Consider the following 62,579-nt stretch of genomic DNA (forward strand, 5'->3'; position numbering starts at 1 on the left):
AATTGCTCTTTGTGTTTCAAAAGACTGCAAACATAGAACAGCGTATCACACTTAGAGCAATCGAAAGATCAGAAAGGCTGAAGAACCAGTTAAGGAAATTGCTTGCACGGACAAGTACACACGCAACGAGGGAAAATTTGATTTTTCATGCGTCCATTATTAGTTTGTCGATGTTGAGGATACAAGTGATTACTGACATTTGACTGCCTGACTCAATATTTTTAATATAATTTCTTTGTCAATCAGATGAAAATACAAACAGGTGGTCATATCTTTAGATTTAAAAAACTTATAGATAAAGTTATCTTGTGTGTAAGTATATGATGCAACACTATCCACGTGTCACGAGCATCATTTATAAGATATAAGCCAAGAGTTTTTTTGGACGATTGTGGCGTTGAGCTGAAACACGTGAACACTGATTATGATGCTCTCAGCACCAAATGTTATAGACTCTTTACTCTATGATACGGACCCGTGAAGGTCGAGGTTAGAATATTGATCTTCAGTAACCCATGCTAGTCGTAAGAGGCGACTAACGGGATCGGGTGGTCAGTTTCGCTGACTTGGTCGACACATGTCATCGGTTCCCAATTGCGCAGATCGATGCTCATGCTGTTGATCACTGGATTGTCTGATCCAGACTCGATTATTTACAGACCGCCGCCATATAGCTGGGATATTGCGGAGTGCGGTGTAAAACTAAACTCACTCACTCACGTTACCACCATCACTTGCTTGATAACGGTGTTAGTAGCAACGCCGAAACGTCGTCCATATTAATATTACAGAAGTTTTATATCCATAGAACTCTCTTCGTTGTTATTCTGAATGTTGATTTTGTTAAAAGTTTAATCTTTCCAAAACAATATATTTTTTGCATCTACTATGTGTGTTTTTTTAAATTGGAATGATACAGAAATGATGGTAAAGTATATGACAATATAATAATGCGAGATTTATTAATGCGCTTCAGATATAGTCGCATTTTTCGCATTAATCAGTAGCTCGCATTATTTTATTGATTTACAGTACATGTGCCGTTAATATCGCAACGTTGCAATGTATGCACTGGTTTAAGTTGTGTTTATGTATCAGACATATGTAAACAACAAAAAATATATAGGTTCTTATAGAAAACATGTCTATATCCAGCACAAATGTTCTCTTTTGTCATCCTGATCCTTGTTAGAATTGTTCTTCAGTAATAACCCATGCTTGTCGTAAGAGGCGACTAACGGCATCGGGTGGTCAGGCTCACTGACTTAGCTGACACATGAAATCGTATCCCAGTTGCGTAGATCGATTGTCTGGTCCAGAGTCGATTGTTTACAGACCGCGGCAATATAGATGGAATATTGCTGAGTGCGGCGTTCAGCAACAAACTAACCAACCAATCTGGAACAAAACTTTCAAATACAAAGCTGTGCATTGTATTGGCAATATTCAGCGTCACACCATGGGACGTACAGGGGCACATATCACTCTTAATCCAAGACGAATGACTTTGATACAGTAATTCCACTGACACTGATTATTAGGAATTGGTCCTGGTCATACTTATAAGAAAATGCTCCAAGTCATTTCACGTTTTGATGGAACATTGACAACTGAATAACCATACGTCACACGTGTACACTTCGGTCCATTGTCTATAAAATAATTACACTTTTCCCTTTCAAAATGACGTGTCACCTACATGGTGATCTTCTTGAGACGTTGGTGAAAAGGTCATGACGACATCAGATGGTTACAGTGACCAAGATGGTTGATGTCAAGACGTTCTCACGGTCTGATCACAATGTCTTAAAAATATTTTACACGTCTTGCTTTCAATATGACGTATCGCCAAATGGATAGAGCTGATGATCTTCTTGAGACGTTGGTGAAGACGTCACGACAACATCAGATGGTTACAGTGACCAAGATGGTTGATGTCAAGACGTTCTCACGGTCTGGTCACATTGTCTGTAAAATATTTTACACTTCTTGCTTTCAATATGACGTATCACCAAATGGATAGAGCTGATGATCTTCTTGAGACGTTGGTGAAGACGCCACGACAACATCAGATGGTTACAGTGACCAAGATGGTTGATGTCAAGATGTTCTAGCGATCTAGTCACACTGTCTTCAATAATTTACACTTCTTTCTTTCAATATGACTTATCACATAGGATATACATGGTGATCTTCTTGCGACGTTGATGAAGAGGTCATGACGACATCAGATGGTTACAGTGATCAAGCTGGTTGATGTCAAGACCTTCTCACGGTATGTTCATTGCTCCTCCGAGGTTGAACATTGGCACAATTTTACTGATCCTCATTGCATATTTCCACAGAGACTTGTCTAGATCTCACTCATTACAAAAACTAGCATCTGTTTCACACGACGTCAGACGGTCTGGTAGCAGCGACGTGATGAATCTATCGCTACTCTGGAAATTGAAACAACAAAACTTTAAATGAGATAAAGGAAATCCTGAGGGATACATGTAGACTATTACCTTTTTCTGTGACGGACATTTTATTCCCTTCAGTTAAACCCTTCTTATTGAATGAGATCATGGATAACGATGATGAGGCGTGTTATCTGCATGAAAATGTGAAATTAAAAAAGCTCAACTTGTCAGGGTTTTTTTTTAAAAAAAATGTCACTTTGTCATTCTGGCGTGCATACATAAAATATAGTAATGTTGATAATCAGTTTTGCACATACAGATCATCATAGTTATAATATTTTCTTGAACTATCAATCTGATTTGGTGAAAACATGGAAAGTCGAACAAACAATCCCTTATTATCCGCAACAGATTTTAATATATTTGAAAAGAAAAATATCAGAAATATTTACTATGAATAAACTTAATATCAATGTTATTTGTACACATTTATCTTAACTTCGCCATATGCATGAACGGAATGACTATCTGCCTACCTGCTACTTTCATCTTGTACACATTTTGCTGGAGTTATCTCCCCATGTATTTCAACATAGATGTCTGTGCATGTCAGCTTCCGGTAAGACTGAAATCGACGTTGTTGTACAATTGTTACCATGCCGTGACATTATACAAGCATTGTCCTCATTCAACAGGAACCTGACTGGTTGGGAGTAGGGGGTGAGGTGGAGTGTGGTGGGTGTGTGGTTAAGGGAGGTGGTAATGCATCATTTGGAATCAGACAGGATTCGATCTCGTAGGCTTCTTGTGTGTTTGAGACTGCTCAATTTCTCGGGTGGTCAAGCTCGGTGGCTCGGACGAAGCATCTCATCGTGTCTCACTTGGGGCGGTGAGGTAGCCTAATGGTTAAAGCGTTCGCTCGTCACGCCAAAGACCGGGGTTCGATTGCCGGGTTCCCAGTGAGCGAAACCCATTTCTGGTGTCCCCCGCCGTGATATTGCTGAGATAAAACCATACTCTCTCACTCACTCGTATCTCACTTATTATCTCAATTATTTGGACAATCCGACAGGATTATTTACAGACGGCCATCATGTAGCTGGAATATTGCTGGATGCGGCGTAAAATTAAACTCACTTAAACCTAACATAGGGCTGACATATACATAAATGTTTCCTTAACACACATTCATCGAAATTATATGTACTACAGAATTAGAAGAATTACAGAATTATAGAATTGTCTAAATTGTTATACCGGATGTCGGATATCGGATATCGGATGTCGGAATGATGTATGTTTGTCGACCAGCATACGCGGTCATATGATATATACATGTAATAGCAAACACATTCAGATTGTGTTTAAACATCCCATGCCAATAGTCATGTTTCACGGTTAGTGTTACGTAACAGGCATCAGTTTCCATAATCACAGAACATGCTGGAAACGTTACTCCAGGAACTTAATATCTGTACAACAGCCTACACTTTATGAAAGATACTCTATGTTTATATTACATGGCCACCGTGACATGTATACCTTTCAAATAGCATTAAGTACAGTTGAGAAACAGCTTTGGCTTCTCGACCGCCTCCGTGGTGTAGTGGTTAGAGCGTCCGCCCGGAGAGCGGAAGGTCGCGGGTTCGATCCCCCACCGCGTGATACCAAAAGACGTTAAAATCTGGTACTTATTGGTCCCTGCCTGGCGCTCGGCATTAATGGGTACAACAAGTACTGGTCGGCTCGGAGTCAGTATAGTGTGTCTGAGTGGGGTATTTATGCTTCACTGCGGCGTGGTATCTCAGTGGGCTAGCACTATAAAACCAGCTTCAGTCTGGGCTAGTACAAGCAGCCGCACATACCCATACACACGCATGCACGTCGTCATATGAGCGAAATATTCTCAAGCATGACGTTAAACCCAATTTCACCTCACCTCACCTTTGGCTTGTCGTGAAAATATATTGATATGAATTGTTAGTGTGGTGAATTGTTACCATATAACATCAACAAGTTCTCATTGGGTCCTCGTACTGCTGTCTATCGCTCTTCTTCGCCGCCCGGGTGGCCCTCAAGGACTAAAATCTCTGTACTCAAGCTTATCCATTTCTACCATTTCAATAGGGGTACACGTGATTAGATGTCACGTGACCGGAAATTAGGGACACATGCATGTCAGTATTACGTTTATGTGAATGATATAACTATTCTTCAATATCATACAGTTATTTTTATCGTGCACATATATTGATAGCCCCTCGTATAATATCGATTGGTTCTGATTGGTTAATAGTGGTACCCTATAACATCTGATTGGTTAGAAGCGGTACGATATGATATCGTCTAGTTCTGATTGGTGAGAAGGGGTACCATTTAACACCAACTACTTCTGATTGGTTAATAACTTTATAGTATTATCATATAACACCAACTAGTTCTGATTGGATAGAAGTGGTACGGTACAATATCTGTTAGTTCTGATTTGTTAATAGTGATAAGATGTAACATCATCTAGTTTTGACTAGTGAGAAGCGTTACCATATAATATCTACTAGATCTGAGAGATGTGGTTAGATGTGAAACAAGACACCATCCACATATTCAAGTTCCAGATCATAATACGGATCTGACAAGGCCCGGACAATGTCGACTGGTAATGAATTAATTCATAACGGAAAACAGTAATTTAATATGTATAATTCAATGTAGAAATTCCCTGATCCCAGCTGAATGATGTGAGGGACATTTACCATGTAGCAGGGCGCCGAGAGCAGCCAGCAGAAACACAGACACAACCACCAGTGGGGTTTGCAGTCGAAACAGTGGCTGTAGATGGTGTGATTGGTCACGTAGAGTCTCGCGCGCCTCACTTTCATCTGGTGGATGTCGTCACAGCTCGTGATGGCTTCCTTGTGCTCAGCGTACCAGTCGTGTAGGGATGTGGACATGTCCAGCTAGTGAACGGACAGAGAGAAAATTGACCAAAACGAGTAGATACGCAAACGTTCAGAATGGACATAACGGTAACATTGTCAAGGGTACTCATGACTTACCCAAGCATCTACATTACCCTTGTCAACAATTACTTCACATTTAATCTGAACGTTGGTTTGTTTGTCGATTAACACTGCACTCAGCAATAGTCCAGCTATATGGCGGCGGTCTGTAAATAATCGAGTCTGGACCAAACAGACTTGTAATCAACAGCATGAACATCGATTTACGCAATTGAGGTACGGTGACATGTGTCAACCAAGCCAGCGAGTCATTTCTTACGACAAGCATGTTTTACCTGAAGGTGTTTTCGCATATATAACACAGTATATATTTTGGAATACAATTATCAGGGTCTATCCAGTGCAAACTGCACGTTTTCGTTCTTTAATATATGGCATTTTCTATAGGAATGAAATCAGCGTTTGTTTAACACGAGAGTCACCGCAGCTATCCAGATCCTAGGTATTCCCTTAATGACCAATATTGCTTTCTGGCGATGCTGTTCTAACCCGGAATTTCAAGTCATCAGAGTAGATGGTTGTGTCGAGCCACTACTAATAAAGCCGATTTTATTTTACGCTGTAAGCGGTTAACAAAAGGTTTTCCAAAGACTTGTGAAGCAAGTCACGATATCGTGTGTCTACTCCCAATACACATACTTACCCACCTCAAGGCAGAATTTCCTGCATCTTGACATGCGCAGTGCCGCGCACTTGAGTCCATCACCAAGCCTCGTTATGATGGACGGGTGGCTGGTATTGATCAGAACTGCGAACTCGTCTGGAATCAGAAACATTTCTTTGTACATTTCTACACTACATTAACAAATTGAAACCTTGAAATGTTTCCATAGTAAACCATTAGCCGTGTATTAATTTATAGCAGTTCAACTTCAATATTTATGGAATGCCTGACAAAAAATTCTCTGAACACCTAAGAGGCAAGCTCGAAATGGATTTGTCGATTTATTCATAAATAACCGTGCTTCATTTTGCTATACAGCGGCCAAACATGGGAAGATTAATCCAGTTTGTTGCTGTAATTCAAAGGATAAATCATCGATTTTTTCCTTGGCTACTAAATGGAAGTTCTCCGATTTCTCTGGTTTGTTTTGACATGTTCACATATTATTTATTACTATTTGCTTCTTACATTACGAGTCAGTGAGCTCTTGGTTGTGTAAAACACTCCTGGTATCACCAAGTAAGGAAACTTTGTACAGGTGCATTAATCACACTAGGGTTGTCATATAACCTGTACTGTCTGATTCTGTGTGTGGGGTACTGAGGTGATTGTAAATGCTGAGTAGCTATATCATTTTGATGAGTAACCACATCTGATTCCAGAGAGATGAACTCTGTATTTTATCTATTGCCATTGAGACGATCTCTACGCTAGATTTTACCTTTTAGCGTTGGGGAAATCTCTATGCTATTTTTGACCTTCTAGTGTTGAGATGATCTCTACCTAGTATTTTACTTTCTCCTTTGAGATGATCTCTATGATATATTTTATGTTCCAGCATCTGGTATTGAGATGACCTCCGAGCTGTTATTTACCATTTGGTATTGAGATGACCTCCGAGCTGTTGTTTACCTCCTGGTATTGAGATGACCACCGAGCTCTTATTTACCTTCTGGTATTGAGATGACCACCGAGCTGTTATTTACCATTTGGTATTGAGAAGACCTCCGAGCTGTTATTTACCTTCCGGTATTGAGATGACCACCGAGCTGTTATTTACGTTCTGGTATTGAGATGACCACCGAGCTGTTATTTACCTTCTGGTATTGAGATGACCTCCGAGCTGTTATTTACCTTCTGGTGTTGAGATGACCACCGAGCTGTTATTTACCTTCTGGTATTGAGATGACGTCAGAGCTGTTATTTACCTTCTGGTATTGAGATGACCTCCGAGCTGTTGTTTACCTACTGGTATTGAAATCACTACCGAGCTGTCATTTACCTTCTGGTATTGAGATGACCTCAGAGCTGTTATTTACCTTCTGGTATTGAGATGACCTCTGAGCTGTTGTTTACCTACTGGTATTGAAATCACTACCGAGCTGTCATTTACCTTCTGGTATTGAGATGACCACCGAGCTGTTATTTACCATTTGGTATTGAGATGACCACCGAGCTGTTATTTACCTTCTGGTATTGAGATGACCTCCGAGCTTTTATTTACGATTTGGTATTGAGAAGACCTCCGAGCTGTTATTTACCTTCTGGTACTGAGATGACCTCCGAGCTGTTATTTACCTTCTGGTATTGAGATGACCTCCGAGCTGTTATTTACCTTCCGGTATTGAGATGACCACCGAGCTGTTATTTACGTTCTGGTATTGAGATGACCACCGAGCTGTTAGTTACCTTCTGGTATTGAGAAGACTTCCAAGCTGTTGTTTACCTTCTGGTATCGAGATGACCACCAAATTGTTATTTACCTTCTGGTATTGAGATGACCTCTGAGCTGTTATTATCCTTCTGGTATTGAGATGACCACCGAGTTGTTATTTACCTTCTGGTATTGAGATGACCTCCGAGCTGTTATTTACCTTCTGGTATTCTTCGCTCTATTTTACTTCCTGCTTTGAGATAATCTCTATGTCTTAAATTCTAGTATGGGGATGATCAACAGTTTTTTTTATCAAAGGTAATGATCAAAGATGTTTATTTTAAGTTCCAGCATTAAGGTTATCTCCTCTGTATACGTTACCTTCAGTCCAGACATTGCACCTACACTGTGTGTAACCATTAGATTACATCCACGTTATATGCTGGCGTCGACCATATTAAGTATTAAGATAATATGCAGTCTACATGTACATTCAAGTATTGAGATTTATATAGCCTATATGTACCTTCTAGTATTGAGATCATGTCCAGCCTATATGTACCTTCCAGTATTGAGATCACGTCCAGGTTATTTGTACCTTCTAGTATTGAGACCACATCAAGCCTATATGTACCGTCTAGCATTGAGATCATGTCCAGCTTATGTGCACCTTCTAGTATTGAGACCACGCCCAGCTCATATGTACCTGCTAGTAATGAGATCACGTCCAGCCTATATGTACCTTCCAGTATTGAGATCACGTCCAGGTTATTTGTACCTTCTAGTATTGAGACCATGTCACGCCTCTATGTACATTCATGTATTGCTATCACGTCCAGCCTATATGTACCTTCTAGTATTGAAATCACATCCAGCCTATATGTACCTTCTAGTATTGAGACCATGTCACGCCTATATGTACCTTCTAGTATTGAAACCACGTCCAGCTAATATGTACCTTCTAGTATTGAAATCACATCCAGCTTATATGTACCTTCTACTATTGAGACTATGTCCAGCATATATGTACCCTCTAGCATTGAGATCATATCCAGCCTATATCTACCTTCCAGTATTGAGACCATGTCCAGCCTATATGTACCTTCTAGTATTGAGATGGTCTCCACACTGTATTTACTGGAGATCTCCGTGTGGAGGACTGTGATGCGCATGAGCAGAAGCTTCCTTAGTAGGTCTCCAACAAGTGACGTCATCTCAGCCTCGTTGTGGATGATCAAAATTATTTCGTTCCTGGAAAGGAATGCACATCATATGTTATCTACATCATTAAAGAACTGTTCATGTGTTTATATCACCTCATATATACGTTCGAATACAACCGAAACTGCAAGTAAGTTAATACTTACAACTATACTCACAAACATACACACACACACACACACACACACACACATGCAATCACACATTAACACATATGCATACACAAACTCACTCACTCACACTGACAGAGAGACAATTATATACACTTAATGTTTTCCTTGTGATGATAATGGACAAGGGGTATTTAAATAGTTAAAAGGAGAAGAAGAAGAAGAAGAAGAAGAAGAAAAAAAGAAGAAGAAGAAAAGAAGAAGAAGAAGAAGACCCTTATCATATTTTAGTCCTCCGGCCCACATACATAGTTCACAATATACAGAGTAGCTAACACAGTCGGATGATAAAGGAAAACTAAGTTCTATGGATAGTCAACTTCTTTATTGCAATGAGTGCGACGTTTTGGTGTAGGTACTAACACCGTTATCAAAAAAAAATTGCGTGATAACGGTGTTAGTACCTACACCGAAACGTCGCACTCATTACAATAAAGACGTTGACTATCCATAGAACTTAGTTTTCCTTCATCTTCACAACTTCTAAAATGCCTCTCGAAGAACTCAATCGGATGTTACATGCAATTTGGATACACAATATTTATCAATACGTTATTTCTTAAGATTGTTGCATGCATGCAGGTTTAAAATATTGGTATCATATTTAGAGATCATAGAAGAGGAGAATGCATTTTCTGGTGATTTACTTAAGTCCTTTGTTAGTATCTACATAATTCCCATGTTATCAAGAGTAGGGCATGTAAAGACTAAGTGGATTTCATTCTCTATGCCTGCTTTACATAACATACGAATATGTTCATTTTAATCATTCCTGATTTTCCAACTTCATTGATCATTAATGTGCATTAGGTGTCCAGGTGGTTATGTAAGAGGTTGTACTATCAATATGTTCGTGGCTGAGATTGTGCCTTCTTCAATGTGCGTGCTTCTTATGGTGCAGACCATCCATTTCCTGTGGTGATGGTGTGCTGATGTGACAAGCACTGTTCATTTGTGTTGTGGTGATATGACAAGCACTGTTTAGTTGTGTTGTGGTGATGTGACAAGCACTGTTTAGTTGTGTTGTGGCGATGTGACAAGCACTGTTCATTTGTGTTGTGTTGATGTGACAAGCACTGTTTAGTTGTGTTGTGGTGATGTGACAAGCACTGTTTAGTTGTGTTGTGGTGATATGACAAGCACTGTTTAGTTGTGTTGTGGTGATGTGACAAGCACTGTTTAGTTGTGTTGTGGTGATGTGACAAGACCTGTTCATTTGTGTTGTGGTGATATGACAAGCACTGTTCATTTGTGTTGTGGTGATGTGACAAGCACTATTAATTTGTGTTGTGGTGATATGACAAGCACTGTTCATTTGTGTTGGGGTGATATGACAAGCACTGTTCATTTGTGTTGTGGTGATATGACAAGCCCTGTTTAGTTGTGCTGTGCAGTCGATGTTCCAAACCTGTTTAATTTTGCCGTTCTGATAAAAAACAAACCAAAAGACATCGTTTGCAAACATTATTAATTGACAAAACAATTGAATCACAAAAGAGCGAACCTTTTGTTCTCAAGGAAACAGTGCGTGAATCACATTAATCATTCATCATACAAACGCCACAGCGAACAACCATTCATCCTGTTATGAGACCAATCAATAGCAATCACGAAGGAAAACATATTCACAAATATTAATATCAGGCTTGACACAATCTTCCTCAGCTTTACCACAATAGACGGACTTACTATTATCCCGCAAGTTTGTATTGATACATTACATGCATATTGCTACAGACGGAGGGGACACTCGACGGTTGATGCCAATCAACATCATCAACACTCGCTGTAAGCTTGTGTACTCTTAGGCTCATTCCCAAGGCATGGTCTCCAGATTAAATCAACGCAATGACAGGAAACCACCGTTGTAAAGTTTGCGGCAAACACTGCTTTTCATTTGATGAAAATCAATACTGATCAAATTCATCATTCAATAAATAGATTTGGACATGGTGGTAAGCAGGCCATCTTGATCGTCCTGTGTCTTCAAGTAATGTCGTACATCATTAATTGGTGTAGTGTGAAGAGATAGATCTACTGGCTGCTATATCAAATGTTCTGCTCGGTTGATTAATCTCGGAATTACTAAACAGTTCTCACATTAATTATTTTTACATAACAACATAGAATTCAGTAACAGGGGTTGACACTTCGGAAAGTCTGAGTGATTACAGAAGATACAATATTTATAGTGTAAACCATTAAATGGGAATGCTTAAAAGACCATCAGTTAAATTGGATGTTTATACAGATGGAAGATAGAAGCATTTGGTTGGGATGGTTAGAGAACATAGAATATTTCACTTTATTACTCGCCCGTGGACGATACTGTAGTGTAATATTTAACGACAAGATCACATTAGTGTAATACAGCTAGACGTATGACGTCATAATGGCTTACAGTTATGACGTCACAATTCTGAAAACTCTGTAGGCAGTTTCTATCAAATTTATATAGGAGAGTAATAAATAGAATACTAAACTCGCAATAAACAGTACTAAACTAGCTCCTTTGATACCAAATCATTAACTCGATTAATAAAAAATAGACATGGTATTGTCCACTATTGAATGTATATAAATAACAGGGAGAAGATAGAAGCACTTAGTTGGGATGGTTATGCAATATAGAACATTTGAATTGGATGTTGATAACAAAGAGACGATAGAAACAGTAGGTTGGGATGGTTATACAATATTTGAATTGGACGTTTATTATAGAGAGAACATAGAAGCATATAGCTGGGGTAGTTATAGAAGATATACTACCCATCAAAAGTTTAGATTCACTAGTGTAAATGTAGCCACTTACTTCAGTCAACTGTTCTAATCTAGATTTTGCAAAATATTCCATACTGTCTTAAAGGTACTGTTTACACAGGAACTGATGTATTGTAAAACCAATTCGTAACGTTGAAAAGAGTATTGTCATGAGTTCAATATATGATGAAACTCAGTGAAAATTGGTGAATTCATAACAAAACTTTACACCAAAACGCAGCTGTTCACGTGCACAATATTTGCACATGCTTTTCAGCAATGTGTTGCACGATCTTCGTGCAATTTATCTGCTTAAAGGTTTGCAGTTGGTTTCCCCCTAGTTAGTGGAGACATTTATCTTCGATGTGACCATACGTATATACATAACATAAAGTGGGTGCTTTAAGTGAGTCTAAACTTTTGATGGGTAGTACAGATTATTTAAATTGGATGTTTACTATAGAGAGAAGATAGAACTGTTTACTGGGGATAGCTGTAGAAGCAAGAGGGCATGTATAGGAGCAAAAAACATTCAGTTGGGTTAGGAGATGTAAGTAGGTATGGTGGGAAGATAGGATTTCATTTGAGGATATTTACAAAAGACGATAGAAGCAATTCGTTGGGCTAGTTGTGGACAATCGAAGCTTTAAGTTGAGATGTTTGTAGAAGATAGAAGCTTAATGTGTGGAAGGTTATAGACGATAAAAGGCTGAAATGGAGAGCGTGTCTAAGTAAGGGCGAGGGTTTCTTCGAGCTTTCCGTGAATCCAACAACTATTTCAGCTGGGTAGACGAGGAAGAGGGCCGACTCCTTCAATAAGTCAGATCGCATTGCCAATTGTCCGGGATGAATCTGGGGCTTAATCGCCTAGCAGACACCATGCCCTGTAATTAGATATATCTAAAGGCGACTGAGTGAGATATATTGTAACTGTCAATCAGGAGGTGAAGGCAATTAGCCATCCCTTCAATGCGTCCTCAGTACAATCTATACAAGGGAATCAAGACCATAGAGTATTAACACCCATCGCCTAATGCCGGACACGGTTTACATTTCCACAGAACGCTAGTATCTCAGAACGTGGCGAAACTGCAGCTAGGAGAACACGGATCATGTAAAACAATCCGAAATATAAGCAAACAAATGAAAACACTGAGTTATCGAAAGCTGTTCTGTCTTTTTCTGAAAGTTTTGAAATTGGACATATTGATTGAGGCGATTTACGTCCTTTTCACCAAATATATTATGGTTAGCAAACTGCTGTGATTGAGCATAATCAAAATGTGCTTAAATCGCAGTCCATTCCAGGATTTCACTATAACGTGAACGAATGTAAATGAATCACTATCAGATTGTGATGATACCAGGTGTTCGCGACAACCTGACCGTATTCAGGCCCACCGGTCATAAACACACGCAAAGCCAAACACGGCATAGATAAAAAATTGGAATTATTAAAATATACTGATCAAAACAAACATTTAAAAGCTCATACTGAGGCCATGTAATTTGAATGTTGAGCTACGCTACGTAAATGTAAGAAACATTACTGAGGGATGGATAGCAAGAGATGATCACCCAGTCCTGGTTTAATGACATCCAGTCAGATTACAAGTAGGTACCAGCCAGCGCCTGGTTAATATCAACACTTGTGTTGTGTCTATATATTCCCCGTCTTCAAAACAATACACCGTCTTTCTGACATCAGAAAAGTCAATCCTATTTCCGAAAGGTCGAACCCTGCTTGAGGTATGCTAAGGCTAACATTGCTGTATATAGGAGGGAGTGTGTCCGGGCAATTTGCGGGTTATAGCAAGTTTTATTTATGTCTGTCCAACGCAACCTTATTTGTTCGACGCATATTCACATGCGAAAGTATCACATCGCACTGGGCCACGCCACGCCACGCCACGCCACGCCACGCCACGCCACGCCAGACAAGACCGCAAAGGAACACACTGAATCGCAACGCACCGCAACGAAACGCAACGCATCAGAACACAGTGTAACCCAACTCAACGCAATGCAACGCAACGCAACCATATTGAGCACTACGAAACCTCAACCGCAACCACAGCAACCGCAACCCCGAAAGCTATCAAGTTAAGGAACGTCCCCACATATCAGAGGATGACGACATTTTCAACACACCTGCTCACACAAACGCAATTATCCTCACTTACTTCTGGAGATGGTATCCTACTCCAACCTGTTCCGCCGCCAGTGGCGTAGTGAGGTCAAACACGAACTGGCAATCATAGGTCAACTGACCATTCTCCTTCGTGAAGGCTTGGTGAAGCTGGCCCGGGCAAGCCAGGAACTCCGGCCACGCCAACACTCTCACAGCCTCTAAATCCATGGTGCCCCTTTGGACGTGTACCCACAAAACAGGTTGCTCAACGCTCTCGGCCTACTACACAGACATCGTGGACATGAAACTGTTCTGCTTCTTATAACCGGTTGTTTTGCCTCTTCCTCGTTTGTCGTGTCCAGGAGCAAATACACAGCAACGTTACAACAGTCCCATTGAACAGTTGAAGGGACTCTTGTGTCGGGGATCTTCACGATGATCGTAATCCGTGCTGCTCAGTTATCTGAAAAATAAAAGAATAATATTATAACTATATGGCACGCCTGTATTTCATGTAATATATTCCATCTATGTTTTTTTTTTGTTTAACGCCACACTCAGCAATATTCCAGCTATATCGCGCCTTGCGTTACATAATTACATGTGTCAAATCGTATCCCGTATTCTTCACACATTAGGGGCGGTGGGGTAGCCTAGTGGTTAAAGCGTTGGCTCGTCACGCAGAAGACCTGGGCTCGATTCCCCACATGGGCACAATGTGTGAAGCCCATTTCTAGTGTACCCCGCCGTGATATTGCTGGAATATTGCTAACAGCGGCGTAAAACCATACTCACTCACTCACTCTTCACACATTAATCAACACCCAGTAAACACTAATAAATATACTGAGGGAAACAAATAAGCGAACACAACTGCATCGCAGTGTTCCTTTATTCACTCTCAGATTTTCATCCACAGTGCCATACAAAGCTTGTGAAGAAAAGAATAAAGGAACGGGTTATACTTTCAACAGAGGTTTACTATAGATGCATATACTACATATTACGTAAAATATAGGGAACACAATTATGATTTGATTGTATTAAATATGCCTCCATCGAACAACCATTTCTTATTTCCTTCAACTTACCGACCATCAAACATGGTTGAAAGTCTAGGCTACCATCATACATAGGTGAGATTCCTGGCTACCATCAAACATGGTTAAAAATCTAGGCTACCATCAAACATGGTTGAAAATCTAGGCTACCATCAAACATGGTTGAAATTTCTAGGCTATCATCAAACAGGGTTGAAATTCTAGGCTGTCATCAAACAGGGTTGAAATTCTAGGCTGCCATCAAACATGGTTGAAATTCTAGGCTACCAGCAAACATGGTTGAAATTCTAGACTACCATCAAACATGGTTGTGTACACTCTTTTGTATCTATATTTGTATTGCGAGGAGTCCTACAATGAGTTGACGAGACCCTTTGAGCAGTGCCTTTGGTGCGTGTACTTATGACATTTGTCAATCAGTCATGGCACTCAGGAAGATAAGATAGCTTTGTTCTGTGGTTCTCCTACTGGTAAAGGGACGAGGTTACCATGTCGTTTAGGACCACCACGCACCCGACACATGATCCAAAGCTCCGTTTTAACCAGTATCCAAAGAACATTACGGTCAGGTACGGATATAAAAAGATTGCCGTGTTTAGCTCTAGCCTTATACGCTGAGGACATCAGAGAAAGAATCGTGACAGTCCAGAGCTAGGGTGTTCCAAGACAAGGATAGACACGGTGAAGATGACCGTGGACTACCAAGGATGTGGGTAGCCAGGTCAAGGATAACCCAAGGATAACCCAAGTTGAGGATCACCGTGGATGAGGATAACGTCATTTGCCAATGACAGGGATAACCCATTACAACCACAGAAAACAATGAACATTGACAAGGAGCCAGTTGTTACCTCGTGAAGATATACCCATACAAGCAGTCACTAGTAGCCCAGCCTGCATATGCCCTACCGACAGTCAGTCATAGTCGCCAATGCATATCTTGTTACACGTACTTACTAGTAGCCCCTGCTAAATATCTCTCTCTACAAGTGCTCATAAGTAGCCCCAGCTAAATATCTCTCTAAAAGTAGTCATCAGTAGCTCTAGCTAAAAATCTCTCTACAAATACTCATTAGTAGCCCCTTCTAAATATCTCTCTAAAGTAGTCATCAGTAGCCCCAGCTAAAAATCTCTCTACAAGTACCCATTTGTAGCCCCTTCTAAATATCTCTCTCTAAAGTAGTCATCAGTAGCCCCTGCTAAAACTCTCTACAAGTGCTCATAAGTAGCCCCGTCTACATATCTCTCTAAAAGTAGTCATCAGTAGCCCAGGCTAAAACTCTCTCCAAGTGCTCATAAGTAGCCCCTGCTAAATATCTCTGGTAAAGTGGTAGCCTCTGTTGCAGATACCCCTTCAAGCAGTCAGTAGAAGCCGCCTCTGCTACACATAACCAGTCGTCTAACGCTCTAACGCTGTGATAGAGTAGCTCCTGGTGCATTGATTACTTCTGTAATGGTTGTCAGACAGCACATCAGCGGGACATTGTCATCTGAAATGACTGAACTCATTAACAGCAGATTTAATGATTCTGTCTGATCGCGAATGATATATTGATTGCAGGACATTCAGTGTCCGATACATACTATCTGTAAGCGTCTAGTTGCAGCTATTAACCGTCTCAGTGCCCCATAAAGCCCATCCACGACCGACAGTATAACAGTTGTAGGAGCACAGCGTCAACATCCCGTCGTACAGCACCATGGCAGACTGGTGCATGTCTCAGCTTTAATCGGCTGGACTCCCTCACATTTCTAGGGCTTTGACCATCCCACACAGAAAAACATTCCAAATATTTTTAGTGTAATTCTAGCCTTCTGCAAGTCATTTCGTTTAAAATGCCACACATTAACCACCCCAGCCCTGCGAATGAATACATACATGCATACATACATACATACATACATACATACATACATACATACATACATACATACATACATACATACATACATACATACATACATACATACATACATACATACATACATACATAACCTAAAACAACTAATACAAGCAAAATTAGCAACACAAAAAACCTGAACTAAAACAAACCAAAAAAATAAAACAAACAACCAAAAGACGATAAGAAACCACAAAATGAAGGCAATGATTTAAAAACGCACACACACAAAAAAGGGCAAACGAAGAGCCAAAAAATCAAACCCCACAAAAACAACGTAAAAAACCCAACAAATTAAGAAAAGATTAAAAAAATTCACTGGCAACGTGTTTTGCAAACTTCCCAGGAAGTGGAGGAAGAAACTGAGTGTACGCTGTTCCATCGTCCGATGTAACATATCGCTTCAAGCTTTGGATTTAATGCAATGTAAATATGTATGTTTTATGTCGGCCATTTCACAAAACACGAATATTATCAAGAAAACCAGACACATTTCTTGATACTTAGTGTGTCAGTTGACTTCTGAAATGGACCATTGCGCCAGTCTACGAAACATTTGATGTTTATTCAAGAAACAAAAATTAGTTTTTGCCTAAAGTTCCTTTAAACTATAGAAGCAGTATTTAAACAGTAAAGTTCTTTCATGATTTCATATTTCATTCTTTTCAAACATATGAACTTCAAATGATACATCTTGTAAAAAAACCCATATTCGTTGATTTCATATACTGTATAAATGTTTGTGACGATCAAATAGATATACTAGTAGTATGGTAACCTTTTCTGTGGACAAGAGTCGCTAACAGTGCCTGTTGACACATATGTTTTGTTGTCGTTTGTGCAGTGTTTGATTAATACACATGTACAAATACGGCAAAACATGGAAACATGTCTGTGTCAAAACTTTTAGGAGTCTTGGAACTTGGATGCTTCTTATGTATGAGTCTACCAACCTCCGGTGACCCACAGGGCCGAGTTCGATTGGTTATAACGTTCGCTGTGTAAACATATCGGAGATATCAACAACGTACATCAGTACAAACAGTACCTTTAAATATTATGGAATATTTTGCAAAATCTAGTTTAGAACAGTTGACTGAAGTAAGTGGCTACATTTACACTAGTGAGTCTAAACCTTTGAGGGTAGTATAGATAAGTCATGTCAGGAGAATCTTGATTCAGGTCGAAGAATTTATTTACACCCACGAGCAGTGGTATGGATCGGACATACAGGTTTGGCTTTATTCACATACATGCACATTGAACCCATGTGGGAAATTCAATTCTAACAGCCTTCGCCATGAACGGACCTTGTAACCAAGGTTGTATAATCGACCCGTTTCCACGAGAAAAATAAGTAACCTTTGATTTTTATCTTCGCACGTGTGCGCTGTCTGGTTTCTCTTCTGATTATCTGCATCAAAACCAAAGAGTGAGTGAGTGAGTTTATTTTGTCGCCGCACACAGCAATTTTCCAGCTGTATGGCAGCGGTCTGTGAATAATCGAATCTGGACCAGACAATCCAGTGATCAACAGCATGAGCATCGAACTGCGCAATTGGGAACCGATGGCATGTGTCAACCATGTCAGTTAGCCTGACCACCCGATCCCGTTAGTCGTCTCTTACGACAAGCATGGGTTACTGAAGATCAATTCTAACCCGGGTCTTCACGGGTCCAAAACCAAAGAACTGTCCATGTAGTTTGTCAGTCACTTCATGAGGACACCTCTGGTAGGACTATCAACTGTGTCGTTTACATACACTTACAAGCGTCAGCTTCAATGTCATGTAATCAGTATCTCGTCCTTTGGAAAAGTCGTCATTCATATTTATATCCAGATATATGTGAAAAACGAAAACACATCCAAAGTATCAAAACGTCTACAGAAAGTTGCCAAATCTGTTTCTTTGCAACTATTCCATGGAAAATAATATGGGGAATATTTCAGTTGAAAATATAGCTGTATTTAGACAAAATATTTATAAAGTTAATTACCTCATACAAATCAGGTGACATGCGCTGCTTTGTCCAGATGTGTTATACAGATTTAACGCGAATCACTGCATCGTCCGAGGAATTTTACCAATTCCTTTAGGTTATTTAAACATTGTTAACATACCGAAACTAATACCATGTAGTTTCGCAGCATATTCTTTATATGCCCCCAAACATCCAGCAGTATGTTCTGGTGTCCCTAGCCGTGATATTGCTGGAATATTGATAAAAGTGGAGTAAAACTAAACTTACTCACTTACTCACTCCAGCAATCGGAGTATTCAAATGATTACCTCAAGTTGTTCTCAAACAGTCTGTAAAAACATCGCAATAAACCAGATACAGAAAGAACTACTGAAGTATGGAAATGGCAACAGTAATATGATGATGGTAAACATGGCTTTACATGAATACATCCAGCCCCTACCTTCAACGAGACAATCCGGTCCTACCGCACCGTGAGGCTCTGAATCCAATAACGCGCTCTCAACATGAACCTACAGCGTTTAAATCCTCATCATTTGCAGTGTCTCGAAGGCTTTCCAATATCTCCAGCTACCTTAAGTACGACGTCCGTCAGTAATCACAGCCTGGAGTGTCAGGGCACAGAGCTGTAGAGGAGACCGTCCGTGCTGGCTGTCGACGTCTTCAGCCACTGCACAGATAGCCCGGAGCGTTGTTATCTGACTCACTGCAACGACTCCCTCTCCGGTCCAACATGAGAGCAGCTTCTACTGATATTACTGTTTAGCAATAAAGGGACCCGGGGGATTTCATCAGCCTTGTTATTGGGCTCAGCTGATCACGAGGTATGTGATAACGCTTTGGGCGAACACATTATAACTAGCTCACGCAACGCCGATCAGGAACACGGTGCCCCTGAACCGTCCAGGAGGGTTTGTACAGGCCGTGCTGGCTACAGATGTGTGGCGTAATTGATGGATGGATGGATGGATAAATAGACTGGGATGTGGATAGATGGATGGAAGGATGGATGGGTGGATAAATAGACTGGGATGTGGATAGATGGATGGATGAATAGACTGGGATGTGGATAGATGGATGGATGGAAGGATGGATGGATAAATAGACTGGGATGTGGATAGATAGATGGATGGAAGGAAGGATGGATGGATGGATAAATAGACTGGGATGTGGATAGATGGATGGAAGGATGGATGGATGGATGAGTGGATAAATAGAATGGGATGTGGAAAGATGGATGGATGGATGGATGGATGAATAGACTGGGATGTGGATAGATGGATGGAAGGATGGATGGATGGGTGGATAAATAGACTGGGATGTGGATAGATGGATGGGAGGATGGAAGGATGGATGATAAATAAACTGGGATGTGGATAGATGGATGGGAGGATGGACCGGCCAGTTGATAAATACGCGGCTATACACTAGTAGATGGATGGGTGAATAGACGGGGCTACAGACAAATGGAAGGATAGATGGATCAATTAATGGATGGGTATATACTATTAGATGGATGATAGGGACGATGAATGAAGGATGAATGGACGGGGAAATAGACACAAGAAGATGGAATGAAGGATGCATAGACGGGAATAAAGACGGAAGGATGTATGGATGATGAATGGGCGGTGTACTCTAGAAGATGGAATGATGGATGTACAGACGGGGATATAGACAGATGGAAGGATAGATGGGTGAGTGAGTGAGTGAGTTTAGTTTTACGCCACACTCAGCAATATTCTAGCTATATGGCGGCGGTCTGTAAATAATCGAGTCTGGATCAGACAATCCAGTGATCAACGACATGAGCATCGATCTGCGCATATTGGGAACCGATGACATGTGTCAACCAAGTCAGCGAGTCTGACAACCCGATCCCGATAGTCGCCTCTTACGACAAGCATGGATGGATGGGTGAGCTGGCCGATGAAATGACGTGTATACACTAGGAGATGGAGATTGGGAGGATGGATTTCAGCATGGTTTACTGAACACGGACATGTGAAGCGACAGATACAATCAATGACATTCTACCATAAATACACTCAAACACAAGACCGACATTTATCAAGAACTTTGTTGTGATAATGATGACAGAAGCCTGATGATATTGTCTATATGTCAGAAATAGGGATAGAATACCTGTTTAGCCCTGTACCCAGAACACATTCATAGATTCACACGATCTAGGAAAAAGTCACACCTCACAAACTGTCATCAATATCAAATGGATAATCGAGAAACGAAACATTTTTAGTAACTTGTAAAGTGCACGATATAGCCGGGTAGAATTTCAGGATGAAATCTGATTTTGAAAACTGTGACGCATTAATGACAGCAATCGCGTTTGATGCACTTCCCTGTTTTGACTGTGGACAATTGATTTGTATTTTTGGGTGTGTTTGTAACGGGTTCAAACGGTTGGGTATGAAACGCTTAAGTTCTAACACCTGACCTCATCATCATCATCATCATCATCATCTTCATCATCATCATCAGGTGTCCCCTGCCGTGATGTTGCTGGAATATTGCTAAAAGCGGCGTAAAACCAAACTCAGTCAGTCATCATCATCATCATCATCATCATCGTCATCAACATCATCATCATCATCATCAACATCATCACTGAAAAGTACGTTTATGGTACGGTCAGATGTGGAACCTTGTGCTTTGAAATATTCCAACAGTTGTCAATAAGGACGATATTTTTGCAGATATGAGTGCAGATAAGTGATTTTTCTCCGACAGAGTAAAGGTACTAAAATTAACAGATATATAAGCGAGCCGGGGTTAATCCTGTCTGTAACGCTCTTAATAAAATCTGGAGTCACGTTTACGAAGTAATCCCCTTTTAAATTATGCAGACAGTAATCCTAGGAATTGATTTCCGACACAACGTGATCCACTCTAACGACATGGCAATGTATACGCTTGTTAATTACTCTCACCGGTAGCCAGACAACGCGACAGGCTGAGCCTTGTGTACTAAAATATTTAGATGCCTGCACACTCAGGTAAGTACTTCATGAAAATCAATCCACATTCACCGAAAGCTGTCATTACACACGCACCGGTAACTGTAATCATTAAGTAATTACCGCGCGCTTGGTCACACAATATACCTGATATCTGTGACTAAGTCACGATGGTAATATCTGCGCCAGATGTTGGTCGTAATAGTTTAAGACATTAGGTGTCCGACTGAGTCTGTGGTGTACGTAATCAACTACTTATATCAGGACACGCTGCATTATGTAATCTGAGATAGTGAATGAGTGAGTTTATTTTTACGCCACTTTAGCAATATTCCAGCAATATCACAGCGAAATGGGCTTCACACATTGTACCCATGTAGGGGATTGAACCCTGGCTACCCCACCGCCCCGATATGCTTAAGAATAGTCTCACTGCCCCCATGGTGGAAGATGGGACGTATTCTGTTACATCAGACACATCTGTCAGATATAACAAAAGTGACGTACTCTATCCAGGACACACCTAGGATGTTACAATACCAAAGTATTCTACTCAAGCAGACACACCTGGGTAGATACAACAATAGTGACGTAATCCTTACAAGCAGACACTTCTCTTATACTACCCGAGAATATTGATCTTCAGTAACCCATGCTTGTCGTAAGAGGCGACTAACGGGATCGGGTGGTCAGGCTCGCTGACTTGGTTGACACATGTCATCGGTTCCCAGTTGCGCAGATCGATGGTCAAGCTGTTGATCACTGGTCTGTCTGGTCCAGATTCGATTATTTACAGACCGCCGCCATATAGCTGGAATATTGCTGACTGCGGCGTACAACCGAACTCACTCACTACAATACCAAAGTATTCTACCCAAGCAGACACACCAGGGTAGATACAGCAATAGTGACATAACCCTCACAAGCAGACACACCTGGGTAGATACAGCAATAGTGACATAACTCTCACAAGCAGACTCACCTGGGTAGGTACAGCAATGGTGGCGTAATCCTCACAAGCAGACACACCTGGGTAGATACAGCAATAGTGACATAACCCTCACAAGCAGACTCATCTGGGTAGATACAGCAATAGAGACATAACCCTCACAAGCAGACACACCTGGGTAGATACAGCAATAGTGACATAACCCTCACAAGCAGACACGCCGGGGTAGATATAGAAATAGTGACATAACCCTCACAAGCAGACACACCTGGGTAGATACAGCAATAGTGACATAACCCCCACAAGCAGACACACCATGGTAGATACAGCAATAGTGACATAACCCTCACAAGCAGACACGCCTGGGTAGATACAGCAATAGTGACATAACCCTCACAAGCAGACTCACCGGGGTAGATACAGCAATAGTGACATAACCCTCACAAGCAGACTCACCATGGTAGATACAGCAATAGTGACATAACCCTCACAAGCAGACACACCTGGGTAGATACTGCAATAGTGACATAACCCTCACAAGCAGACACATCTCTTATGCATCAATAGTTACGTACGTTATCCAATCCAGAAATGGGTTTCACACATTGTACCCATGTAACCATAGAGAATAGAACCCGGAGCTTCGGCGTGACGAACGAACACGTTAGCCATTAAGCCGCCCCATCGCCCCGAGTCTTGTTGTTAGAGGAACGATCGCATCGGACATTTACCTAGCAGAACCATTACCAGTCTGTTTCCAGCACTGTCTTGTTTCAGGAATATTGGCAGCGTCTGTCGACTTCATGGGAGGATGTCAGTAATCACGTGTACCGCATCACTATAATCGTGGATACAGCAGTTGCATCAATCATATGGTTTACATCTTTCCAGAAAAGTGGGAGTGAGGCGTTAAGAGTTTTAACCTTGCTAACTTTATGTACAGTTATGGTGGCATCCTCGGCCATCTAGGGTAATATATCCTCAACAAATATGAAGGTGCCCGTGAAGTACAATAAACACAACAATGCGTACCGGTGAAGATCCGGGTTAGAATTGGTCTTCAGCAGCCGTCTTAAGAGTCGACTAACGGGATCGGGTTGGCAGGCTCGGTGATTTGGTTTACACATGTCATCGTATCCCAATTGCGTAGATCGATTGCTGTTGATCACTAGATTTTCGGGTCCAGATTCGATTATTTACTGGCCGTGCTATATAGCTGGAATATTGTTGTGTGTAGCTTTAAACAACAAACATACAAACTCCGACAATAAGTCTTCACGTCGATGTGTAACCAAACATCTGTTAGGATCACCCCGCAAGTATTTCGGGGGCTCGGGATTCAGGTTCTGTATCTCGCGGTGCAGATCTTCGTCTCTTCTGTGTGTCAAAAACAAAAGATGGTTCGTGTTGCCTGTGTTTCCAGTTTCACCAGCACCTAACCCGTACACGTGGGTAGCACCAAAATGGTACGTAAATATCTAAAACTTACGGGCTTTACTCTTTCTCCGTTTGTTTGCTCTTTAACGAAGCACTCATCAATATTCCAGCTATATGACGGTAGTCTGTAAATCATCGAGCATGGACCAGACAATCCAGTGACCAACATCATGAGCATCGTATTAATTGGGATACGATGACATGTGTCAACCAAGTCGGCGAGTTTGACCACCCGATCCCTTCATTTACCTTTTACGACAGGCATGGGTTGCTGAAGACCGATTCCAACCCGGATCTTCACGGGTACCTCCCACATCTAGAAGACACGCGTGAGGCAACAGGAATAAAGCTGCTTTAACTCAGACTCATTCACCCATTCATTAAAGAGTGTTTAATTATATGTAATAAGTGTAATATTTGACAACTATAGCCCCCAGTCATGTGATAAAGTAGAATTAGTTAATAGATATGTAATGACCTATATCGTATAGGGTACTAATAGGAACTCTGGTATTATAAGACAGCCTCCGTGGTCTAGTGGTTAGAGCGTCCGCCCGGAGAGCAGAAGATCGCGGGTTCAATCCCCGACCGCGTCATACCAAAAGACGTTAAAATATGGTTCTTGTTGGTCCCTGCCTGGCGCTCGGCATTCATGGGTACAACAAGGACTGGTCGGCTCGGAGTCAGTATAATGTGTCTGAGTGGGGTATTCATGCTTCACTGCGGCATGATATCTCAGTGGGCTAGCACTATAAAACCAGCTTCAGTCTGGGCTAGTACAAGCAGCCGCACATACACATACACACGCATGCACGTCGTCATATGAGCGAAATATTCTCAAGCACGACGTAAAACCCAATTTCACCTCACCTCATATAAATTTTCTCTCAGCCTCGTTACGAAAATAGATGACATTATAAATGATGTCACTACTGAGGTCACTGTTAAAAGTTCCGTTAAATGTCAAAAATCGTTTCCTCATGTCCTCCATCTTTGTCAGCGAATTGCAATCAGGGCTGACGAATTTCTCAAAAACTGACAGCATTGAATCAAAGGCTGCGGCTGGCAGATGCATTTTTTCCAAAAGTGAGAATCAGCTCTTTTGGATGTCTTCTACAATGTCTCTAAAAGCATGCCCACAATTCGAATTAACTGTGGCCAAGGGACAGTTGCCAAACACATTTACAAGTTAAAGAAACAGCCGTGAGCATATTGACGGATATGAAACGACACGGAGAACAGATAGTACCTCTAACTCGTCCTATCAATCTGTAGGTTACCTCTTTAATGTAGCAAGGATGGCGAGAGGGTTGCATTCACGGCTGCTGTCAATTATAATTCCTGTTACATCTCAGCCTGTCAGCTTAAATGAGTGAGGGTCCCCCAAAAAGATGCATGTTTTAGATTCTAAATAATTTCAAACCAGGATGAGTGAGTAAGTTTTACGCCTGTTTTAGCAATGTCAAGACGGGGGACGCCAGAAATGGGCTTCACACATTGTACTCGCGTGGGGCATCGAACCAGGATCTTCAACCTGACGAGCGAACGCTTTAACCACTAGGCTACCGCACCGCACCGCCCCTCAAACCCCTCCTGTGGTTAGTATCAAGGATCAAACTCAGGGCTAAGAAAGGATTCCAACATGTAGTATCAGAGGGTTGCAAATATGCAGAGACTATATTTTACTTTTTTCAAATCATCAATGGTTTTACTTTTACGCTTTAGTTGGGGGAGGTAGGGTAGCCTAGAGGTTAAGGCGTTCGCTCGTCACGCCGAAGTCCGGGTTCGATTCCCCAAATGGGTACAATTGTGAAGCCTATTTCTGGTGTCCCCCGCCGTGATATTGCTGGAATATTGCTAACAGTGACGTAAAGCCATACTCACTCACTCACTCACTTTAGTTGATACACCAATTTTTGTGACGTCATTGCCTCTGGGAAAACCATGTCTCGTTATAAAAGGAAATTTCTGGATCTAACAATTCTAATTGCAATTCTTCTTCTGAGAGACATATACAACCAGCGACTGTACCATCTAAACTGTACCATTTCTTGAACGTATGAGGTGAGGTGAGGTGAGGTGAGGTGAAATTGGGTTTAACGTCGTGCTTGAAAATATTTCGCTTATATGACGACGTGCATGCGTGTGTATGTGTATGTGCGGCTGCTTGTACTAGCCCAGACTGAAGCTGGTTTTCTAGTGCTAGCCCACTGAGATACCATGCCGCAGTGAAGCATGAATACCCCACTCAGACACATTATACTGACTCCGAGCCGACCAGTCCTTGTTGTACCCATTAATGCCGAGCGCCAGGCAGGGACCAACAAGTACCATATTTTAAAATCTTTTGGTATGACGCGGTCGGGGATTGAACCCGCGACCTACCGCTCTCCGGGCGGACGCTTTAACCACTACACCACGGAGGCGGTCCTTGAACGTATGATAAGGTGTATGCATAATATAGCTAAAAACATAAATTCAATTTAAGGGTAGTAAAATAGTGTCTGAATACAGCTCAGAATTACAATTAGGTTGATATATTGCTTCCAGTCTTCAACGCAAGCCTTTAAACAGACAGCAGACTGAATTAGGCTCCTTTCATTAATTGCCTTGCTGAGTGGACAGCGGGCGCGTTATTGACAACCCTTGTCCAAAACCAATGGGCTGAAAAGGGACTGCGTTTTTTATAAAGAGGCATCGTTAGAATAAACCATCATGGGACTTTTAATGTGGGGAATATGGTTGAACTCTCGATTTCTCCAATGTGCCAGTGATTGATTGCTCTCTGGTGACCTCTCGAGTTCAGTGTGGTGTCGTCATTGGTATGCTGTTATGCACAGCTCATTTTCAATTTGTCATTGGTATATCAATATACTGAAGGTTCTTGAGAGGCATATAGAAGTTGGTATTCAAGTATAAGACAAAACAGTATGGATGTCCACCTCTTCTTTGTTGTATACACAAGGTTTCTGGGCTCTTTTGTTGCCTCTTCTTCAGCTGAATGACGAAGGGGCAAGGAAAAACCCAGAAACGCGGTGTTCAAGCTTGGGAAGCGTTGAACATCTGGATGTGCAGATTCTGGGTTGAGTGAGTGAGTGAGTATGGTTTTACGCTGGTTTTAGAAATATTCCAGCAATATAACGGCAAGGGACACCAGAAACGGGCTTCACACATTGTGCCCATGTGGGGAATCGAACCTGGGTCTTCGGCGTGACGAACGAACACTTTAACCACTCGGCAACCCCACCGCCCCTGGGCAGTAGGGAGAATGTTCAAAGCTACAGTCATGCATTGTTGGAATGACAACAGGCAAGTTCTGCATCCATATTATTGTCACATATTTGCCTGAACAGAATTGCGTGATTGCCATTTGATGGGCTACCCATTTCAGAGGAGTTCCTTGGAATCCCGGAACGCATCCTCCTCAGCTGATGAAGTAGACATGGCTTCTACGGATGTTTGATATTTACTCTGATTTCACTGTTGTGTAGTCTCTAGTTGATAGCTGTGAACCCAAGGTGCATCAGCGGGTACAAATCTTTCAATAAACTCATCTGATTCAATCGAATGGACGTATATTCATTGGGTGGGTGAATCAGTGATTGTCGAATAGGTCAATGGTTGAGTGGTTACAAATCGTTCAATAAAATCACTGATGTGTATACAAGATTAAGATCTGGTTTACTAAGGTTGAACTAAATGAAGGCAGATGGTCGAATGTTGATTATTGTCTACGAATATGTCTACTTTGTGTGATTTAGACATGAAAAATGAATGGTGAACATTATAATGACTTAGGAAAATTATATTTTCCATTATATTTTTGTAATAATCCGAATATCTTCACGTTTAAGTGACTCATGATAACCGACAATGATACACTAATGCTCAAAGTATGTAAATATATGTTTCATAGCCTCAAAGGAAGGCAAACACCATTGACTGTGTAACTATTCTAAATATTATGTAAGAATTATGTATTGCAATGTACATGTATATGGGCCAACGGCCTAAAGACGTGAATAAACAAAGTTGAACTTGCCTTGAATTTGCCTCAAAATGACGTGTATTATACTGCAAGCTGGAAAACCTGGAATGTTTCCATTGAACCTGTGTTGAGTCATCCTTATCACGCCATGTACACTGACACACTTTGACAAACGGAGTATAACTAAGTACTTGTAATATTGGCCAAACACCTAAAGAAAATCAAATTATGCTGTTCTGTGTATCAAGGATTCCAATATCATTGATATGTTTCATGATGGACTTGACAACAAAGGCACTTCTTTTCGGACGTATAAATTCGTAGTATTGTGTGTTACTATTTTATGGTCACTTTCCTTAGTGCTTGCAGTTGAAGGTCTTCCTCATGTTTGGTGCTCTCCCCTCTCTTTTTGAAGGCCGCAACCGGTTCGGAGCAATAGCAAAGCGTGATGGTTCTTTACGTCAACACCACGTCGACATGGATTGCTTTTAGAATAGCATGTAGCTCTGTGTGAGTCTGAGAATGAGTGTGAGTGTGAGTTTGAGTGAGTACAATATTTTGACATATGACCTCACTGCCGAGACCGACTTTCACATACACATTATTGCAAAGATATATTATTCGTATGTATAACCTACAGTAGAAACACGATGTTGTAAGCACTTTGGTGTCCATTGTCACAAACGAGGAGGGGCGGTGGGGTAGCCTAGTGGTTAAGGCGTTCGCTCGTCACGCCGAAGACCCGGGTTCGATTCCCCACATGGGTACAATGTGTGAAGCCCATTTCTGGTGTCCCCCGCCGTGATGTTGCTGGAATATTGCTAAAAGCGGCGTAAAACCAAACTCACTCACTCACTCACAAACGAGGAACAACCAGGCCATGAGGCCTACAGAAGCTGCCTGGTATGGTATTGCGGAAATTAAAAACAAACACTGATTCAGCAAAATTCAGCAGGATCTAATTACATTCTGAAAGATGTGATCTTACCAACCCTCCAGGGAAACCATTTGTACATTACTTCAATCCCCATTAAGGGCACAGACGCAAACAATCTAAGTTCATAAATGTATGCTACCAATATCTAAAAGAAGACACTTTCATTGAAATTCCTGAAAATATTATATTGTACAGAGTATTTCTTTGATGCCTCCATGTATATAGGTGTAGGTAGAAAGAGTGCCAACACACAAAAGACAAAATGGAAAAAAACAACAAAGCAAAAACACCCCCAAATAAACAACAAATAAACAAAAAAAACCACTGTTGTTCATCAGAGCAGGTGAGAAATGAAATAAAAACACAGCAATACAAACAACAAAAATAAACAACAAATAAACAAAAAAAAACACTGTTGTTTAATCAAAATGCAAAATGCAAAAAAACAACCCCAAAGCAGACCTTAAGCAAAATACAAAAAACAACAAAGACAAAACAAAACAAACCCCTTCCCACCAAAAATAAAATAAATAAAATAGAAAAATAAATAAATAAAACAAAAATAACCAACAACCTCAAAATAAACAACAAATAAACAAATCAATAGACTGTCATCAGAGCAGGAGAGACCTATTTTGCTTACACGCCTAACAGTCCACCTGTAATCTTCTAACAACACTGACATTACCAACTGGCGTGTTACATGAGATTGTTTGAACAGATAGTACCTTTACTGTCCTATCTACAGGCAATATTACCCAGCATGGACTGTTTATAGTAAAAGACAGTAATCCTACCACAATCTGACAGGAACCTCATCACTTGTTCCCTGTACAGGAAACCCAAGCCGTCGCTTATTGGTCACGTCTCGCAGAATCTCACGAGATCTTCATCACGTCATTCTGGGATTAACCGACGGCAGAGGATATTGCGTGACACTAGATTAATAAACGATGGAATAATCTGGAAGCTGAAATCCACGTGGGATGTGTCATATGACAAATCGACACATTATCTTTGTCTGATTGGTGTGATAGATCGCCGTGGGACAATTGCATCATTAATTCTGGTAATGGATGTATTTGACGTTTTTAGTCGCTCTGATGGGATGGGGGTTGATATCGTTTACACACTCCACTACTAACTACAACAAAAATTACCATGACAAACGTGTCACGCACCATCAGTGGGTTTTGTTTCACTCATGGGATATTCGCAGGGTTTGGTTGAGTGTTTGGAAGGCAGAGTAAACCGCTGATTCTATCATTGGATGAGTGCCTTAAATTTCCGCCTTAAAGCTCTTGTATAAGTACCTTGAAAATTATATAACACTGTATATGGACTGGTATATCATCCATGCCATGATGTACTTGTATAAGTACCTTTTAAAATCACCCTATATGGACTGTTATATTTTCCATGCCTCAAACCTCCAATTTAAAGCTCTTGTATAAGTGGCTTTTAAATTAATGTGTTACCGTATATGGACTGTTATATCTTCCATGCCTTGATGTACTTGTATAAGTACCCTGTAAAATCACTGTATATGGACTGTTATATGTTCCATGCCTCAAACCTCCAATTTAAAGCTCTTGTATAAGTACCTTGTAAATGTATGTATTACTGTATATGGACTGTAATATCTTCCATGCCCTGATGTACTTGTGTAAGTACCTTGCAAAACTATGTATCACTGGATCTGGACTGTTATGTGCTCGGTTCCCAATTGCGTAGATCGATGCCCATGCTGTTGATCACTGGGTTGTCTGGTCCAGACTCGATTATTTACAGACTGCCACCATATAGCTGGAATATTGCTGAATGCGGCGTAAAACTAAACTCACTCACTCACCCGCCTTGCTGTACCTGTATAAGTACTTGGTAATGTATCACTCTATATGGACCATGTAGTACAAACCACTGTACCGAAATAAAGAAGTAAAAAAAAAAGAATGGGTGATTGTGTGGAAGGGTGGTGAATCAGTGATCGTATGGATGGGTGGGTGAATCAGTGATTGTATGGATGTGTGGGTGAATCAGTGATTGTATGGATGGGTGGGTGAATCAGTGATTGTATGGATGGGTGGGTGAATCAGTGATTGTATGGACGGGTGAGTGAATCAGTGATCGTATAGATGGGTGGGTGAATCAGTGATTGTATGGATGGGTGGGTGAATCAGTGATTGTGTGGATGGGTGAGTGAATCAGTGATTGTATGGATGTGTGAGTGAATCAGTGATTGTATGGATGTGTGAGTGATTCAGTTATTGTGTGGATTGGTGGGTGAATCAGTGATTGTATGGATGGGTGGGTGAATCAGTGATTGTATGGACAGGTGAGTGAATCAGTGATTGTGTGGATGGGTGGGTGAATCAGTGATCGTATGGATGGGTGGGTGAATCAGTGATTGTATGGATGGGTGGGTGAATCAGTGATTGTATAGATGGGTGGGTGAATCAGTGATTGTATGGACAGGTGAGTGAATCAGTGATTGTATAGATGGGTGGGTGAATCAGTGATCGTATGGATGTGTGGGTGAGTCAGTGATCGTATAGATGGGTGGGTGAATCAGTGATTGTATGGATGGGTGAGTGAGTCAGTGATTGTGTGGATGGGTGGGTGAATCAGTGATCGTATGGATGGGTGAGTGAGTCAGTGATTGTGTGGATGGGTGAGTGAATCAGTGATTGTATGGATGGGTGGGTGAATCAGTGATTGTGTGGATGAGTGAGTGAATCAGTGATTGTATGGATGGGTGAGTGAATCAGTGATTGTATGGATGGGTGAGTGAATCAGTGATTGTATGGATGTGTGAGTGAATCAGTGATTGTATGGATGGGTGGGTGAATCAGTGATTGTATGGATGGGTGAGTGAATCAGTGATTGTGTGGAAGGGTGGGTGAATCAGTGATTGTGTGGATGGGTGAGTGAATCAGTGGTTGTATAGATGGGTGGGTGAATCAGTGATTGTGTGGATGGGTGAGTGAATCAGTGATTGTATGGATGGGTGAGTGAATCAGTGATTGTATGGATGGGTGAGTGAATCAGTGATTGTGTGGATGGGTGAGTGAATCAGTGATTGTATGGATGGTAGAGTGAATCAGTGATTGTGTGGATGGGTGGGTGAATCAGTGATTGTATGGATGGGTGAGTGAATCAGTGATTGTATAGATGGGTGGGTGAATCAGTGATTGTGTGGATGGGTGAGTGAATCAGTGATTGTATGGATGGGTGAGTGAATCAGTGATTGTATGGATGGGTGGGTGAATCAGTGATTGTATGGATGGGTGGGTGAATCAGTGATTGTGTGGATGTGTGAGTGAATCAGTGGTTGTATAGATGGGTGGGTGAATCAGTGATTGTATGGATGGGTGGGTGAATCAGTGATTGTGTGGATGGGTGAGTGAATCAGTGATTGTATGGACGGTGAGTGAATCAGTGATTGTATGGATGTGTGAGTGAATCAGTGGTTGTATAGATGGGTGGGTGAATCAGTGATTGTGTGGATGGGTGAGTGAATCAGTGGTTGTGTGGAAGGGTGAGTGAATCAGTGATTGTATGGATGGGTGAGTGAATCAGTGATTGTATGGATGGGTGAGTGAATCAGTGGTTGTATGGATGGGTGAGTGAATCAGTGATTGTATGGATGGGTGGGTGAATCAGTGATTGTATGGATGGGTGGGTGAATCAGTGATTGTGTGGATGGGTGAGTGAATCAGTGATTGTATGGACGGTGAGTGAATCAGTGATTGTATGGATGTGTGAGTGAATCAGTGGTTGTATAGATGGGTGGGTGAATCAGTGACTGTGTGGATGGGTGAGTGAATCAGTGATTGTATGGATGGGTGGGTGAATCAGTGATTCCATGGATGGGTGAGTGAATCAGTGATTGTATGGATGGGTGAGTGAATCAGTGGTTGTATAGATGGGTGGGTGAATCAGTGATTGTGTGGATGGGTGAGTGAATCAGTGATTGTATGGACGGTGAGTGAATCAGTGATTGTATGGATGTGTGAGTGAATCAGTGGTTGTATAGATGGGTGGGTGAATCAGTGACTGTGTGGATGGGTGAGTGAATCAGTGGTTGTGTGGAAGGGTGAGTGAATCAGTGATCGTATAGATGGGTGAGTGAATCAGTGATTGTATGGATGGGTGAGTGAATCAGTGATTGTATGGATGGGTGAGTGAATCAGTGATTGTGTGGATGGGTGAGTGAATCAGTGATTGTATGGATGGTGAGTGATTCAGTGATTGTATGGATGGGTGAGTGAATCAGTGATTGTATGGATGTGTGAGTGAATCAGTGATTGTATGGATGGGTGAGTGAGTCAGTGATTGTATGGATGGGTGAGTGAATCAGTGATTGTGTGGATGGGTGGGTGAGTCAGTGATTCAATGGACGGGTGAGTGAATCAGTGATTGTATGGATGGGTGAGTGAGTCAGTGATTGTATGGATGGGTGAGTGAATCAGTGATTGTATGGATGGGTGGGTGAATCAGTGATTGTATGGATGGTAGTGAATCAGTGATTGTATGGATGGGTAAGTGAATCAGTGATTGTATGGACGGTGGTGAATCAGTGATTGTGAATGGATGTGAGTGTGATTGTATAGATGGGTGAGTGAATCAGTGATTGTATGGATGGGTGAGTGAATCAGTGATTGTATGGATGGGTGAGTGAATCAGTGATTGTATGGATGGGTGAGTGAATCAGTGATTGTGTGGATGGGTGAGTGAATCAGTGATTGTATGGATGTGTGAGTGAATCAGTGATCGTATGGATGGGTGAGTGAATCAGTGATTGTATGGAAGGGTGAGTGAATCAGTGATTGTATGGATGGGTGAGTGAATCAGTGATTGTATGGATGTGTGAGTGAATCAGTGATTGTATGGATGGGTGAGTGAATCAGTGATTGTATGGATGGGTGAGTGAGTCAGTGATTCAATGGACGGGTGAGTGAATCAGTGATTGTATGGATGGGTGGGTGAATCAGTGATTGTATGGATGGGTGAGTGAATCAGTGATTGTATATATGTGATCAGTGATTGTATGGATGGAGTGAATCAGTGATTGTGCGGATGGGTGAGTGAATCAGTGATTGTATGGATGTGTGAGTGAATCAGTGATTGTATGGATGTGTGAGTGATTCAGTTATTGTGTGGATTGGTGGGTGAATCGGTGATTGTGTGGATGGGTGGGTGAATCAGTGATTGTATGGATGTGTGAGTGAATCAGTGATTGTATGGACAGGTGAGTGAATCAGTGATCGTATGGATGGGTGGGTGAATCAGTGATTGTATGGACAGGTGAGTGAATCAGTGATCGTATGGATGGGTGGGTGAATCAGTGATTGTATGGATGGGTGGGTGAATCAGTGATTGTATGGACGGGTGAGTGAATCAGTGATCGTATGGATGGGTGGGTGAATCAGTGATCGTATGGACGGTGAGTGAATCAGTGATTGTATGGATGGGTGGGTGAATCAGTGATTGTATGGACGGGTGAGTGAATCAGTGATCGTATAGATGGGTGGGTGAATCAGTGATTGTGTGGATGGGTGGGTGAATCAGTGATTGTGTGGATGGGTGAGTGAATCAGTGATTGTATGGATGTGTGAGTGAATCAGTGATTGTATGGATGTGTGAGTGAATCGGTGATTGTGTGTGCAGACGATTGTATGGATATGTGAGTGAAACAATGAATGTAAGGATATCTCTCTCTTTCTGTCTCTCTGTCTGTCTCTGTCTCTCTGTCTGTCTGTCTGCCCCCCCCCCCCCCCTCTCTCTCTCTCACTCTCTCTCTCTCTCTCTATTTTATTTTGAGCATCGATCAACCAGTGTGCTGCATCGGCAGACTGTTTTCAACATCGAAAGTCCAGTGTATCATATCTCCCGCAAACCTGTCCTTTTCCTCTTTAGCTGTTCTGCATCTTATGAAAAACTGGGAAATGTAAATGCAGCTTTGTAAGACAATTAAGAAGCATTAGTCTTCAAACGCTACCCCCTTTAAACATCGTGTGTATCTAAAGCGCTTTAATATGTCAAACACACGTTTTACAATTTTGCAAATGTAACGCACGGATTCGTTCGGAACAGCGCTTGGATTTTCTGATCTAATTCATTACAAAATCAGAAGCCATTGATGTTTGGGTACCTATTTCCCCGGAGATTGAAAACGCAATACATAGTTTCATTTCACGGTTCCTGATGTCTGGCTAATGGATTCCACAGAACTGGGAACGTCTAGCGGCGGTGTACACGCCGCTTGCACACTGCACTTGGACACCGTGCACCAACACGGGTACTATCGATTTATTAATTGACAATTTCCTTTCGGGTAAGAAATCAATAGCGTGGAGGGAACATCACGTTTTAACTCATTACACAAGCATACAGCGCTGACGAACAGAGGTTGAACTCGTCTTGAAAGTGTTACCAAATAAGATTATGGCCATCATCATAGCTGAAACAGTATCTTCCAGCTTCTTCTAATGGGTTGGTTTTACAAATCAAAGGGATTGCTCTGAAACGCTCGTAAAACGTAAACCGTTTTTTTAAATGATTTCTTCATATTTGGATTTTCTTTTCAGATCCTCAGCTTCAACATGTGCTCGAGTAGTCTAAATACAAAGTACATGAACTACAAACCAAATAAATAATGACAATAACCACAGCTGTAACAACAATAATAATACATTGCTTCTTATACCATACTTCATACTCAGATACCCGAAGAGTGAAAAACCCAAGCTCACATTGAGACTAGTGTTGGGAATTGTTTAAAATCTCAAAATTGAAGATTGGTTCATTACAACCGATCAGTCATCGAAAATAATTGGTTAGCGTCATTTATTAAAGTTGTTAATGCACAAAAAATAAGTAAGAAAACATGTAGTTTTTTTGGGGGGGTTTTGTGCAAAATAACACATCTTTAAAGGATGACTATTATGTTAGGAACATAAATTTCTTAGAGTCTTTAAGATAATTCAATCACGAGCCTGTAGTGCTTATGAAATATAATAGACAAAACCAACCTAGAGAAAAATACTGTTAATGAAAACAAGTGTTCCAGAATTGTTTGTGTTCGATTATGAGAAAACATGATCGATTGCTTGGTCGTTTAGTCACTGCGACCAATCTTCGATTATTTCAATTAATCGGACCACCACTAATTGAGACAGCACAAGATTAAAAGTCATCGGAAAATTTCATACTACCATCGGGTACCCATTTACTGCTGATTACATAGCCATATTGGAACAATGTCCTTAGTGTTTCCATGAGGCGCAGGACCAGTGTTACGTAACTTAGCTTGAATGACACACAGAACCACGCATTTCCACCACGTTTCAATATAACACGCTTTTGATGTGTGGGTCATATTGAATGTTCCAAGTGATTAAAGCGTTCGCTCGTCACGGCGAAGACCCCGGGTTCGATTCTTCTCATAGGTTCCATGTGTGGGGCCGATATTTGGTGTCCCCCGCCGTACATTTGCTGGAATATTGCTATTGAATACTGAATATCATGCTTACAGGCGTTCACTTAAGAACATACATCTGGGAGCAGATATAACGGTGTATGCTTGTTGCGCTTAGCAGTATTCCAACTATACTATTCACACTTTGCTAAGGATCAAATCATGGATTCAACAGAAAACTTGGTTTAAATACCTAAGCTTGTTGTAAGCATGGATCTTAGGTTTCAGCATGTCATTGCATCTTGTGGATCCCATACCTGCTGTTGACACGTTTATTTGTCAGTGACTCGTTCCATGATTTGCAAAATGGTTGATTGGTGCCGTGAAAACCATTTTATGGTTACTCATGTATCAAGTGCATAAGGTTAGATTAAAGTGCTTGTTTGCCTAAATAGGGGTTACCATATTAATATTTATCCTGTTTTAAATGGATACAGTTTCAAATTTTAAAGTTGTGAAATTTTGTGCTCCTCAGCAAAGTGTGCGTAGTATACGTAACAAGGGCCATTTAAATAAACGACCTAGAAAACAACACATGACAGAGAGCATGATAAATCTCAGGGTACTATGAAGTGTCTAAGCAACCAATCGTCATTGTAGACCAACTTTATTCCTCACAGGGTGATGTGGGAGTACAGCCCATGTTACGAAGAATAGTTAATCTTGTTCCGCTTTTAGTTATTGTTTTCCGCTTACCAATCCTATTTTTTTACAAGTACGTTTTGGAGGAAATCAAGATGGCAGCCTTCATAACCTTCTGTTGCCATGTGCTGTGGAAATAAAACCTAGAAATATCGAACAGACACTTATTTTCAACCCACTCACTATGTCGCATAACGCCAGCACTTCATATATCACGAGTTGCAGTGAAGTTCTCATTTGTTAAACACTTGTGCTGCCATAAGTTGAACATCAACGTCCGAATCACAGAACACGGAAGTGACATAGAAAGTCGTCGATGTGAGACTGCCTGGTCACGTGACAAATATAGAGTGACCATGTGTCGTGTTTCAGCATACGGGCACTATACCATGGTCCCGATCCACGAAGCGTTCGTAGCCCTACGACATTCGTAAGCCTGTGATAAAATATAGAGCTGCGAGAGGTCGTAACGTTACGAATATTTAACAGTATGCACACGTAAAGAAAATGTCTTCACTGCCTCGACAAAAGTTGAATCGGAAAAACGTGTTGTATTTGAATGCTCTCTATATTCCCACATCCAAGTAGACCTTTTTTTCTGCAGCCAGTGATGTTTTACCAGAATTTTACCTGACGTTGAAAAATTAACACTCCTCTTTAGATATGAACACCTTTTTGAAATATATAGTATGACCAGAAATTATTGAGAATTTTAGGAATATGTTTAATTGGATTTCTAGTATAAACAACCTTGACCAGCTATCAAGTGCTTGGTTTCATTCAAGAGAGACAACTCCGTTTATCCTTTTTCATTAGTTTGTGAAGAGTTATCTCCCTTTGTTTACTTGCTAGCTGACGACATTTTCTGTGATCCTCTGTATGGATGATTTAAAGAAGAGGAAGTTGATTTTAGAGTATTATAACAAGGACATCAGATCAGCTAAAGTGATTTCAAGTAGAACAGGCATCCCTTTGTCCACTGTTTATCGTGTTTTGAAAAGTAATCCAAATGGATATGGCATGAGCACCAGGCAGGCGCAGTTAGGCCCAGAAAATTGACTGTCGGTGACAGGGGGCGGCTTGGTATTCTTGTTTCTAAAAACAAACGAAGGAGTTTAGAAAACGTAAGGCTGGATATGATTGATAGGGGAACTGTGGCTGTCTGTAAAGGAGACAATTAGAAATGAGCTGCATGCAATGGGTTGGCAGAAAAGTCGAATTCCATCACCGGAACCTGAACAAAAGGAGCGAAGGTTGAACTGGTGCTTACAGCATAGAACTTTTAACTGGGACAATGTGATTTTCTCAGATGAAAGTTCTGTGTGGCTGTTTCCTAATACACTGAAATTCTGGACCCAACAAACTGAAAAACCTTTGTATCAGCGCCCAAAGTACAGTCCGAAATTTAACGTGTGGGGTGGCATATCTGTGTTAGGGGCAACGCCCCTCTGTGTATTTGAAGGGAATATGAACAGTGAGCGGTACACAGATATTCTCGAGGGATATTTACTTCCATCTGCTCACGTGTTCTATGGAAAATTTTGGATTTTCCAGCAGGACAACGACCCAAAACATCGTTCAAAGCATTCACAGGCCTGGTTTCGGACCCAAAATATGACATTATTAGATTGGCCAAGCTATAGCCCTGACCTAAATCCAATAGAAAATGTTTGGGGACTTATGAAGGAAAGTGTCAATAAGAAAAATCTGACAAATATTGCTGAAATGAAAGAAGAGGTGGTCCGATATTGGGACAGCATGGACCACGACTTTCTAACTTCTTTGATCAGTAGTATGCCCCGCCGCATTGAAGCCTGCATTGCTGCCCATGGTGACTTGACAAAATACTAACTGTTCACCTGTCTTTGAATCTGGAGTTATGTTCTGCTAATATTCACATTTAATACATGAGTAATGAGTGAATTTTTAATTATTTTTTTACAATCTTTAAATTCTCAATAATCAGTATATGTGAAACGCTGCTTTAGTCTACTTTTAATGCGTCAAAAGTACTTGCATAAATAATGTATATTTTTATGCTTTCATCATCCCATTGTCTATCTACTGAACGTATATTAATTTCATACAGTATTTTCATGATTATTCTATGATTTTTACATTATATATTTTTTATCTCGTCCATAGGAGTGGCATTTATACTTATATTTATTGTTTACAAATTGAATGCAATTATGTATATATGGTGAGACGGTGATAAACAAACTGCGTAGTCACGCGACTATATCAACTGTTTGTTTGTTTGGTTGTTTATTTGTTTAACGCAACACTCAGCAAAATGCCAGCTATATGGCGGCAGTTTGTCAATAATCGAGTCTGGACCAGACAATCCAGTGATCAACAGCATGAGCATCGATCTACGCAAATGGGATACGATGGCATGTGCCAGCCAAGTCAGCGAACCTGACCACCCGACCCCGTTAGTCGCCCCTTACGACAAGCATGGGCTGGTTTTCGATCGATCCACAAAACTGTTACTCGATGGCACACATCAATAGAATCAGCGAGCGTTACATCCCCATACCGTTCGTCGCCTTTTAACAAACATGGGTTACTGAAGACCAACAGACCGTCACGGGCACATAATGTATGTAATCGATTATTGGTCAGACAAATCATTCATTGATTTAGGGGCTGGTATTCATAATCAGTATTCTTCTTCAGTACATACGTATGTCTATGTAGAGCGGAAACAGACTTAATACTGGTGGGTGAGTGAGTGAGTGAGTTCAGTTATACGCCGCTTTTAACAATATTCCAGCTATATCACGGCGGGGGACACCAGAAATGGGCTTCACTCATTGTACCCATGTTGGGAATCAAACCCGGGTCTTCGGCGTGACGAGCGAACGCTTTAACCACTAGGTTACCCAACGCCCCAGACTTAATACTGGACTAGTAACGGCGTTGATGTAGCTACATGTGGTATGAACAACGAAAAAATGATATATACAGAGAGAACCTTTGATGAGGTGCTGTCAAGGCTTAATATGCAATTTTAAACCAAAGAGGTTAATATTTGACCGGTTTTCATATATCATTAGCAGGGTTGTATACATACTCTAATAATACAGGTGTTTTTGTTTAGTTTTTTAAATAAATGTTTCACCGATTTTATCATACCCTTTGCCATTAAAAAGCAAGTTTGGATGAAGGGAAGAATCCATCCAATCAAGATGGCGTGATAAGGTGCGCGAAGCTGGATGTCTATCAACCTCTATACCCACTTATACAAACAAGAAAGTACAGAACAAACTTGCTGATTCTGATATCAGATTGAAAGAGATTTCATTCCGGTACAGTGTACAAGGCAGCTAGTATGAGTGCACCACGCAATGCGCGCAATGATAATGGACACTGTTCCATGCATATCGCTGATCTCAAGCACAAACTGACCTCTGCAATATTTACCACTTCGCTACATTGTGGGAGTTTGCCATCATTGAAGCAGGGAGATATGACTATCGATCATCTGCCCTTGTTGTGTACCGAACATCGTGGACCGTGGATATGGCCGCTTATTATGAGTGCAGTTTATATAGAAATACACATCAGTTGATAGCCAGTGCTTTAAAATTCATACATAGGCGTCAATATTGTAGTCGTAGGAGTAGCTATGTAGTCGTAGTAGTAGTAGTAGTAGTAGTAATTATAGTAGGGGTGGTAGTAGCAGTAGTAGTAGTAGTAGCGGCAGCAGTAGTAGTAGTAGTAGTAGTAGTAATTATAGTAGGGGTGGTAGTAGCAGTAGTAGTAGTAGTAGTAGCAGTAGTAGTAGTAGTAGTAGGAGTAGTAGTAGTAATTATAGTAGGGGTGGTAGTAGCAGTAGTAGTAGTAGTAGTAGTAGTACTAGCAGCAGTAGTAGTAGTAGTAGTAATTATAGTAGGGGTGGTAGTAGCAGTAGTAGTGGTAGTAGTAGTAGTAGTAGTAGTAGTAGTAGTAGTAGTAGTAGTACTAGCAGTAGTAGTAGTAGTGGTAGTGGTGGTGGGAGTGGTGGTGGTTGTGGTGGGTAGTGGTGGTGGTAGTGGTGGTGGTAGTGGTGGTGGTGGTGGGAGTGGTGGTGGTGGTGGTAGTGGTAGTGGGAGTGGTAGTGGTGTTGGTGGTGGTAGTGGTGGTGGTAGTGGTAGTGGTAGTGGGAGTGGTGTTGGTGGTGGTAGTGGTAGTGGTGGGAGAGGTGGTGGTGGAAGTGGTGGTAGTGGTGGTGGTGGTGGTGGGAGTGGTGGTGGTGGTGGTGGTGGTAGTGGTGGGTGGGAGAGGTGGTGGTGGGAGTGGTGTTTGTGTTTGTGTTGTTGTTGGTGGTGGTGGGAGTGGTGGGAGGCAGTGGTGGTGGGTGGGGTGGTGGTGGTGGTGGTAGTGGTAGTGGTAGTGGGAGTGGTGTTGGTGGTGGTGGTGGTAGTGGTGGGAGAGGGTGGTGGTGGTGGTGAGTGGTGGTGGTGGTGGGAGCAGTGGTGGTGGTAGTGGTGGGTGGTGGTGGTGGGAGCAGTGTTTGTGTTTGTGTTGGTGGTGGTGGTGGTTGGAGTGGTGGGAGCGGTTGTAGTGGGTAGGGTGAGGTGTAGTGGTGGTGGAGTGGTGGTAGTGGTAGTGGTAGTGGGAGTGGTGTTGGTGGTGGTAGTGGTAGTGGTGGGAGAGGTGGTGGTGGAAGTGGTGGTAGTGGTGGTGGTGGTGGGGTAGTGGTGGTGGTGGTGGTGGTGGTAGTGGTGGTGGTAGTGGGAGTGGTGTTGGTGGTGGTGGTGGTGGGAGTGGTGGTGGTGGTGGTGGTGGTAGTGGTGGTGGTAGTGGGAGTGGTGTTGGTGGTGGTGGTGGGTAGTGGTGTTTGTGTTTGTGTTGTTGTTGGTGGGAGTGGTGGTGGTGGGTAGGGGTGGTGGTGGTGGTAGTGGTAGTGGTAGTGGTAGTGGGAGTGGTGTTGTTGGTGGTGGTGGTAGTGGTGGGAGAGGTGGTGGTGGTAGTGGTGGTGGTGGTGGGAGCGGTGGTGGTGGTAGTGGTGGGTAGTGGTGGTGGGAGCGGTGTTTGTGTTTGTGTTGGTGGTGGTGGTGGTTGAAGTGGTGGGAGCGGTTGTGGTGGGTAGGGGTGGTGGTGGTAGTGGTTGTGGTGGAGGTAGTGGTGGCTGTAGACGAGTGATATCGGTATAATATTATTAGTATCTAAACAGGGCTTTGAAATAAGGCAACAGATACGGTGTTCCCATGTGTAGAAACAAAGATGATCTGCGAGATGAGCAAAGTCACCATCTACTCATACATCGCCCTACACTGTCGGCTACACATCTGTCTTCTATAAAGGACGCTCACAACGTCGGCAGTTTGGGTCATGTTCCGATCAGAATCATGGAATTGCTTTCATAATTAACCTCACGTGGCCAGAGCCCCCGATAATGAAAACTGGGATAAACACAATCTGCGTGATGGGTTGCTGATAATGAAACTCCCCCATCAACCTGGAAGCGCTTTACCTAAATTGTGGGTTTGACGTGTATTTGATCCCATCAGTTAGCGTGGCGCTTCAGAGGATCACTACAGCGTCTGAATATCGTTCTGTAGCCGTATAAAGTGGCTATATATTGTAATGAGCATTTAAGCCGTGGAATTATTAGCTGGTCATTATGGTTCCTTAAGTATCATATGTGTGATTGTGGGCTCCATGTGGTTGAGATACAACTGTATATGGCGAACTATTTGTCAGATTGCTTTGCTCGATCGTTTTAGCAATTACCAGATTACACATAAATACTGAAGGTAGTCCCACACCTATACTGGCGTACTGAAGAAAGTCCACACCTGTTTAGGGAGATTATTTAAGGAAAACATTTTGAAACGAGTTTAAGTATGGCTAACAGTTTTGTGTTAGGAATGTCATTAAAATCAAGTTTTTGTTGAATCGCACTTGCATGATATGTACCAACACTATTTAACACAGTCGATTCTGACTGTTAGTGATATATCATTATACAACAACATGGCAAGGTTACCAGCTGCCAAGCGAGAACAAACCGTTGGGATGTCGGAGATAGGAACTTCGAATGGCCATATTGAGAAAACGTTCGGCTGTACAAGGTAGACCACATTCGGGGACACCTCAACAAGCCAGGTTAGCCATCTAACGGTCCAGTTCCTGGGAGACTGAAAGTGACCACCCCGATGACCATCACCTGCGCATTCTCCATCTGCGCAACATGATGTTCTCAGTGACGTCACCAGCATCCACATCGTTCGTCCCCAATATCCTGTCCGTATCCTGTCACGGCTAATTGCCCTGCCTGTTACAATGGTGTTGAACACCTACAGTTACTTGTCCTGCCTGTTACAGTGGTGTTGAACACCTACAGATATTTGTCCTGCTTTACAGCGGTGGTGTTGAACACCTACAGCTAATGGCCCTGCCTGTTACAGTGGTGTTGAACACCTACAGCTAATTGTCCTGCTTTACTGCGGTGGAGTTGAACACCTACAGATAATTGTCCTGTTCGGTACAATGGTGTTGAACACCTTTGGTTACTTGTCCTGCCTGTTACAGTGGTGATGAACACCTACAGCTAATTTTCCTGCTTTACTGCGGTGGTGTTGAACACCTACAGCTAATGGCCCTGCCTGTTACAGTGGTGTTGAACACCTACAGCTAATTGTCCTGCTTTACTGCGGTGGTGTTGAACACCTACAGCTTATTGTCCTGTCTGCTACAGTGGTGTTGAACACCTACAGCTAATTGTCCTGCTTTACTGCGGTGGAGTTGAACGCCTACAGTTAATTGTCCTGTTCGGTACAGTGGTGTTGAACACCTACAGGTAATTGTCCTGTCAGTTACAGTGGTGTTGCACACCTACAGCTAATTTTCCTGCTTTACTGCGGTGGTGCTGAACACCTACAGCTAATGGCCCTGCCTGTTACAGTGGTGTTGAACACCTACAGCTAATTGTCCTGCTTTACTGCGGTGGTGTTGAACACCTACAGCTTATTGTCCTGTCTGCTACAGTGGTGTTGAACACCTACAGCTAATTGTCCTGCTTTACTGCGGTGGAGTTGAACGCCTACAGCTAATTGTCCTGTTCGGTACAGTGGTGTTGAACACCTACAGGTAATTGTCCTGTCAGTTACAGTGGTGTTGCACACCTACAGCTAATTTTCCTGCTTTACTGCGGTGGTGTTGAACACCTACAGCTAATTGTCCTGCTTTACTGCGGTGGAGTTGAACAGCTACAGTTAATTGTCGCGCCTGTTACAGTGGTCTTGAACACACAGAGCTAATTGTCCTGCCTGTTACAGTGGTGTTGAACACCTACAGCTAATTGTCCTGCTTTACTGCGGTGGAGTTGAACAGCTACAGTTAATTGTCGCGCCTGTTACAGTGGTCTTGAACACACAGAGCTAATTGTCCTGCCTGTTACAGTGGTGTTGAACACCTACAGCTAATTGTCCTGCCTGTCACAGTGGTGTTCAACACCTAAAGTTAATTGCTGTGCTGTACTGTGGTGGAGTTGAACAAGTACATGATATTGCCCTGCCTGTTACAGTGGTGTTGAACACCTACAGCTAATTGTCCTGCCTGTTACAGTGGTGTTCAACACCTACAGTTAATTGCTCTGCTGTACTGTGGTGGAGTTGAACAAGTACATGATATTGCCCTGCCTGTTACAGTGGTATTGAACACCTACAGTTAGTTGTCGCGCCTGTTACAGTGGTGTTGAACACCTACAGTTAGTTGTCGCGCCTGTTACAGTGGTCTTGAACACCTACATTTAGTTGTCGCGCCTGTTACAGTGGTGTTGAACACCCAGAGCTAATTGTCCTGCCTGTTACAGTTGTGTTGAACACCTACAGGTAACTGCCCTGCCTGTTACAGTGGTGTTGAACACCTACAGGTAAATGCCCTTAATTTATATGACTCGTGACAACATAAATCAATAGCTGTACATTTGAAAATATTTTCAGATGCATGTACCAGTTGCCTGGAGGATTCATTTTAATGTTTATTTTCACTCATTTTTATGCACGGATGTCATAAAACAAAAAAAAGAAATGTAAAACGATATAAAGGGCCTTGGCAATAGCGTTATCGTACAAACTAACCTCATCCAATAAAAAATAACACTGAAGGATGCAATCGAGGTTCTATCGATACAACTCTTCCTTGGGCGAGCGAAATTGTCAACAGCCATAATTGAAGAATATCTGTTTACGGAAAATACACGACCTTAATGTGGATTTCTTGTTACAAGAGACAATCCGTTTAGAAAACGAACAAGGAAATGTTGGCTCATGAACAGGAAACACAGAGCTATACAGAGTTAATATTGTGAAAAATATGCATGCAAATATGTATGTGTGCGTGCGTGAGCGCTCGTGTGTGTGTGCGTGGGTGCGTATTTGTGCGTGCGCCTCGTACTAGTTTGGAATAATGCCGGTTTTGAGCATTCTTATATTTTCTATTTTCTCCATTAGTGAGTGAGTGAGTTTAGTTTTACGCCGCACTCAGCAATATTCCAGCTATATGGCGGCGGTCTGTAAATAATCGAGTCTGGACCAGACAATCCAGTGATCAACAGCATGAGCATCGATCTGCGCAATTGGGAACCGATGACATGTGTCAACCAAGTCAGCGAAACTGACCACCCGATCCCGTTAGTCGCCTCTTACGACAAGATAGTCGCCTTTTTATGGCAAGCACATGGGTTGCTGAAGACCTAGTCTACCCCGGATCTTCACGGGTCATTTTCTCCATTAAGTACGATACAGACATTAGAATGTAATAATGGTTTGTTGAACTGATTTACTGTCTGTACTATGTTTACACAGGTGCGCACATGATCCGAGTAGTGTTCCAGTATCATGGTCAACCTGCTTCATTGTCAAAACATGCAGTAGTTCCTTCATTGTCAAGTGAACATTATGTAAACATGGACTCACAAAAATGTGTTAATGAATAATGACAACCAACTGTCATTTTGTCAAAAAATACACAAAAACAACGAATAATTCAAACATGTGACATCACAAGGTATTTCAAGAATGGAGTACTGTTTTCAGACGGTCCGTGTGGAATTCTGTGGAGTTTAATCATGAAGGTAGCGGGCGGGCGTCGAGTTGTGTTTGTGCAAAACATGAGTAAATGAACTTATTCGGTTATGGGTTTATTGGTTGGTGGGTGAGTCGAGGACGTTATCAGTGAGTGAGTGAGTGAGTTAAGATTTAAAGTCACATCGGCAATATTCAGCCATATCCTTATCAGTAGTCGACGTGGTGTATCATCCAGGTGCTGAATTGGGTGAGTGAGTGATATTAGTTTTACGCCGCCTTTGTTCCCATGTGGGGAATCGAACCCGGGTCTTCGGCATGACGAGCGAACGCTTTAATCACTAAAATGAGCGGTGGAATAATTAGACGAAGTTGGTACCCCGACCCATAGAAACTACGATATCGTCACCTTCAGTTACGTCTTGGCTATACACGACTGTTCATCCTCTTCAGTGACAACCCCCTTGAAGATCCGGGTTAGAATTGATCTTCACTAACCCATGCTTGTCGTAAGAGGCGACTAACGGGATCGGGTGGTCAGGCTCGCTGACTGGCTTGACACATGTCATCGTATCCCAATTACGTAGATCGATGTTCATGCTGTTGATCCCTGGATTGTCTGGCCCAGACACGATTATTTACAGACCGCCGCCATATAGCTGGCATATTGCTGAGTGCAGCGCAAAACTAAACTCACTCACTCACTCACTCTCTCACTCACTTTAGTGACAACATCAAATATTCCATCCACACTCGGTAGCCCTCTAGATACTTAATTACTCCACCAGAGTACATTTTCGAGAGGATTCTCCGAGAAAATACAGTGTGTGTTGTACATATTGTAACAATGGCCTATTTTTAACTGTTATCCTCCAAGAAGATTGGAAAAAACACTCAAAGCAGGGCTGCAATAACAATATGTTGTTACGGATGAGAACACTACTGCAGATATTACAAGCACAATGGCTGCAGGGAGCGTCCATGTCAATGTTATGTTGCGTTGCCTTGAGGATCCAAGACGTGAATATTTTACGGTGTAAATCAGGATATATCTTCGTAGATACAATATACATCAGGTTCAGATACAGTATAAAAAGACAGAATATATTCATGCAAGTATGAATCGGTAAATGTTTCATAAGTATACAGCTGTAGTTCCTAGCGTATAATGGCACTTCACAGTTTGGTCTTGGGCCAACTGACAGTCGTCACGTTTGGACCAAATGACAATCGCCTACCTTGTACCAACCGACAGAGGTCACTTTTTGACCAAATGACAGTCGTCACTTTTGGACCAACTGACAGACGCCCCTCTTGGACTAACCGACCGTCGCCACTCTTGTACCAACTGGCAGCCGCAACTTTTGGGTCAGCTGACAGACGCCGCTCTTTGACCAACTGATAGCCGCAACTTTTGGACCACCTGACAGACACCCTCTTGGACAACTGAGAGAGGTCACTTTTGGACCAACTGACAGTCGCCACTTTTGGACCAAATGACAGTCGCCTCTCTTGGGTTAGCTGACAGACGCCGCTCTTGGATCAACTGACAGTCGCAACGTTTGGACCAACTGACAGTCGCCACATAACGTCTACCCTGTTTACAAACGAACTCTGTACAGTGTACTACCCATAAACCCATCTAAAATCAATAACAGAGATGCATCGACACACACGGAACGCTCTCTAAAACATGAACAATTCTACATAAATATTTAACACGTCCGTGATGTTTAGCAACTTATGTTTCGCACGACTTGTGAAGCAATAGGGACGCGAAGTCATGTAGTGTAGAAGCATTCATCGTTGTATACATAGGTCGTGAACATCAATAATGGATAGCAGCAATCACCATAACATCAGTAATCGTCATTGTCTACTAATAACTAATGCAAATGACAGTCGCCGCTCTTGTACTAAATGACAGTCACCACCCTTGGAGAAAATGACAGTCGCCACTCTTGGAGAAAATGGCAGTCGCCGCTGTTGGAGAAAATGGTAGTCGCCTCTCTTGGACCAAATGACGGTCGCCACTCTTGAACCAAATGACAGTCGCCACTCTTGGACCAAATGACAGTCGCAGCTTTTGCACCAACTGACAGTCGCCACTCTTGGACCAACTGACAGTCGCCACATAACGTCTGCCCTGTTTACAAACGAACTATGTACATTGCACTGCCTATAAACCCTACTAAAGTCAATAACACAGATCCACCGACACACTCGGAACACTCTTGGACATTCGCCGCTCGTGGACCAACTGACAGTCGCCGCTCTTGGACCAAATGACAGGCGCAACCCTTGGGCCAAAAATACCCGTCGCTCTTGAACCAAATGACAGTCAACGCTCTTGGACCAACTGACAGTCGCCGCTCCTGGACAAATGACAGTCGCCTCTCTTGGACAAATGACAGTTGTCACTCTTGAACCAAATGACAGTCAACACTCTTGAACCAAATGACAGTCGCCACTCTTGGAGAAAATAACAGTCGCCGCTCTTGGGGGAAAATGACAGCGGCCGATTTTGCACCAACTGACAGTCGCCGCTCTTGGACCAAATGACAGTCGCAGCTTTTGCACCAACTGACAGTCGCCGCTCTTGGACCAACTGACAGTCGCCACATAACGTCTGCCCTGTTTACAAACGAACTATGTACATTACACTGCCTATAAACCCTACTGAAGTCAATAACAGAGATGCATCGACACACTCGGAACACTCTAGGACCAGATGACAGTCAACACTCTTGAACCAAATGACAGTCGCCGCTCTTGGAGAAAATGACAGTCGCCGCTCTTGGACCAAATGACGGTCGCCACTCTTGAACCAAATGACAGTCGCCACTCTTGGAGAAAATTACAGTCGCCACTCTTGGAGCAAATGACAGCGGCCGCTCTTCCACCAACTGACAGTCGCCACTCTTGGACCAAATGACAGGCGCAACCCTTGGACCAAAAATACCCGTCGCTCTTGAACCAAATGACAGTCGCCACCCTTGGACAAATGACAGTCGCCACACTTGGACAAATGACAGTTGCCACATTTGGACAAATGACAGTCGTCACTCTTGGAAAAATGACAGTCTCCACATTTGGACAAATGACAGTCGTCACTCTTGGACAAATGACAGTCGCCGCTCTTGAACCAAATAACAGTCGCCACCCTTGGACAAATGACAGTCGTCACTCTTGGACAAATGACAGTCGCCACACTTGGACAAATAACAGTCGCCACCCTTGGACAAAAGATAGTCGTCACTCTTGGACAATGACCGTCGCCGCCCTTGGACAAATGACAGTCGCCACACTTGGACAAATGATAGTCGTCACTCTTGGACAAATGACAGTCGCCACACTTGGACAAATAACAGTCGCCGCCCTTGGACAAATGGTAGTCGTCACTCTTGGACAAATGACAGTCGCCACACTTGGACAAATAACAGTCGCCACCCTTGGACAAATGACAGTCGTCACTCTTGGACAAATGACAGTCGTCACTCTTGAACCAAATGACAGTCATTAGGCATGTCGTCAACATTGTGTCCATCTGTGCAATCTTCACGAAGGTGATTGCTCCGTAATTAGTGTTGTTTGACAACAATCAATTACATTAATATTATAACATATAAACCGTATGATGACTCCATGAGTCGATCGTCTATCGAGCACACTAACGCAGTGCCATGTGTGATATTGTCGTGGAAATATTTCTGACACTGAGAAGTTTGTGGTTAGGTTAATGCGATCATGCTTTTTAAAATTCATCTCACGTTTTTTCACAATAGATTGCAGATAGATTTAAGGATGTTATCGGAGAGAATATTTTCACGACGAGTCGCTGTATTCAACGAATGCTGTATTCATACGTCAACCTTGACCTTATGCAGTGACGGCTCTTTTAATTTGTAAGATTATGATGAAATAACGTAACGGTTAGGTAGGTAATAAATTTATATATATATATATATATATATATATATATACTAGTATATATATATATATATATATATATATATATATATATATATATATATATACGCTCAATCCCGTTAGATATACTTTTTATAATTATTAGTGTGGAAAACTACACTTATAATAATATATCGGTTATCTGACGGGATCGTTTTGTAATTTGTACATATATTATAAACAGGTTATCACATTTGTTTTCATCATACTGGTTTCACGAAACTCGATTCAGACTCTTTATATTAGTTTCCCGATCCCTCGTTATTCCACTCGTTTCGTTACATCATGCAACCAAATCAGTCATCACGACATCAGGAATGACAAGTGTTTATGGATGTTCCATAAAGACTTGTCATTCCTAATGTTGATCATCCATAAGACTTGTCATTCCTAATGTTGATCATCCATAAAGACATGTTAGTCCTAATGTTGATCATCCATAAGACTTGTCATTCCTAATGTTGATCATCCATAAAGACATGTTATTCCTATTGCTCACAATTTCTAGAATGCCTCTCAAACAGTTATTGACACAATATTGACACAAATGAATGGACTGTTAAAATGACTGCGTTACACGAACTCCCATGTAGTTAAACGTGAAATGCCAGAACAAATTCCCATTACTTACCTCTTCTAGTGATGACAGTTTCCGAACACCGAGACGTCCTGTATCAGTATCAGTTGGCCACTCAATATGATGTCGGAGTTAGTCTCCCCAACTGATAGTTACCCTACGTCCCTTCTCCCTCACCACGTGTAGTCCTCCGTGGTCATTGATCTACAACATCTCACTTCCACCCAACGCGCCGCGCCGCATTACCAAGCTTGTAGCAATTCCGTTATGTGCAAACTGTTTCCTTACAGTGCCAGTTACATGCCTCTACAGCACGGTGCTTTTATGTAGCTAGGCGTTCTTCATTACCACATAACTGCTTAGGGATGCCACCCTCTGTTGCCATGCATGCTTCGCATGGACGTGTTCGGTTCTCTAGAAGAAGTGAGCAATGCGACTTGGAGACAAAGAACTTAAGATGAGCCGCGTTCAACAAGAGTGGTAACGTCACGGACATTACAGAGTTAATGATGTGATGTGTAGATAAAACAGGCTGATTCAACACAACCTCTTCCGCAAAGTTAAGTGAAGTGTTAACACATTGAAATAGTCAATATTGATTTACATGGGTTTAAGTGTTTGCTGTGACAGAATGATGTGTTTCCAAATCCATCACCAATTACATTACGTGTTTATGTTGTCTGTTGTGTTCTATCATTCTTTGCATAACTCAAACAGCAATAAATAGAACAAGGCCAGGCTGACGGTTCGGTGCCAACTTAGGTTACATAGTACAACCCTAAACATTTGCGTGCGCTGTGAACGAACCTTCCCATGTTAAGCCGTGAAGACCTAGGTTAGAATTGATCTTCATCAATCAATGCTTGTCGTAAGAGGCGACTAACGGGATCGGGTGGTCAGGCTTGCTGACTTGGTTGACACATTGTGTAGATCGATGCTTATGCTGTTGATCACTGGATTGTCTGGTCCAGACTCGATTATTTACAGACCGTCATCATATAGCTGGAATATTGCTGAGTGCGGCGTTAAACAACAAGCTAACAAAATCAAAATTAAAGGCCTTATTGGAACAGCGTGCATAACCAGACATCACATTTCAGGCATCAGACTCGGTAATCCCCACTGGCGAAGATGGACAAAATTAGCTTCCGCACTGTCACCAAGTTTCGCACACTGAAATATTCTACACGTCAACGTTAAAGGGAAGATGTTTCACGTTCTGCTAATGTTTAGAGGCAGGTAACGGACTTCAAAGGGGTAAGTGGGCGATCCAAACTAAGGACGACCTTCAACCGCCCCCACTTGTTCTCAAGTCTATCATGAGACATAATTCCAACAAGCGTCCTTGAGGATATTTGGCATGGTGCTGCTTCCAGGGTTCAAAAGGGTAAGAGAGCCTGGAGGGGGATCCACGATAAGGAAGACCTTCAACTACCCCCTCTTAGGAAAACGATGATACAAATACTGACACCCAGTGATAATCCATAGCTTAGTTTTCAAACATCACACAAAAAAACATGTTTTTTCTCAAGTACATTACGAGGCATGTTTTGGTCTAACTCCAACATGCATTGGGCATGTTGCCGCTTGCTCTGACAACCTTATGGGCAGCGGAGTCCTGTGAGCCTGGAGGGTGATCTATGATCAGGATGACCTTCAACTCATGTACGTGATATAGTAGACATCTGTCTCACAAATGTGTGTTGTCTGACCAGGACGATATATTGCTTAGAGCAAGTGCTTCTCAACGACTACACACATCACAAAGAAGTTTAATGAGTAACATTGCAGCGCGTGCTCAAAGCAAGTATATGTGCACACAAACCAGTGACGTCACGTATAATCAACCTACTTCTTCATTGTCGAAATGGTCAAAAGTCAATATACTACTGAGCTACTTACCACTCTTTATGAGGGTCAATGGTCAAAGGTCAATATACTACTGAGGTACATACCACTCTTTATGAGGGTCAATGGTCAAAGGTCACTATACAACTGAGCTACTTACCACTCTTTATGAGGGTCAAATCAATATAGCAATTCATTTCGTATGAAAAATGCAAGGTGTTCGTTGGTTTCTTACGGGAATGAAAACCATTTTATAAGTTCGTACATACCACACACACACACACACAAATCAAGACGACATGTATATTCCCCAGCCATTGCCTAAACTTGTCGAGAATATCGTGAGATACATTATTTTAACTTGCGTTCATTTGAATATCATGAACTATGTAACATCGTTATGCATGCAGATGTTGTTACTCCCCTAATCATGGGCAGTAGGGTAAAGCGTCCGCTCGTCACGCTAAAGACGATTCACAATTCCCACATGGGTACAATGTGTGAAGCCTATTTCTGGTGTTCCCGACCTTGATATTGCTAAAAGCGGCGTAAAACTAAACTCACTCACTAATCTCCTAACCTTTACAGCTAATTTAATGTCCAGAGTTTAAGGAACAACGTGTGATCCTCGAAATCTGTAGAACTTCAAAGACATCTCTTATGAATGATCATCTTTTATAGTTTAAGTAAATAGCACATCTACACCATATGTTGAATGTGTAGACCTCCGTTTAACCGAATGTGGTGAAGAAATGTTCTATGGCACCAAAAACAAGCACAGTCTTCATTTCCAGCCTAAGTCAAAGTTGTTGCCATAGAAGCTAAAAAAAATATATTCCTCAAATATTACATTACGAAAACAACATCTCATTGTTGTAATGAAACGCAAAAGCTCCTTCGATTTTTTTCAATCGACATCTGCTACTGTTTCAGGTATAATCCTCATGCTTTATACAATGGATGAGAAGATTGATGACAGAAAGGTGCAAAATAACATCAGAAGGAAATGGTTTGGATCTAAGGATAACATTTCTATTTCTGGGTTTCCCATTGCTCCACCGACTGTAATTTGGCCACCAAACCAAAACTATGAAGTTTGTTATTCTATTTCCGCCGACTCGAACTTGGACCTAGCGAATGCTCACTGAATTGGTTCGTTCCTGTGTCAGTGCTGAGATGAAGGGTGAAGGTCGAGTACTAGTGAAAATTAACAAGAAGGCTAAGTGGTAGGTATTATTCTTCTTCTTTCTTTACATTTCATCTATTAATACATCGTCATAATATATTAAGAGTAACGAACTATTTTAAGGATGATGTGGCTATCTTTGTGACAGAAACATCAGATTCAATCTAATATGATGTTCTCTGCTGCCATTCTTTGTTGTTATCTGCTGAGAAATGTTTGGATTTTTTATGTCAAGATTTTTGCATTCGTATTTTTTATATTTCAAACCCACCGACCAACATAAGATCATGGTGGCTACGTGAAAAAAACACTATACAAATTGCTGCCCTAATCGATCACCACAAGTAACCACATTTCATGCTGGTGAAATGAACAGATGAAATGAAATATTCCACAACGCCAGTACATTATCTCCTACAAACATGAGCTAGCGTTTTCTGTCATGGTACACTCCCATTTAGTGTCATCAATCAAAGAACACAGGATTAGAAACAACAAACGAATCCATTGATAGTATCATCGGGAGACATACGCTCTTCAACCGGGACATTGTGTACATCGGTGTGTAAATCACCATGTCCAACATCATCTCTGTCCTCTGTGGGATTATTTCCATTGCCTGTGCGGGCATTACAGTCACAGCGATCACGACTGAAATCAGACTACTGCGCAAGTTTAAAAGCTTTCATTTTATCAATATAGAGACCGGACTTAGTTGTGAAATGCTGACCCATGTGGGGAATCGAACCCGGGCCTTCGGCGTGACGAGCGACCGCTTTTACCACTGGGCTACCCCACCTCCCCTATAACCATTAGACATAGGTACAACAAAGCGGGACACCACTTCGCTACATATTGGGGGCTGCTTTTTCCCTTCGGACAAAAGAACGTTTACAAGTCTTCTTTCTTCCGTAGAGTGAGTGAGTGAGTTTAGTGAAATGCGGCTTTTAGTAATATTCCACCTATCTCACCTACAGGCATTGAGCATACTGTATACCCTCCACCAGCAATGCCCGGTTCTGACTTACCACACCGATACTTGGTCAATCTCAGCTCGCTTCTTGATTGGACACAGAAATCAGTAGGGGTGGCTATTTCAGAGAATTTTCATATTGCGATGCGAAAGCATATATTACGATATGTATGGCAATATATTGCAGTAAGTTTTTTTAAACAACAAAAGTAGTTAGTGCTTGATTTCTAAAATAAAAACGCTACAAAATCACTATGCTTGATTAATCTTTAATATAAACTTTTAATCATGACAAAATAAAAGTGTAAATAAATATTTGGCACAAATGAAACAAGGAAAAGAACAATTTAACATCAATACTGTGGTTACTCGTTTGAACGAGTTTCTCCACTCTCTAAAAAAGCCCTGATATTTTAGACAGCAACTTGACCTGGTCAGGACATATCAGAGATCACTGGTCATTAATGAGTAAATATTTAATACATTCAGATCCAAAACATCGCGAAACATTTGAACAAAAATTAAGAACACAACTTTACTTGACTTCCCGTTTGAAAAACGGAAATATCCGAAGATTTCCGTGTTTATCGAAGTTTTCCGAATGCATGTCGAAATACCGGTTTTCGATCAGCGTATCGCAATACGTTTTCTTCATTTTCTGAACTGGTAAATACCGGTAAACCGGTTATGTTGTGCAGCCCGAGAAATCAGTGGTCGAGGAGGCCACAAAGCTCCAACCAGTGAAGAGACAACGCCATGCCAGGTTTACACATTCCAGGAACACGGGTAATTGGTGGTTGGTCTGGTGGTAGTGGCTGCTAAACACTTTCTCCCGTGGACAACAGGTTAGTGGGTGTTATCTAATTACATCCCCAGCTGGTTTACAGCAGCTGTTGAGAACAGTTAATCTGATTCCCCTTGTTGAAAGTTAATCTACAATCTCTGCACTAATGCAGTAATGTAGCCGAGTGGTCAAGGTGTCCTCCATCGGAAATCAGGGATTAAAAGTATGGCTTGCCCTGATGGACACAGCCCACAGCTAACAGCTCCTTTTGGTGTTTTAACTATTCAGTTCTCATAAGCATCACAGTGATTATATAAATGAACACGAACATGTTCTGAAAGCGTATTAAATCCAAAGGTTGAAGGCGCTGATGGTGAATGTGCGTATTGCAATAAATGGGTAAACCCAGCCCAGTTTCCTCATGACAGTGGATATCACTCCACTCCACTCAAACCACTCCAGAAACTACAAAGAATCCAAAATTCTGCTGCCAGATGTATCACCCACACTCATTGTCATGACCATATCATTCCAGTACTACAGTCTCTACACTGGCTCCCTATCTCTGCCAGAAGTACCTTCAAAATCCTCATTCTGACTCATAACTGCCTCTAAAAAACGATAACTTTCCTGACTATCTCAAACATCTCGTCTCCGTGTATGTACCTCAGCGAAGTCTCCGATCTTCCTCTGACTCTCTCCTCACCCAACACAGATCTCCAAACCAACTGTCTGACCGAGCCTTGACCTGTGCCAGCCCTAAACTGTGGAACTATCTTCCAAAGGAAATCAGGAACACTTCATCGAAAGAAACTTTTAAATCTCTGCTAAAGACCCATCTATTCAATGCTGCCTTTCTGTAAACTTAAATGAACTATTTCCTTCCCAAATATTGTCACAACGCCACTGAGCATCTCTATGGTGGATATTAAGCGCTTTATAAATACATTATTATTATCGTTATTATTATCATCTAAGTGGTACCATGTTTCCAATAAAGGTATTTTGTCTGTTCAAACTCAAGCAGAAGCATACAAACCTCCAGTGACGTCAGTCTATTATCTCGCGAGGTTCTCGTTTTACTGAGTGAACAAGCAGTTTCGCGGGCATTCTCCAAGAAATCCCAGGGATTTTCTACAGAATAGACCGCATACTGGTGATTTTCTACAAATTGCCCCTATCCCGGGGGTATTCTGAGGAATAGCCTTTGACTTTGAACACAGGCAAACGGTAGCAAATAGGTTGCGCAACAGAGAGAAAAATGACCAATCTTTCTATATGCGAGCGAAGCGAGCAAAGGTTGACAACGTGCTTCCCTCGCTTTGGTTCGAAAAATATTTTCAATATCAAAATAGAATATCGCCACCATCAAAGGTGACACCAATTTCCTTACAGGGTTGTGCTCTGAGATTTGCAAACTCATATTTTATAATTACTCACGTACAACATATTTAATTCAACATTTTAAGCGACACTCATGGCATATCAAATCGTTCTTCGCCTCCGTTACCCCTGCCGGCTTCCGGTTCAATGTTGAATTAAATATATTTTACGTGAGAAATTATTCAATATAAGGTTGAAAATCTGAGAGTACAACCCTGTGAGGAAATGGGCGCCTACCTTTGATTGTGGCGATATTCTAGGTTGATATTAAAAATATTTTTCGAACCGAAGCGAGGGAAGCACGTTGCCTACCTTTGCTCGCTTCCCTCGCATACAGGAAGACTGGTCGTTTTCTCTTTGTTGCGCAACCCTATTTGCGCTACAGTTTGCCTGTGCTTTGAATTATGTCACTTGTTTTGAAGATTGATGTAACTTTGTCTTGTTATTAATGAATACGATCGGAAAATATCACATTATTGAAAACATCCAATATATCATACAAATGCCTGGTTTCGAACCTGCAACCCTTCGCTTACGAGCTTGGTGGTTTTATACACCAGGCTACGAAGGATAGCAGTGAAGAATGAGATTGTTTGAGATCCTTCACATAAAACGTGATTCTTCGAGTATGTTCCGTTAGCTTGGATTGAAAGGTCATCCTACTTCAGGAAGAATGTTTGGTTAATGAAGGGAGAATAGGACAAACTACCCCTTGCTTTGCATTGAGATCAGGTTGGCAATGTCTATTGCTTATAGTGTATGCTCGTCAAGCCGGATACCCGAGTTCGATTCCCCACATGTGTACACTGTTTGGAGCCTATCTTTAGTATCCTCTGCCCTGCCACGTATAGCACATTGTTCAAAGCATCATTACGCCATAACCTCTTTCTCGGTTTGAAGTGAATCATAAGATACAATGATGTCATCGCACCCCGGTGGCGTGATCAGATGCTCATGTCATCAAACACTGGTTTGCTTGGCCCAACTCAAGTTTTAACAAGACGCAGTGATATTCCTGCGTGTGACGCAAATAGCATTCACTTAATATGTTGAATTGGATAAACAAACTGGAATGTCCAGTCGTCTTAGAATTCTTCCTTACTTTGCTGATTTCGTGTCAGAATGTACCCAACTTATCATGCTCATAATATCAATCACTGGTTCAGTCAAACATATTTCGTCATGTAGTCTGAATACAGGTAGTACGGCGTTCATCAATGTCATGATTGGATATATGATCCTGTTGATAGTGAGTGAGTGAGTTTGTTTTACGCCGCTTTTAGCAATATTGCAGCAATATGACGACGGGGGACACCAGAAATGGGCTTCTTACATTATACCAATGTGGGGAATAGAACCGATGTCTTTGGCGTGGCGAGCGAACGCTTTAACCACTAGGCTACCCCACCGCCCCTCCAGTTGATAGTTGTTATCAAAGGATTTGATGATTACAAGTCACGTTTTACACACACAAGTGAGTGTATGGGTTTAGTTTTACGCCGCTTTTAGCAATATTGCAGCAATATTACGGCGAGGGACTGCAGAAATGACCTTCACTCATTGTACCCATCTGGGGAACTTCAGCGTGACGAGCGAACCCTTTAACCACAGGGCTAGCCTACCTACCCTTTGCACCCATTAAGACAGATCTAGGGACATGTTACAGGTAAATATGAATACATTCAATTTGTTCAAACGTCTTGTGCAAGCTTGTGTATATTACCCAGCTAGCTAATGACAACTCTGTCCTTGATAGTGTTAAGTGTTTTGTTGTATTTACCTGGAATATGAATAGTAATATTCGCATAAAATAGCATGCCCTTTACATAATTATCCGCATGCTGGAGGAGCAAAGTACCGAGAAAACTTGTTCTTGTCTGTTGTCTTGTCGTCGTCACGATGAGGCTGAAATGTTGCCGATGAGACGTCAGCTTTTAACTTATTCTCTATAGAGTTGTCTTGGTATACATCCTGTTAGATTTGGTCTTCAGTAGTCCATGCTTGTCGTAAGAGGCGACTGACGGGATCGGGTCATCAGGCTCGCTGACTTGGTTGACACGTGTCATCGGTTCCCAATTGCGCAGATCGATGCTCATGCTGTTGATCACTGGATTGTCTGGTCCAGACTCGATTATTTACAGACCGCTGCCATATAGCTGGAATATTGCTGATGGCGATGTTAGACAACAAACAAACAGAAACTCGGAATACCACAGCTGTGTTGAGAAATGCTCAGGTCGTCCCAGTGTTCACTGCAGACGCACCTTCACACCAGTCCGTTACGCACTTCTTAGACACACCCGCAACACTTCACTGCTGATCTGCAACTGAATCCTTGAATTGATTCATTTAAGCATCAACGCAAATATGAAAACACATTGACTTTCTTGACGTATGACTAGACGTACTTAACTCGTAGCCGAAGTGCCTTCTCCTGGAACATATGCTTATGGTTCATAATTGGATAATGTATTTAAACATCCGGGAACTAAAGCACTTGCCTGATAAAGAGTGCTTTCTTCTTCCATATCTTAGACGTTTATATGCTTGAGGTGAGGTCAGCGCAAATGCGTATCCGATTAAGAGCCGAAATGTACCGTTAGATGTCTGGAAACAGAAATATTTCATAATATTAATTTCGGATGATTGTCTTCAAGAATATATTTTTAACATCGAAGTTCTATCGGAATCTTTTGAATCGTACATGATGAGAAATTAATGTTGGAAAGTTGGTTTTACCTCTTTCAAGCCCCCCGGAATCTTGTCTGCTAACTGTTAGTGGTCCATGTAAAATATAATTCAAGTTGCATGAGCACGAGTATGAAATAATTGTGTTAATATTTTTCATCTGTTGAAACTAAGCAAGAATGCGGATTATTTCCAAATATCAAGCTTTGATGTTTACACGTGACTCTCCATATGCATGTATTTAGGCAATAAAGGAAATTAAAGACATGAAGTATCAAACGAAATTATTAAAGTTTTCCTGGAGAGGCGGAAAGGGATAATTACTAACAAAGTTTCACAGCTTATCTCATGGTATGATCCGTAGTTTTCTCACACACTCGGTCGTTAACTGCGTTTAGAATGTACAAGTGAAATTAAGATTTGTATAACGTATTTTACGTACAATACGTATTGTTATGGGGTTGGACTTTTCCATCTGAAAAAGCAAATTTTCGGTGCAGATAATAGTGTATAATTGTACGCAGCAACTGAGTATTTCAGTTGGGTTGGTAAATAATCGAGTCTGGATCATACAATCCAGTGACTGTGTCACGCCGCACTCATCAATATATCCACTGATTTTGTAGTACTAAATAATCGAATCTGGACTAGACAATCCAATGACTGACGTCATGAGCGTAGATCTGCGCAAATGAGATGCAATGACAAGCGTCAACCATGTCAGCGAGCCTGACCTTACTTCTTGCATGGATTGCTGAAGACCATTTCTGAACGGGAACTCAACGGGTAGAAGAGTGAGTGAGTGAGTTAAGATTTTAAGTCACATCGGCAATATTTCAGCCATGTCGTGACTAAAAAACAAGTAATAATTTTTTAATAAATAAAGGTAAATTATATAACTCTGTCAACGATGGACAGTAAAATATCTAGTTTATTACAGACTTCAATTTAACACTAGTAATGAACTCTAAAACATTTTAACTATAGATAACAATACAATATGAAAACAATCGACATATTGCCAACAGCTCAAGGTAGATCACCATACATGGGACCATGGGGACCTCAAGTACATTTGCTTCCTGCATGGACACCAGCTGGATTTACACCATACCTTCAGTTGTCAGCAAGTTTAGATAATGTAGCCATAAATTAAAATAACATATATTTTATGGTAAAAAATAATGGTATGTTTAAATTTACTTTGAATGTTTTGGGACGGACGTACCCCCACAGGAGGACAATATTGAAGAAACAATATGACAACTGTAAATGACTGAACGTCAATATTTCAGGCTGCAACGTTTTACGTGCTCCGTATTAAAAGGCTACTGACCAAGTTCGAAAGACGCCTATTGATGTTACCAGGAATAACTCTCCTGTCGTCTCTCAACAGCTCTATCAATTCATTGTAGTCCACCACTTCGAAGGTTTGACGACTGCTTTGTTGGTCAAGATGATCCAAAAGACGTCAATAGTGACACAACGAGCGACTCGGTCTTCTGGATCTTTCGCTGGTCTCACAATGATCGTGGTCATCAATTTGATGAGTGAGTTAATATTTAGCGCCACATCGACATATTGTGACGATAACAACTTAATCCATATCAATATTAAAATCAATAAATTTAGAACGTAAAAAACGTGTCATTGGAGAACAGTAAAACCACTAGAGTATCACAAGTCTTAATTTAAAACTAGTACGCTATCATAAAAATATATCATAATATAAAAGTACAATATGAAAACGAGCTATAGATCACCAGCGCAATGAAGGCTGATCCCCATACCAGGGACATCAGTTTGATGAGGAGCTTCGGGACCGGTATAATACAGAGAGATTTTACATTCGCCTACAGAGCTTGTGGAGCATTGGTTTTCGTGGACGAGACGGAATCTTTAATGCCGCTTCTCACAGTATTTCAAATACACGTCAATCTATTATATCACGTACAGCTTGTTCAGCTTGACCTGAGCTACTCTAAAATGCATGACCCGGTAGGTCAAAAGGCACAAACGGCAGGTCAAGTTAACTTCATTAAAAAGGGGAGCACAGAATGTTATTAATGCCTAAAAGCCCGAGTCGGAAACCTTAAACCATCTCTAGCTTCCTTTTTAAAGAAAGTTAGGACATTGCTGACGATTTCTCGACACTGAGATTTCAAACGGCGATCTTGTCTCGGCTGTTGACAATGAACTGACAAAGGTGCACCCCCTTCACAATAATGGACCCAACCATTTGTGACACGGTCACGCAATGCATTAGTATTCACTTGATCAGGTCAAGCTGAACAAGCTGTGCGTGGACGTGGCATTTGGTCAAGGACAACGGATCTCGAGGCTGCATGGTGGAAACTGACGGTTCTCCAAATCACTGGGTCCTTGCAATGTTTCATTGTCATAAAACACTCCTCATTTAAAAGGACCAAAGACGGCAAAAGGTAACATTTTACGGGTTTCTCAGTTGGTACTAAAATGCTGCTTATAGCGTTATATATCACTTGAAAGAATACAAAATATTTGTCCATTATGTAACTCTGCTATAGAAGCCGAAATACATTTTACCTTTGAATGTCCTTATAATGCAGAAGTACGACCTAAATATATACCAGAACGCTTTTCATCTAAGATGAGTAAAATAGGGTTTGTTTCTGTTTTGTCATCGAATGATGCCGATATAATATTTAGATTATCTCTAGTTGTAAAACATGGAATGGACCTAAGAAATAACTTGTTGAATGGGATTTCAGATTTACCTTACTCTAAAAAG

General features: G+C 41.7%; 1 protein-coding gene across 3 annotated transcripts; it reads right to left on the reverse strand.

The window, feature by feature from the left end:
• Nucleotides 1-1,471: 1,471 nt before the first annotated feature.
• Nucleotides 1,472-51,497, reverse strand: LOC124257174. 3 transcript variants are annotated; one of them, XM_046691194.1, is made up of 7 exons: nucleotides 51,002-51,497; nucleotides 14,078-14,488; nucleotides 8,846-8,994; nucleotides 6,073-6,185; nucleotides 5,159-5,362; nucleotides 2,942-3,030; nucleotides 1,472-2,441 (listed from the first exon to the last, which is right to left on the reverse strand). In XM_046691194.1, the coding sequence occupies exons 2-7, from the start codon at nucleotides 14,251-14,253 to the stop codon at nucleotides 2,399-2,401; spliced, it is 774 nt and encodes a 257-aa protein (XP_046547150.1). In that variant the 5' UTR covers nucleotides 14,254-14,488; nucleotides 51,002-51,497; the 3' UTR covers nucleotides 1,472-2,398. The 3 variants fall into 3 exon arrangements, with proteins under 3 accessions (XP_046547150.1, XP_046547151.1, XP_046547149.1); XM_046691195.1 differs by lacking the exon at nucleotides 51,002-51,497 and adding an exon at nucleotides 19,545-19,721; XM_046691193.1 differs by lacking the exon at nucleotides 51,002-51,497 and adding an exon at nucleotides 19,413-19,583.
• Between the last annotated feature and the right edge of the window lie 11,082 nt (nucleotides 51,498-62,579).

The sequence above is a fragment of the Haliotis rubra genome, unplaced genomic scaffold (assembly GCF_003918875.1).
Source record: "Haliotis rubra isolate DU_JTF1 unplaced genomic scaffold, ASM391887v1 Scf650, whole genome shotgun sequence".
Lineage (NCBI taxonomy): Eukaryota > Metazoa > Mollusca > Gastropoda > Lepetellida > Haliotidae > Haliotis > Haliotis rubra.

What these genes read in the sequence shown, in the direction of transcription:
- LOC124257174 (XM_046691194.1), bottom strand. Translation starts at nt 14,253, where the DNA reads ATGGATTTAGAGGCTGTGAGAGTGTTGGCGTGGCCGGAGTTCCTGGCT. An exon ending in GACCATCTCAATACTAGAAG is followed by an intron (nt 6,186 to 8,845) that starts GTACATATAGGC and finishes TTCTGATTCCAG; the next exon opens with ACGAGTTCGCAGTTCTGATC. An exon ending in GTACAAGATGAAAGTAGCAG is followed by an intron (nt 2,442 to 2,941) that starts GTAGGCAGATAG and finishes TTCAATTTCCAG; the next exon opens with AGTAGCGATAGATTCATCAC.